We start from the raw sequence: 72,089 nt of genomic DNA on the forward strand, positions 1-72,089 counted from the left end.
CAGATTTTGAATTTGTTTCAAAAGCCATTCGATAGACCTATTGGCTGATGTATATTCCAAGTTTCAGCTCGTTTCAATGTATCGTGAGGTTCACTATGTTTTTTTCTTTCAAAATTTTTGGAGATTAGCAAAACTATACATTTTTGGAATATTCAGAGCATGAGGAAACCAAAAATTAAGGTTCGCATTTGTGTAGACACCTTTGCGAAAATGACACTCAGGACGGTGATGAAGATCTGTAAAAGCATATGCCTGTATGGTATAGACCGAGTAGATCCTGTGTATAGAACTTATAGTTCAATCTGATACTAACAAGGCTGCTTTCCTGCTTTATAAACCCATACCTATAACTTCAAAGGACTTGCAAAATCATGTATTATGTAATGCCGTTATATCACAAATATATAGACAATTGTTTTCAATTCTCTTTGTTTGTTGCTTTTCTATAATCCTGAGCACTATTTTGAGGCCTTTATTGGATTCCTTGACCCAGAAAACATAGGATTAGCATATTTAAATAAGTTTCTAGGTTGACTAGAAGCCGAGATAGCGCAAAATATGTATTTTATGTTGGCCATTTTGAAAATCCAAAATGGCGGCCATGCAGGTGTCTGTGCAAATGCCAACATTAATTTTTGTTTTCCTCATGCTTTGAATATTCCAAACATGTATAGTTTTGCTAATCTACCAAAATTTTGACGAAATTATATTTGTTAACATAGTGAACCTGCCTAGTATCGCCTTTGAGATATGAGCGCCAACACCTTTGGGGCGGGGAAACGGATGGATGGGTGGACAGACACCAACGTGAATTCGACGGTTTTCGTAATAAAACTCAAGAATGAGGAAACGAACGTTGGTGAAATTTGGAACATATTACCTCGATGTGCAAAGCATTTACTTCTGAAACTTGCAGCCGATTTCGTCCAGTTGAAGCCGAGAAACTAGTTTTCAGTCCCCATGTTGAAGCTGCATCTGGGGAAACTGTCCCATTTATAAGGGAGTGGCGCTTTGCGCCTCCCTTGATACAAGTTTTGGGCCTTGCACCAATTGTGCTCAGGAAATATACCAATTGTTAAATGTGCTTTAAAATGCATTAAATGTGCTTTGTGCTTCACAGTATTAGGAAAGGTTTTTCACTTTAAAACTCCCAATTGATTGTGACTACCAAGGAAGTCGCAAAAAAAATTGTGACTTCCCCTCTGCTCCCACATCTTGTTTCCTGTGTGTTGTAACTTGTACCATCCTCCAAACGGTGACGACTCCAACAACAAAGCTATCTCTCACGTGACACGGACCACCTTTAACCACTGATCACAACTCTCTCATCCTCACACGAGGTGATTTCAATTGCCAACATGCCAATTTACTGGGTGCTGGAACCTCTCTCATAAGATGTGGAATTTCAGCAAAGGCCAAAGGACTCTGTGGGACTGAATTAATCTGTAAACTTTCCAACCCGCATTTCTGTCAATGGCAAATCCTTCCTTCTGGATTTGGTTATGACGAACTTTCCCATCAATGTCTCCTGCTCCTCCTCTGCTCCCATTGGTTCATCTGAGCATGTGCTTGTGAAGGTCAACATCTATCTGGCCATTCTCAGAGAACAGTCTCAGTGCCGGCGAGTCTGGAAGTTCACTCAGGCAAATCGACAGTGACTGCAAGCAGCCATTGCACTTCAGGCCTGTTCTCCTATATCTACCGTCCCTGATATTAACTCATCCTGGGAATTCTTACACAGAAACCTGCTCTCCTTTATGCACAGATTCATCCCATCTTGTCTTTAGTTATCATACCCTTCCTCCCAACAATTTACACTGAATCCTGCTGTGAGGCAGTTGCCTTGAACAACATGCTTTCTCTTCCTGGAAGGCAAATCCAACCGAAGGCAACATCAGCTCATCCCACAAAGCCCACACGTGTGTATCCACTCTTGGGAGAGCCAGAAAACGACATCTGTCCAACCTCAAAACTAAACTTACAAACTTGTCTCCCTCCTCTAAAATCTGGTGGTCCCTTGTTAAGTCTCTCTGGTGTATGTTCCCCCTCCAATCCTCTCCTTACCTTAAATACCACCACAGTCAATTCTGCTCGTGAGATGACTGAATTCTTCATTTCTGTGTTTTACTTCCAAAATATTGTATCCTGAACCCTTCACTCTTTGTACTCACCCTACCCAGTTGCATCCAACCGGTCCAGGACTCTGAGACTTTTGCACCTAAAGTTTTTTGCAATTACTGTATGTCAGCATGTTAATTCCAGGTTGGTTTGACAAATAATTGGCCAATAGTGAGACAGCTTTAATTCACCGAGTAATTGCACACCACTACACCTTCACTGTTTTAAAAAATCTACCATGCTCTTGTATTTACAATTTATCTGTAGCCATTGTTGACTTGTGCATGTTTGTGCATGGCAGCATTTTAAAACAATAAATAATCAGACTTTTGACCATTGTGCTTCTTTATTGCTTCATGTTCTTCTGCGGTTTTTCATTTGCCTTGTTCTTTTTCAGAGTCTGTGCTGCAACCTGCCCCAAAGGCCGCAGATAAAAAAGAGGTTTGTCATACACATCTGCACACTGGACTGTTTTAACTTGTAATTAATAGTTACGACAGCTTTGTGTGGCTGCTCTCATTGGCTAAGTCACACATACTTGTTCTTTTTTTCTTTTTCTTTTTTTCTTTTTTTGTATACTGAATCGAGGATCGTAAAAGATCTAACATTTATTTCACAAACAAATCAACCAGACAAACAAAATATATAAAAAGAGGGAGCGGAAGACAAGATGGGGAGAGAAGGGGAAGCACACAAACATAACATTTGAGAGCAGGGAGAAGTGTGGGGGGGAGGAGGCGTGGGAAGGGGAAGGAGGGTGGGAGAAGTATAAAACACAAGGACACCAAGCGCTTCCAGGACAGAAGTTGGTATTTCAAAAAAGTGGATTTGGGGTGAAATTAGCGGGGGTAGAAAAGATCAAGGTTTTGGATGGGGGAAGATAAGAGATGGTGGTGAACAGCTGTTTTAATGACCTGGAGGGTGGAGTGGGATTGAAGAGAGTGAGGGAGTTTGTTCCAGAGGCGGGAGAAAAGAGGAATGAAGGAGTGAAGGTGAGCAGAGAGTTTTGATTTTGGCAGTTTAACCATAAGAGGGTTGCAGGCAGATCTTGTGCGACCTGTAGGAATATTTGCGGGACAGAGCCCAGAGAGAGCTGGGGGGGCAAGGCCAGAGAGGAGTCGGTAGAAGATGGAAAGTCGGTCACCTTGTTCTTCAAAATCCTCGAATCCCCAAGGAGCTATTCAACATGGATATCAATATTTGTCACCTTTTTCTTCAAAATCCTCCAATCTCCAAGGAGCTTATCAACATGGATATCAATATTTGTCACCTTGTTCTTCAAAATCCTCCAATCTACAAGAAGATTTTCAACACGGATATCATTATTTGTCACCTTCTGCTTCAAAATCCTCCAATCTACAAGGAGATTTTCAACACGGATATCATTATTTGTCACCTTCTGCTTCAAAATCCTCCAATCTACAAGGAGATTTTTCAACATGGAGATCATTATTTGTCACCTTCTTCTTCAAAATCCTCCAATCCCCAAAAGTTTTTCAACATGAACATCATTATTTGTCACCTTGTTCTTGAAAATCCTCCAATCACCAGGGAGCTTTTCAACACGGATATCCTTTGCACTTGGAAGGCAATCATCACCATCCTGTGTAAATTTAAATGTACATAAATTTAAACAGGTTTCATGTTTTCGTTTACAAAACTTTCATAATTATTTGTTGTTCCTTCCCTCCATATTTTCTTTCTGCGAAAGCCACAAAATGCATGATTTTGGTTGTTAGAAAAGACATTCCATCAATCGGTAATCATTCATCCAAATATATTAGACAGTGGTGATATCTATCCGTGGTGGATCCAAATAGATCAGACCGTGGTGAATACTCATTGGACGTTTGTTTAAAAAAAAAAATTAATAACTGTTTTGAATGAAATTCATTTTATCCCATTTGAAAACTGACATAATCACTGAGGAAATGTTTACTTTGTAGAAGCAAGACAACAGTGCCAATATCATGAAGTCAGCGGCAATTCACTCACTCGATTCAGAAGAGAGTAACTTCACTGCGGAACATTTTGCTTTGTCTGAAGAGCGAGACGAGCCCTCTACAAAAAAGGGTAAGCAATTCTTCCCATCACTTCACCCTCATTGATTCTCTGAAGCTCTTTTTTTGTCCCCCGTCGCACCGTGGAGCGAAAGGGGGACTATGGTTTTCCCCTCCGTCCGTGTGTCTGTGCGTGCGTGCGTCCGTGCGAACGTGCGTGCGTGTGTCCGTACATGTGTGCGTGCGTAAGCGAAGGACCGAATTCTAATTTGATGTGTGGGTGCAACCCACGTCAAAATCCAAGATGGCCGCCGCCATGTATGTCTGATGCCATGTATGTCTGAACCTTGTGAGCATAATATCTTGAAAAATAAGCGAAGTACCAACTTCTAATCTGGTGTGTGGGTGTATCTGCGCATAAGGAAGAACGCTATTGAAAATTGGGTCGCCACATCAAAATCCAAGATGGCCGCCGCCATGTATGTCTGAACATTGTGAGCAGAATATCTTTAAAACTAAGCGAAGTACTAACTTCTAATCTGGTGTGTGGGTGTATCTAGGCATAAGGAAGAACGCTATTGAAAATTGGGTCGCCAGGTCAAAATCCAAGATGGCCGCCACCATATACATGTCTGAACCTTGTGAGCGAAATATCTTGAAAAATAAACGAACTACTTACTTATAATCTGGTGCTTGGGTGTACCTACGCATGAGGAAGAACGCTATTGAAAATTGGGTCGCCACGTCAAAATCCAAGATGGCCGCCTTGCGTCTTCCACTTTATCAACTCACATCACTTCACCGACGGGGGACCGAGGCGTGACACTTGTTTTTTCTTTTTTCTTTTTGGATACAAGATCGAGGCTCGCGTAAGAGCTAACATTAATCACATTTAAAAAACGGACACACAAATCATAAGATAAAGGGAGCGGGAGACAAGATGGGGAGAGAGAGGTAAGAACACAAGTACAACAGCAGAGAACAGGGACATCGGGGGATCTGTGGGAGATGGGGGGCTTGGAGGGAGGAGGCATGGGAAGGGAGGGTGGGTCCATGAGCCTTGACTTTGTAGACAAAAATAAACGCCGAGTTTTTTGCAATTACGGTATGTCAGCATGTTAATTCCAGGTTGGTTTGACAAATAATTGGCCAATCGTGAGACAGCTTTAATTAACCGAGTAATTGCACACCACTACACCTTCACTGTTTTAAAAAATCTACCATGCTCTTGTATTTGTAATTTATCTGTAGCCATTGCTGACTTGTGCATGTTTGTGCATGGCAGCATTTTAAAACAATAAATAATTATCAGACTTTTGACCATTGTGCTTCTTTATTGCTTCATGTTCTTCTGCGGTTTTTCATTTGCCTTGTTCTTTTTCAGAGTCTGTGCTGCAACCTGCCCCAAAGGCCGCAGATGAAAAAGAGGTTTGTCATACACATCTGCACACTGGACTGTTTTAACTTGTAATTAATAGTTACTACAGCTTTGTGTGGCTGCTCTCATTGGCTAAGCCAAACATACTTGTTCTACCTCACACTTGAGGATATTGTTGATTTTTTCCCCCCACAAGCAACAGGAATGCTGTGCTAGGATGTAGTATGTGGCTGTGTATTTTGCATCATTGGAGTCGAGGCTTTCATATGCCTTCAGGTTAACATTCCCCAGGACATGTACGTAAGCAGTAAAGGGTATCATTGTTCAAATAATGAAGAACTAGTCTTGCTTGCGGAGGCTCGTGTTGGCTCGTGGTGTGTCAGTGAACAGGTAGGAAAATGGATGGTGTCAACATAACGTTGATCGAGGTATCCTAGCCGCCATTGGAAGCAAAGAGAACCTGACATTTTGTATGATAACTCTTCGTCGGAGCAAAAGGACCCAAAAGGGTTGTTGGAAAAATCACATGAGGATTGTATTGCTCCAACGAAGGGTTAATGCCCGAAGCATCAGCTTCTGATTGCTTCCCGTGATGGTGACCATCCCTTTATCAACATTTTGTTGACTCTATCCATCATTCTTCGTCACCTTGTTCTTTCAAATCCTCCATTCCCCGAGGAGCTTTTCAACACGGATATCATTATTTGTCACCGTGTTCTTCACAACCCTCCAATCCCCAAGGAGCTTTTCAACATGGATATCATTATTTGTCCCATTGTTCTTCAAAATCCTCCATTCCCTGAGGAGCTTTTCAACATGGATATCATTATTTGTCACCGTGTTCTTCACAACCCTCCAATCCCCAAGGAGCTTTTCAACATGGATATCATTATTTGTCTCATTGTTCTTCACAACCCTCCAATCCCCAAGGAGCTTTTCAACACGGATATTATTATTTGTCCCATTGTTCTTCACAATCCTCCAATCCCCAAGGAGCTTTTCAACATGGATATCATTATTTGTCACCTTGTTCTTCACAATCCTCCAATCCCCAAGGAGCTTTTCAACATGGATATCATTATTTGTCACCTTGTTCTTCACAATCCTCCAATCCCCAAGGAGCTTTTCAACACGGATATCCTTATTTGTCTCATTGTTCTTCACAATCCTCCAATCCCCAAGGAGCTTTTCAACATGGATATCATTATTTGTCACCGTGTTCTTCACAATTCTCCAATCCCCAAGGAGCTTTTCAACATGGATATCATTATTTGTCACCGTGTTCTTCACAATTCTCCAATCCCCAAGGAGCTTTTCAACATGGATATCATTATTTGTCACCTTGTTCTTCACAATCCTCCAATCCCCAAGGAGCTTTTCAACACGGATATCCTTTGCACTTGGAAGGCAATCATCACCATACTGTGTGAATTTAAATGTACATAAATTTAAACAGGTTTCATGTTTTCGTTTACAAAACTTTCATAATTATTTGTTGTTCCTTCCCTCCATATTTTCTTCCTGCCAAAGCCACAAAATGCATGATTTTGGTTGAAAGAAAAGACATTCCATCAATCGGTAATCATTCATCCAAATATATTAGTGTCGCTCATTTTTTAAAGCAAGAATTGTTTACATTCATCTCGAAAATGTGTTCAGCTGAAGTTGTCTTGATTGTCCGCTCATAAGCATGGCAGCGACATGAAAGCTTTTTTATAATCACAGGTCGCACTGGGAAAATAACCAGCAAGTTCAGTTTTAACAGTTCCTTTGGCTATACCAGCATTTAAATATTCCATGGGCATTTTTGATAATTCGGGGTGATTGTCACCAGCACTTTGGTCGCAATGCCAAAATTTGCCATAACTGGTCCACAGAGTCCAAAGAAAACACCAACATGGCACCGCAAAGATTTTCATTGTCATGTGACAGATCAGATCAGACCGTGGTGAAAACTCATTGGACGTTTGTTAAAAATATAATTAACTGTTTTGAATGAAATTCATTTTATCCCATTTGAAAACTGACATAATCATTGAGGAAATGTTTACTTTGTAGAAGCAAGACAACAGTGCCAATATCATGAAGTCAGCGTCAATTCACTCACTCGATTTTGAAGAGAGTATCTTCACTGCGGAACATTTTGCTTTGTCTGAAGAGCGAGACGAGCCCTCTACAAAAAAGGGTAAGCAATTCTTCCCATCACTTCACCCTCATTCATTCTCTCAAGCTTTTTTTTCTTTTTAACTCAACTGGACTATGTCCAGCTGAGTTTTTGTCCACACACAGTGTCCGTCGTTCGTCGTCCGTCTGTCTGTCTGTCGTCTGTAAACAATTCGACGTCTATGCTCTAAAAGTCACAAATATTGATGAGATTTGATGAAACTTGTTATGCAGCATCTTTAAGACATAAACTAGTTTGGGATTGCATTTGGGCACGCCCAAAAATGGGCGCGGCAGGGCGGCCATATTGAAAAATAAATTTTTGTTAATCTGGTACTTCCTAATGTAGCTAGAAGGCTGAAACTTGGTGTGTAGACAGTATGTAACAAACCTCAACACATATATTACGGGTTTTGACGATGTCCGAAAAATGTCCTCGTCGTAACCTATGACATGACTTGACCCAGTTAAGTTCAGGTTCCCTGGAACCTCTAGTTAATTTTTGTATACAAGATCGAGGCTCATGTAAAAGCTAACAGAAATCACACAAAAAACGGACACACAAAACATAAGATAAAGGGAGCGGGAGACAAGATGGGGGAGAGAGAGAGGGAAGCACACAAGTACAACAGCAAAGAACATACACTGATTTCCTCTCTTCTCCGGATACTCAATTAACAAAACCTGGGATAAAATTCACTTCTGAGTTATATTTACGGGGGTAAATCTCACTTTCTTCCCACAACATTTCTTAGGGTTAGCAGGAATACCTCGTCGATACTCTGACTACCCAGATGCTTACTCAACACGAAATGTTTTATCTTCTATTGGGTCTATAATTTCATTTGCAGCAACAATTATTTTAATATTTATTATCTGAGAGGCTTTCTCTTCAAAACGAGAACCAAACACCTTGAGCTTACCTTTATACAACCCTGAATGAATATACGGAACACCTCCCACTTTCCATACATTTGAAAACCCATCATATCTTAAAATTATTTTAAAAGAAAGGAAGTGAACCTTCATCTGCTGGTTTCAAGCTAACCGCATAACCACTCTGTCACTTTTTTATCATAATAGTTGGACACTGCTAGTTAATACGAATAGTTGAATAGTTTAGTTGGACACTAATAGTTGGACACATGGATACTGCTAGGACTTCCAGAAAAGAAGTTGATATTTCAAAAAAGTGGATCTGGGGTGAATTAACGGCGGTAGAAAAGATCAGTGTTTTGGATGGGGGAAGATAAGAGATGGTGGTGAACAGCTGTTTTAAAGACCTGGAGGGAGGAGTGGGTTGCGGAGGATGCCCAGTCGGTGACTGGCTTTGGAGGCCAGCTTGGAAATGTGGTTTTCCCAGGAAAGATCATGGCAGATAATGAGACCCAAAAGCTTGAGTGACAGAACTTCTTGGAGAGGATTGTTGAGAAGGTAGATGGGAGGGTTGTCCAGTCGGTCTCTTCGGAGAGACATAGAAAATGTTTTTGATCATATTTTTGATTTGAAAAATAATTTTCCCAACACTGCATGGCATGAGTTTCTGTGGTTATTTCACTGTACAAAATTTGTTGTAACAATATTGTCAGGCGAAACCCTCGGTTAATACCGTAGGACCGTGGATGACTGAACGGCTTTACTTGATGCGACGATCAATTACGGATTCGACTATAAAAGCGCGGGCAGAAGAATGAAGAGGAAGAAGCGGCAAGCGCAAACCTGTAGCGATCCGATGGCAGCTCCGATCCTGGAGGAAATGAACTCAAAACGGACACAGGATTTTGGAATGAAAGAAAATAATGCAAGGGTTTATTTGCAATTATTAGTGGGACAGGAAAATAACGCGCCAGTAAATAAATGTCCTAAATCGGGACGTCCCCATACCAGACTTGACAACAGGACAAAGGAGATGAATTAAATCAAAGAATCGTCATGTATTTGTGTGAGATGTGGTGCGTCTTATCTGTCTGTATGGTGTGTCCGTCGTCCAACGCGGCTATGTCCGACTCCGATGCTGGCACGAAGAAGCCTCCGTCCGCCTCGCCCATGCTCTGCTCGGCCCCGAGCCACCCGCTCAGCGGCCTCGTCTGCTCGCCCCTCGTCGGTCGCACACGAGCTCCCGTTCGCTCACAGCACCGAGCCTCTCTCCGAGCACCAGCCTCGCTCCAAGCACCAAAGCACCAAAAGCACCACGAAGAACCAAAAGCACCACAAAGGTTCAGGGAAGACGCCAACGACCAACAGGGAGGAACACAGGGAAGAAGAACCAGTGAAGCCAATCCACCAACGCGTGAAGCACAAGCACAGACCCAGGACGAAGAGCCTCCAACGAAGAACGAAGAGCCTCCCACGAAGAACTCAGAACGAACAGACCAGCACGAACTGACTAAAATGCCCACGAGCGTGACGTTTTGTCAACCCTGGTCTGACGTCAATTCTGGCGCGTTAACAATCCGTTCCTCTCATCTTTGTGATCTTTCCCGCCTTTTCACGTCGCTCGCGCTTGTCCTCCAACTAGCGACCTGTTTCTAAATGGTCATTTGGCGCCTTCTGCTCTGATTGGCCGAATGTTTGTGCCTTCCGCCTCAACCAATCACACGTTCCCTGGGCGTGGCTATAGCCTGCCCTGCCCAATGCTCGTAGCTCGGCCAGCTGGTGGTGTGGCTGGCTGCGGCCACATGCGGCGGTGCCCCGATCTGGCTTCCTGTATGTTTTCTTCCAAAGTCTTTTTTGTAAGGGAGGGGATTTAATTAATGTGTGCACTAAGGGACCTATCTACAGTCACGTGAAAAAGTAAGTACACCCCATGTAAAGTTTTGACTTTTTCAACATATTTCAACATACATCTTTTTGATCTTCATTTCAACAATATTGATAGATAAAGGTGATATAATATAACAAATACCATGAAACATTTACATTTTGTAGTCCATTGTATAATTTCAATAAACATAAATGCAAATGTTGCATGTGGAAAAAGTAAGTACACCCTTGGCTCTAATCGGTGGTATTGCCCCCTTTGGCAGAAACAACCTCAAGTAGGCGTTTCTTATAACTGTCTACCAGTCTCTGACATCGACTGGGAGAAATTTTTGCCCATTCCTCCATGCAGAATTCTTTCAGCTGTGTGATGTTTGAGGGGTTTCGTGCATGCACAGGTCGTTTCAAATCCCCCCACAACATCTCGATGGGATTTAGATCCGGGCTTTGACTTGGCCATTGCAGAACCCTCCATTTCTTTCTTTTCAGCCATTCCTTGGTGGATTTCCTGGTATGTTTAGGGTCGTTTTCATGTTGCAAGGTCCACCTTTGGTTGAGCTTCAACATTCCGACAGATGGCCTCACATTATCCTCAAGCACCCTCTGGTACAATGAAGAATTCATAGTGGATTATATAAGGGTGACCCAAAAAAACCTCCCACATTTCGAAAGGCTGTAGCACTGGCAGTAGTGAGGTGGGAGGGGCGGGGCTAGGGTCTGTTGGTAGCCCAACCCCAACCGTCCTCAGTCGCCAACATGGCGTGGTCGGGAGCACACCGTGCGTTCGCTGTCGAAGCGTTCTTCACAAACAACCGTTCCGTGATCGCCGTGCAGAGGGCCTTTCGAAGACGTTTCAGTATTCCACGGAACCAAAACGTTCCAGATCGGAAAACCATCTTGCAGTGGGTTGGGAATTTCAGGGCAACAGGCTCAGCTTTAAAAAGAAAATCACCTGGTCGACCTAGGAGCGCTCGTACGCCTGAGAATATTGAAGCATTGAGGCGATCTGTTGTGCAGTCTCCGAGACGTTCTGCGTGAAAGCATGCTTTAGCTGTAGGGATATCCCGGGAAACTGCAAGGAGAATCCTACACAAAGACCTCCACTTCCAACCATACAAAATGACGGTTGTGAAAGAACTCAATGCGAGAGACTGGATAAGCCGCAGGGAGTTATGCGAGAACATTCTGCAACGTGTTCCGGAAGATGCTGTTCTCTTGTGCAGTGACGAAGCTCATTTTCATTTGAGTGGCTCTGTAAATAAACAAAATTTTAGCTATTGCTCTGAAGACAAGCCTCGCATGCTACACGAAAGACCGTTGCACTCCAATCGAGTGACTGTGTGGTGCGCTGTTGCCGATGTTGGCATCGTGGGTCCTTATTTCTTTGAAGAGGGTGGTGTAACTGTTACCATAACTTCTGACTGTTACATTGATATGCTCGAAAACTTTCTAAGGCCACAACTCGAACACCTTGACCTTGAAGAACTCGATGTGTGGTTTCAGCAAGATGGAGCTACGGCACACACAGCTCGAATATCATTGCAAGTGCTGAGGGAAATGTTTCCGGATCAGGTGATGTGGGAGGTTTTTTGGGGTCACCCTATATGATGGTGAGCTGCCCAGGCCCTGATGCTGCAAAGCTGCCCCAAACCATAATATTTCCACCACCATGCTTTACAGTTGGTATCAGGTTCTTGTGGTCAAATGCTGTCTTTGGTTTTCACCAAACATGTCTTTTGGTACTGTGGCCAAATAGCTCTACCTTTGACTCATCTGTCCAGCGCACATTGTTCCAGAAGTGCTGGTCTTTGCCTCGGTGTTCATTGGCAAACTTTAGTCTTGCCCTGATGTTCTTTCTGGAAAGGAAAGGTTTCCTCCTGGCACACCTCCCATGTAGATCAAATTTGTGCAGCCTCTTTCTAATGGTAGACTCGTGCACTTTGACATCAACAGTGGCAAGAGCTACCTGTAGGTCCCGTGATGACATTCTGGGGTTCTTAGAGACTTCTTTCAGCATCTTGCGGTCTGCTCTCAGGCTGAACTTGCTGGGGCGGCCTGGCCTGAACAAGTTGGCAGTTGTTTGGAATCTTCTCCACTTGTAGATGATCTTCCCGACAGTCGAATGATTGATTTCAAATTGTTTGGACATCTTTTTAAATCCCTTCCCAGACTCGTAGGCACCTATAACCTTCATTCTGAAGGCCTCAGAGACCTCTTTTGGTCGAGGCATGGTGACGCCGCACACTTCAACAACAAAGAGCAAACCAAACTAAATGTCTGAGGTTTAAATAAGACAGGTTCCTGCAAGATCCTCTCTAACGATGTTCTAATCATTTGCACCTGAGCTGGTGCACCTGATTCTAATTTTAGGTATTTGAAGTAGTGATACATGTGGGGGTGTACTTACTTTTTCCACATGCGAAATTTGCATTTATGTTTATTTAAATTATATAATGGACTACAAAATGTAAATGTTTCATGATATTTGTTATATTATATCACCTTTATCTGTCAATATTGTTGAAATGAAGATCAAATAGCTGTATGTTGAAATATGTTGAAAAAGTCAAAACTTTACACGGGGTGTACTTACTTTTTCACGTGACTGTAAGTGTCTATATGAGTGCTTTGCCATAATGGACACTGGATTGGCGACAGAGGGAATGACAAACAAAGGAATTTTATCCATAATCCCTGCACTACATTGCACGCCCCACCCCCTCGTGAAGGGGACACAGATACGACTTTCACCGACATCCGGGCTGCACATAGAACTTATTTCAGGTAGATTCCCTATCACGACAATTGATCACCGACCTATTCGGACCTACCTGTCCCTAGATATTCCTCTATCCTACCCCCCCCCCCCCCCCCCCGACATAACAATATCATTTACAATTTATTTTGAAGCCTATCATGGTCGTATCGTAATCTTCAAACTGCACCAGAATCGTGGCAATATCAATTTTATAAGATATTTCAGACAAGCCAAATCATTCTCTCACAAATTGTTGACTGCAGGCCGAGGAAGAGTGTTCCATCAGCTGAATTGGGAAAATAAAGCAGTAACTGTCAGCAGAGGAAGACTAAACCACCTTCAGTTCACAGATGGCATTGTTTTAATATCGAAAATCCTTGTGGAAGAGTTAAATTTGGAGAATAGAAATAAAAATGGATACGGTTTTTTTTTACAGTGAAGACAAAAATCATGTTCACCCATTGTTCAAAAAAACAAACAAAAATAATTTAATCCCATCGTGGACTGCTAAGCCAGTCCATTTTCATGGGGGATATTTTCACACAAGCCTTAGTTTGAGTTTCTGGAGACCACTTTGGCCCACAGTACATAAATGGGCTGACCTCTAAGTTCCGAAGTTAAAAAAAATCTCAACTTCAGTTGGCCTTGGCACAGCTAATTGGCAAGCGAGCCAAACTAGTACCTGTTGTTGTGAAAACTTGAGATCTGCCTTCAAGTCATTCCTTTTGCGAATGTTAGAGTGGGATTGAATCGGCAGCCATGTCAACAACAATATAAAACAGAAATCCTCGACACCCCTCAAGTACTTGCTCACTTGCTTTAGATCCCTATCCAAGCCTGACAACATATGGAGTCTCTTGAGGAACTTGCACCGCTTTTGTCTGTCTTGGGCCCACTGACTGATTGCAGTCCAGGTGGTTTCTCGGTCCCTCAGCTCCTTCTCCACTGTATTCGACCAGGTCTGAGTACCGAACATCTGAGTATACCTACTCCCCCAAACCCTTCCTGTTACAATAAACATGGACCCTCGATTCATGATCTTGTCGACATCTCGTGTGCCCAAGTCATTGCACATGACATCATGATTGTTGTCTGCTGCAAGTAATCTCACACTCCATGTTGTTCGTGTTGATTTTCAGTCCGACTTGGAGGTAATACTCCTGGAGCCTATTTACTCTCTCTTGTGAACTTCCCTTGGTGACAGATAGCAAACAGACATCATTTGCAATGCTGAGTTCCTCCAGATGGTCACCCTGAGACCAGTCTGTGCCACATCTGGCATGTTCTGTAGTCCTCATTAATACCCAGTCCATTACAAGTTGAGACAGCATGCATCCCTGTCTGACTCCTGTACATCTTAGCACACTTAACAATTATTAACCCGTCCCCCTCCCCCCACACAGCGGGAGACGAGGTTTGCAATTGTGTGTGTGTGGTGTGTGGTGTGGTGTGTGTGTGGTGTGTGTGGGTTGTGTGGTGTGTGTGGTGTGTGTGTGTCGAGGCCATAACTTTTTTTTTTACCATTTGAGCTTTTGTCATAATTGTTTTTTAAACCTTTATTATGAGAATATGGAGAAAATAATAAAAATGATGAAAAAAATGGGTCAAAATGTGAAAGGGCAAGATGATCGTGACTATAAATAGCCTAATTAGCCCCGCCAGAGTGTGTCAAGTGTGAAACGCCCCATGTTTTTTTTTTCATCGTTTGTGTTTCTTTATTTATTTACCATTGAGCATCAGTGAGACTGTGCAGGCCATAACCTTTTTTTAACCAATTGAGGTTTTGCCATCAAATCTTTAACAAAGCTTTATTATGAGAAGAGGGAGAACACAAATGAATAAAATGTACAAATTTTTTTCACTGTCGTTTTCATCAAGTTTAGTTTAAGTGCAAAGCGGAAACTTTAGGATGGCATTTTGAGATTATTTATAGTTCTGTATTTGCTGCTCCATGCAAATGATGTGATACTGCACCTCATGTTATATTAGTGCCAGACAAGAGTTTGGTTCTGGGTTTGCTGGTTGGTAATTTTGATGAGTTTTACTTAGATGCATATTCATCCGCTTATCTCTTGCCAGTTGCGGGACACCCAGAAATGTTTAGCTTTTTTACAATTTTTTTCACTTTATTCGATGCAAAATCTAGTTTAATGCACACGATATTTCACTCTGCTTATGAGCAAGATCATGTGTCAAATCAATGAGTTTATGGTAAATTTATATTGTCTTCATTCACAGGTGAAAACGATATTCTGATTCATTGTGATGGCATTGATGGGGAAAAGCAGAAACTCCTCTTTGAGGGTATTTTGCATCATCGTGTTGAGTTGTTTACCCTCAAACGGAACACCATGCTACTGACTTGCCAGACTGCTGAAGGTAGGTGCTCCACCACAAATAGGTTTTTGGCAAATGTTTTCAAAAATGTTGTAAATTTTAATTTGTGTGCCCTATAAAATACTGCTCAAAAGAAAGCACCATTTCTTAATGATTTATATCTGAAACATTATTCTTTTTTGTATACTAAGTCGAGGCTCATGTAAGAGCTAACACATAGTAGTACCACCTTCAGAGGCCATTTTTCCCCGCAGAGCAGGGGGTTGGCCTTTTTCAGGCACCATGGTCCGCATTTTGAAGCAATGTTTTACAGCCGGATGCCCTTCCTGCCACCAACCCTGTTAGTCGCCTCTTGCGACACACAGGGAATTACCAGTGAACTGGTACTCAATTTGCCGACATTGGAAGGATGACAGGCTGAGTCAACCCCCGTGGCATTAATTCAGCCGTAGACCGGGATTCGAACCCAGGATCCGAGGATCCCAAGCCAGCACCTTAACTGCTAAGCCAACACCAGCACCCGAACCGCACATAGAACATATAATAAAGAGTGCAGGAGACAAGAGGAGGAGAGAGGGGGTATTTGGTAGTTTTCCTGATTGCACATTATTCACACCAAAGTTGCTCGGTACAGGCACGTCCGTTGTATTTTTCGTGTTAATTTTTTTGAAAATTTAAAATATTTTTTGTATAAGTTTAGCGTTGTACCTCATAAGTATATAATGTGCATAATATCTCCTGATAGCACTTTTGAAAACTTTTGCACATTCATTGTAAATGATAAAACATCAGCGAAACACGTGTGACTAATTTGTTTGTTGCATGCATGTTGAATCGTGAGTCAGTTAGCTACGAGTTTGCGCATATGTGTGCACACCATTCTCTCTTGTCCGCGGTTCTGCCACTGATGCCCTCTGGAGGTTAGTGCAGGAATTCCCATTTTAGCAATAACTCGTTCACAGACATCATGGGATATTTATTGTTCACCAACTGATCAGGTGGAATACCAACGAAGGATAGACAACTCAAAAGTATGTGCGCTACCTCTGCACCTTTTTGTCTTTACCCCCAATATGCAAATAAGACAATTTTAACATGTAATGAAAACTTCAGATGTGATCACTTGCCAAGCAAGCAATTATCGAGCATTATTTTGAAGGAACAGTTGTCCACAATTGGACAGTTATGGATGGATTCAGATGAAACTTGGTGGGTAGGTTGTGTGCGTGACAAGGACCAATTGGTTCCATGTTGGTGAGGATCCGGTTGCGAGATTTATATTTTCACGTGATTCTTCACCATTGATTGGGCCAAAAACGATAATATAGCACAATATTTCAAATGTAGGTCAGTCCCATGGAGTCACGATAGTCCTTTGCTGAAGAGCCATGGCAGGTGAGAGAGGTGCCAACACCAAGCCAAGTGGCATGTTGACAATTGAAATCACCACATAGGAGGAAGAGATAGTTGGGATGAGTGGTTAAAAGTTTGTCCATGTCATTTGAGAGAGAGATAAAGATGGAGTCATCACTGTTGGAAGGACGTTACAACACATAGACAAGCATGATTTGGGAAAAGAGGGGAAGTCGTAGCCAGAGGTACTCCTGGGATTTGGGAGGTGTAATAACAGTGCCCACGAGAGAACACGAGAGAACAAGGGAGAACACGGGACACAAGAGAGAACATGAGAGAACACGAGAGAACAAGAGAGAACAAAAGATAACAAGTGAGAACAAGAGATAACAGATAACACGTGAGAACAAGAGATAACAAGCGAGAACAAGCGAGAACAAGCTAAAACACGTGAGAACACGAGAGAATACATGCAACACCTTTGTTTTTTAATGTAACCTTTATTTGGGATCAAATGTTACAGTGACTTGACGTTTACATCTAACATTGGTGAAGGCATATCTTTCAACGTGTCTGTGTCAAATTCTCTTTTCGAGTTAAAGTCTTTGGTATGACTCGTCCAGGATCGAAATCGAACCACCAACCTCACAGACTGAGTAAACCCTCTAACCACCACCTTTTTGCTGAAGGAAGCATGTGCTACTGCAAAATATCCTGAAGGTTAGGAGTATTCGCCTGGTGTTGGCTGAACAGTTAAGGTGGCTGGCTCAATATCATAAGGTCCTGAGTTCAAAACCACTATTGGAGTTCCTGATGAGTCATTAAACCTTTGATACATAAAAAGCTAGAACACTGTTCAATGTTCAAATCGTGTTGTATATTCTTCTTTTATTTCTCATTTTATTTTGCTTTGTTTCAGAAGTTAATACAATTCTAGCAACTGGCAAGTACAAGATTGATGGAAAGGAGCTTCACATTGAGGCTCGGAATGGGTCCAGCTTTGACATTGATGCTTATCATGTGAAGCTGGAAGGTCTGGATGAAAACACACCATTAAAATTGGTTACATCGTTCATAGAACAGAGCAGTGGACGCAGTCACCTCGACTTTAATGTGGATTATGCGAAAAATGGGAAAGCAGCTATCATTACTTTTCTTCAACCTATTGGTGAGAAATATTGCACAGCACAACGCTTTGTATAAACTTTGCAGCAGACTTGGCATGTGATGTTTGTTTTGAAACGCTTTGCTGTTCTTTTTCCTGATTACTTGAAAATGTTTAAACTTCCACTTCCGGTTCCTCTGGTGAGGTCGTGTTCTCCAAGCTCTCCACGTCATCGAAGTTAAATATTTTCCGTTTGTGTTTTTGCCAAATATCTACTGTTTATTTTTCTGTGTATGTGTCTCCTGTGTGTTTCTAGTTAGATCTCGGTTTGTAAATCGTGCATACCTGTGTGTAATAGTCGTTTCGTTAACGCCGCGTTTGGGGCCTGGTCCCTCGAAGCTTCCCTGTCTCCTCTGTGGTTTTTCTTGTTTATTTACGTTCATTCTTTCACTGTATTTCCTTTTTCTTTTCACCCCATACTTCCCCCCGAACATCTTACCCTTTGTTTAAAGTCTTAATACAAAAAAAAAAAAACTCAAAAAAAAAATCTTAATCATAATTTCCTTCTCTCCTCGTGGCTCCTCTGCCCAGACCGCGACCATTTGTTGTCTCACCTCGCCCGTTTTCTCTCCTTCCTCCATATCTCAATCCTCTCCAGCCGATACCTTTCCAATTCTAGTTTTCACCATACTCCTTCAACCTATCTCATTCTTCCTCAAATCCACTTTCACCTAACCTTCAAAAATATATATACAGTGGTACCTCGGCTTACGAGTTTAATCCGTTCCGTGACGGAGCTCGTAAGCCAAATCGCTCGTAAGTCAAAGCAAATTTTCCCATTCAAATGCATTGAAATGCTATTAATCCGTTCCAGCCTCAAAAAAAAAACACCAATTTTTTTTGTTAGGTGCTTTTAAATAACAAAAATGTACTTTATAAATAACAAATAATGTATAAACAAGCACGACCTCGTATATACTGTACATAATACAAGAGAATGTAAAGAAATAAACTGGACCTCTATCCATGAAGATATGGAGAAGTTGTTGTTTGTGTGGTTGAAGGAGAAGCAGCTCGCAGGAGATACCGTGACCGAGAGCATCATGTGTTTGAAAAGATTGAAACTCGGATATCGAGCACGGACCACGAGGTGTTTTTTCTTTTTTCTTAATCTCGGTTTCAGTGAACTTTTGCTCTGTGCTCACGTGTACTGTACCTGTACCTGTAATGGTACGTCAGAGGATGGCACCTGTTGTCATCATATTAAGTGCAAGATGTTCTGCATCGTAAGTTGGTACACCGTGGTCTTTCGGCGGTGTTTAAGCCGGCCGTCTTGGCTTCTGTCACCATTGGCATTGAGTCTTTCGATGTAGGTAGGTCGTTGTGTGCCGGTGCCTTGGCCGAATTCCTTCATTGCTGCATTGTTAGCTCACCTGGTTTTTTATACCACATCTTTGGTTATCGGACCAGCGAATGACGTCATCTCCAAAGTATGGCTTATTCTCACTTGTCTTGGACGATCTTCTACTTCTAGCCTTCCACCGTGCATTTGGTGTCCACTGTACTTACTGTACAGTGCCTGGTAAAATTGATGTAATGGGTTTTTGACCGTCAACGCCATGAACCGTCATGAACCGTCAACGCCATGAACCGTCATGAACCGTCAACGCCATGAACCGCTAACACTCAAAAGCCCATTTATCGCGCCTTATAAAGCAAAACGCAAACCGAAAGCCATGCCTCTCAAGCGAGGCGTGCTTCCGTGGTCACGTGATCCACAGGTGTAGCTCATTATACCCGCACGCGCGACACGCTTTGGCGGTCACGTGACCAGCCACTCTGGAGGCGGGGATCCCCGCCGATGACGTCACCGGCTGGAGCAAGGAGATTCCTCGCTAATGTATTTCGACGATTGCGTGTTTTATATCCAAGCAGAGATGCTTTCACGGCAAGATAACCACGTGACCGGAACCGGAAGCCACAACCGGAAAATTCAAAAAAATAAATTTTTTGAGCTCGTACATCGGATCTCGGCTCTTATCCCAAAGCAACAAACCGCCCGAGCGACGGCTCGTATCCCGAAAAACTCGTACGTTGGGGCACTCGTAAGCCGAGGTACCACTGTATATATATATGTACAAAGAATTTAAAAAGTTGGCTCCTCCTCCCGTACTAATACAATTGCTTATACACCTCCCTATTCCTTCGTTCTCTGCTCACCTGGCTGTCAATCTTGTATTCTTCTGTTCCTCCTTCTGAACCTGTTCTGGAATCCTTCATCCACCTACGCCCTGACGTCAGGGAATTTTCCCAGATAGTTTTCACGGTTTTGTTTTAAAATGTTTAAACTTTCCCCTGCAGTGTTGCATTCTGTTGCATATTATAACACGCTTTTCTTCTTCCTCTTTAAAAGGCTGTCTTCAATTTGCTCATCAAATCACTCCATTTCAAAAAAAAAAATTCAATCTCTTACAGTTCTTCCTTTCTACATCTTACTATAATTCACCAAATGTCCGTCCGTCTGTCTGTCCGTCCATCTGTCCGTCCGTTCGAAAGTACCGCATAAATGGCTGAACCGATCGCAACAATATTTTGGGTGGGTAATCCTGGGATCTCCAGGAGTAAAATAGGCTATATTGTTTTTCCAATTTCAGTTTTGCCTCCAGCATTTTCAGGTTTAGACTCCCGCATAACGTTATTTTCCCGGGTGCCGCATAAACGGCTGCACCAATCACTGCACAGCTGCACCGATCAGACTCCAACAACCGAATCGAATAGGATCGGATCGAATCGGACAAGGCAACAGATCGCTGTCTCCATCGATCTTGCCAAGGCCGTAACACCTATCGGCTCAAAATCCATTTAACTCTTGACTTGGTAGTTTTTACAATGAAGGATACACGTATCGGGAGTACATACGATATAGCGATTGTGAATGTGACAGCTCTGAGGCATCTTTCGCCTCGCATCGCAGTGACGGTGAGCACCAACATGGCGGCTGTAAGATTAAAATCTGGCTTCAAGCCCCCTCACCACCCAAAGCCTTCAACCAGACATACTAACACGCTCCTCCTCCTTCATTCCCGTTCTTCAAAGCAAAGCGGTAAAAATTGTTGTATCACCATTATATATAACAAGCAACGGTACCCGCCCTAAGGGCAGGGCTTCAATTGGGGGGCGCCATTTATAAAAACATCCGTTAAATATCACACGCAAATCATCAAAATCAAAACAGTATTTTTAGAATTTCAATTTCAAAAAAACCACATTGAAGTGTGGTGCTGCGCACACAACTTGCTTGCCAAAGAGGTAGGCCACAACGCGTTTGATAATCAAAATAGTCTTTATTAAGAAAGCTCAAACTGCAGCACTGGGCGGGCTCGAGCTTGGAGCCCGCATATATGTGCCGAGGCCACGCCTAGTCCCCGGGCGTGGCCGATCGGTCGATAGGCGGGGCATGCCCTCCAGTTCCCCGCCTGGACGTTCGTGCCACCTGCTGGTGCGCTGAATTCGTGTCCCCTTGCTTGTGTCCGCCACACGCGCCCCCCCAGAATTCCCGCGCACCTGAAGGGTGAGTTTGCGGGGAAGCCGGATGACCCGGCCGAAACACCCCCTGGCGATGGGTGCCGGTCTGGGGGGGTGGCGGGGCTGGGGGGTGCCGGGGGTCCGACCGCCGGCCTCGACACGAAGGAAGAGCCGCTGGCGGGGGTGCCGGGGGTCCGACCGCCGGGGGGCGGCCTCAACACGGAGGCAGAGCCGCTGGCGGGGGGTGGTGCGGATCGAGGTGGGCCGGCTTGAGGCGGTCCACGGAAATGCGATCCGGGGCACCGCCGATGTCGACCGTGAAAATTTGTCCCCGGTCTCTAACACGCTGAAGGGCCCGTCGTACGGGGGCCGTAGCGGTGCCCGGTGGGCGTCGTGCCGGATGAACACGTACTTTGCCGTGCGAAGCTCCGGGGCGACGTGGGAAGGCGGGCAACCGTGGTGTGCCGTTGGCACCTGGGCGAACCTCCGGGCGGTCTCCTGAAGGGCGGAGCGCTGTTGTGCCACGACCAAGGAGCCGTGGAGTCGGGGATAAATTCACCCGGTACCCACAGTGGTTGCCCAAAGACCAGCTCCGCCGCAGATGTCGCCGCCAATGGGACGGCCTTTGGCCACCGTGTGGTGCGGTCGACCATGGTGAGGAGGTGGGTGAACCCTCGCGAGGGGGGCAGAGGTCCCACCAAGTCGACGTGCACGTGGTCGAACCGCCGCTCGGGCACCGTGAATGGGGCCAACGGTGCCTGGGTGTGGCGGTGGACCTTTGCGCGCTGGCACGCGAGGCACGTCCTGGCCCAGTCGCGGACGTCCTTCCGGAGGCCATGCCAGACGAACTTTGCCCCAACGAGTTTCTGGGATTCCCTCGCGCCAGGGTGGGACAGGCCGTGGATGGCGTCGAACACCGGGGGCTGCCAGCCAGCGGGCACGATGGGGCGAGGCCGGCCGAGGGAGACGTCGCATAAGAGGGCCGTGCCTTTTGGTGGAGAAAAAAATATAATGATGATGTCATTGGTCACGTGGTTAGGCCGCCATATTTGTTTTAACACAAAAGCCTTAAAAACCACTGAAAACATGTCCTGGCGAGGGTCTGCAATCTCCAATTGCTCTTTCTCGTTTATTGTATGTGTTATGGGTCCGTTCATGTTTTCGTGTGTAATGCGTTAGCTCTTACACGAGCCTTGACTCTGTATACAAAATATATATTTAAAAATTCGAAGATTTTTCAAGTGTATTGGATTTTTTCAAGTATTGTTTGCTTGTTTTTGTCTGTCTGTCAATCTGTCTGCTTGCTTGTTTGTCACTCACCTCCAAGTCACAATTGTAAACCTATAATCATGAATAGCTACTAAGCTGTAGAGGTAGTCACAACTGAGAAGCCTACTGATTTTAGGTCAAAGGTCATCTTGAGATCAAATTTCTAAAATCGTTATTTTTCATCCGATGGACTTCAAAAATTTGAAACAGCATTTGCATATTGATTCACTGAATTAGGAAACCAATTATTTTTGAGGTCAAAAGGTCAAAGGTCAACTTATGGTTGAACTTCTAAAATCATACATTTTTGTCTGAAAAATTGTCAATTTTCATCTATCTATAATTCCAGTAATCTCTGTGTGTGTGTGTGTCTGTGTGTCTGTGTGTTTGTATGTTTGTATGTTTGTTTGTCTGTGACCGCTGTTTCTCGACAACTACCGGTCCGATATACTTGAAACTTGCCAGGTATATTGCTGGGGACCCGAGGATGTGCCTTTTCAAGGTTTCATATTAATCGGACAAGTAGTTACCGAGCTATGGCGATTTAGCCGTTCGCCGTTCGCTTTGGCTTTACGAATGGACCAAACCATTTCATGTAAATAGAGGGGGGGGGGTTCTGTGGTCGTTACTGGCTTTGCGAATGGACCAAACCATTTCATGTAAATAGAGGGGGGGGGGTATAATTTTAGATATATATATAGTACGGGCATGCCCTAGGAAGTACGGGCATGTACGGGCATATATATATAGAAGTACGGGCATATATATATAGTACGGGCATGCCCTAGTCCTTTTAACTTGAAATTAAACAGCAATTGCATAGTGCCTCACTGAATGGGGAAAGTAACTATTTTTGAGGCCAAAATGTCAAAGATCAACTCTCGGTCAAACGTCTAAAATCATCAATTTTCATATGAAAAATTATTAATTTTCATACGGTTAAACTGAGCTTTGATTAAGATTGTCAACTTAAATCTTAATGAAATGGACACTTTGATGTATCCATGGCAACTTTGTTCAATGTGTGAGTATGACAGTTAGTCCTCCTGTCAAGTTTGGTTGAGATTTGATAAGTATCGACCGATTGTATCGCGGTCAAAAATCCTCAGAAAGACAGACTGAAAGACTGACGATTTTGACAATGTCTGACGATTTGGATTATGAAGACACCAAATGATGTATTTTGGTATTATTTACTATGAAGATGATTGGCAAACTGATAAGAATTGGTGTTGTGTTGATCCATGCCTGCACTTGTTTTCTCAGCATGGAAAGGTTTTCAAAAGGCCTGCTCAAGTAGAAAGCTCCATAATCGAGATATATTGGCGACTCCAATGCAAATGACAAAGTGGTTGTTTGTAGAAGGACTTCCAAGCAATATCACCATGGCAGCTCTACATCAATATTTCCAAAGAGAAGCAGAAATCTGTGGTGGAGATATTAACAACATCTTAATGACAAAGGACAATCAAATGGCATATCTGCAATTTGACAGCTCTGAAGGTAAATTTAAATCTCAAAATGTTATTAATATTTTGTTGTGGGATGTTCAAATGTGAATTGAAACCTTCCACGAAACTCAATGAAAGAAACATTTTCCTTCCTCAATGAAGGAAACAAGTGTCGTGCTCTTAATTTTTCGAATCATCTTCTTGGCTTTATTCTTTTTGCTCTCAAGAACTGCAAGTTGCACACAAAAATCTTCCATACGAAACTTTTCCATTTCAGCTTTGTTTGTTTTTTCAGTTTATTACGACACTCATCATGCACTTCGTTTTAATTATTCAAAATCCCTTTCTACATGGAGCTGTAATTTTTATTTTTATGATAATTACCTCCACCACCGAAGGTTTACAGAGGTTATAAAAGGTGGACGAGGTTATATTTACCTTCTTACACAAAAGGTGGACGGAGGTTATGTTGACACCTCTGTCTGTTTGTGTGTCTGTCTGTTTGCCTATGAGCAGGATATCTCAAAAGATTATGGATGGATTCAGACAAACTTTGGTGGACAGCTTGGTTAGCTGTGTGACAAGGACGAATTGGTTTGATGTTGGAGAAGATTCGGATCTGGATACGAGATCTGGATTCGGATCGGGAAGTGATTCTTCGCCATTGAAAGACACAAAAATGATATAATACTGTATAACACGATAGCTCAAGACATTATGGACAGATTCAGACGAAAATTGGTGGACACGTTGGGTGTCTGCCAATGACGAATTGATTCGATTTTGTTGAAGATCCGAATGCTATAATTTTTTAAGTGATTCTCGCCATTGAGAGCGAGGTCTAAAAACGATATAGAGCATGATATTTCAAAAGGTTATGGACGGATTCGGACAAAATGGACGAGTTGGTTAGGTGACAAGAACAAGTCGATAAGATTTTGGTTAAGGTCCGGATGCAGATCTCGCCGATTAGTGGGATACAAAACATCAACTGTTCAGCCCGTTGGGCAATACCTCTAGAACAGTGTTTGTCTGTCCGTATGTCCACACAAGCGTACACCAATCAGAGCTGAGGATCTGGTCACATGATGGGGAAGCATTTTGTAACCATTACAGTTGCATATTTTACTAAAAGGAAATATAATAACCTTCTGTGGAACGTTTTGGGTTCCCAGCTGGTGTTGTAAAGTTGGTAGGAGGTTTCAGAAATTCCTCAATACAATTATGATTTTGAAATGCAATCGACACAGATCTTGCTCCAAAATCCGGAAGTGAACAGATTATGAAGGTTCGCTGGGTTTATAATATCTCAATGCAATCATGATTTAACATTGTATTTTGATATATTAATACTATAGTGCTAATTTGTGATTGGAATGATGAATGATGCTGTTTGGAATGAAAATATAGAGAACGTGCTGTCAATGCCTGACGTTCAACTGAAGGTGGCACAGGAACGTGGATTTTATCGGTTCATCGTTGGCCATTCACCCTTTTTTAACCAAGTCATTCACGAACCGGTTGTTGATGTCTGAAGTCAAAAAAACTTCAGACAAAACTCCCCATACTGCTAACTATTGTATCCCCATACTGCTAACTGGTATACCCACCCAGGTCATCCTATCCTCTTGAACGAAAGTATGAAACAGACTCTGCTATGGACGGCATTGTTAGACTATCCATCCTGTTTTTAATGGATAACATTTAGAATCTATAATAAATAACATTTTAAAGCCATTTAGAATCTTAAGCTTTCACGGTTGCCGAAGACGATAAGAAGAGGCCATCACGTCGGGGTCACCAGTTTAGCGGTTGCCGAAGACGATAAGAAGAGGCCATTTCGTTGGGTACAAAAGGTTGTTTATTGTACAGAAATCTCCAGCAACTGCTAGCGAACGGAAGTCGTAACGGCTTATATAAAACCAAGAACCCTCTTCGGAGGACGTGGCTCCAACAGCCGCGCGTGCGTCACGACGACACAACCAAACGCCCGTATGCGTGGGTTAGACCAAACCCATCGTAATGGTAACCGTCACATGCGGATAAGTTAACCGCGACAAGTGAATAAGGTAACCACTACATGCGCCCCCCCCCCCCCCCAGAAGGCACGCCACGGGCGTGTACGTAGTTCGCGGGTGGAACAGAGCTGGGCCGCGGGTGCTGAGCAGCGGTAGCCGTTGTAGTTGCAGCAGTAGGAATTGCGGGAGTGGCGAGCAGCAGTGCGCGCGAAGGTAACGAAGCAGCCGTGCGTGCTCAAGAGATGAGCAGCGGTAGCAGTTGTAGTTGCAGCAGTAGGAATTGCGGGAGTGGCGAGCAGCAGTACGCGCGAAGGTAACGAAGCAGCCGTGCGTGCGCAAGAGATGAGCAGCGGTAGTAGCTGTAGTTGCAGGAGCATCAGCCTCGGGATCCGCCATAGGAGCAGTAGTAGGAGTGGCGAGCTGCAGTACTCGGCCTGTGTGCGCGGAGGCGACGAAGTAGCAGTACTCGGCCTGTGTGCGTGAAGGCGACGAGCAGCAGTACTCGGCCTGTGTGCGCGGAGGCGACGAGCAGCGGTGCTCGACCTGTGTGCGCAAAGGCGACGAAGTAGCCGTGCCCGGCCTGTGTGCGCGAAGGTGACGAAGTAGCCGTGCCGCCAACGCCCCGTAACGGCGTTCCTTCGGAGGGTCCCGGAGCTGGTTCGCCCCTCTAGTCGTAGAGGAGGAACCGAGCGTGATGCGCGAACCACATGGCCGCTCGTCATTGCTAAAACTCTGGCAGTTCGAGTTTAGGTGTTGTGGAAGAAATTGCGTTGCAATCCTGCCGTGTTCATTTGGCCCCCGAATACGTTCGGGGGCAACGGGGTCACCAGTTTAGCGGTTGCCGAAGACGATAAGAAGAGGCCATCACGTCGGGGTCACCAGTTTAGCGGTTGCCGAAGACTATAAGAAGAGGCCATTTCGTTGGGTACAAAAGGTTGTTTATTGTACAGAAATCTCCAGCAACTGCGAGCGAACGGAAGTCGTAACGGCTTATATAAAACCAAGAACCCTCTTCGGAGGGCGTGGCTCCAACAGCCGCGCATGCGTCACGACGACACAACCAAACGCCTGTGTGCGTGGGTTAGACCAAACCCATCGCAATGGTAACCATCACATGCGGATAAGTTAACCGTGACAGGTGAATAAGGTAACCACTACAAATCCATCATTGTTTCCTCATTTGAGTCTCATCCTTCCTATTTCATCGTCAGTCATCTGCAGTGATTATGCACTATAAAAGATCCAAATCATCCTGACAGCAAATTTGAAATTGACCAAGGGTTACATAATTAAGGTTGTAGCGCATTCATCAGCCACCCTCCCCAAGGGGGTTTTCTTCCCCGAGCAGGTTTTCCCCGCCATTGCCGTCAATGGGTTGCGTGTTGAGGTGTATAGCCATGTTAAGTTAGCTTTATCGTGACGTTTTTCCAAAGACGCTTTTAATAACAAAATTAATGATAATCGCATATTGTTAATGTTATTGCAAAACAATATGAATACTACTAATGTCCCACTTCCCTCAAGGCGTTTTCTGGTGAGTCAACGTATATAAATAGCTTATTACGGCGTTTTCATGGGAGCAATGGCCTCTACCAGAAGTAATGAACATTATTGAACAGTCATGAATATTATGAACCACAAACACGTATGATTAGCTTTTTAAACAGTCGCTAATGCTCATTATAGCACTAAATAAAGAAATTTGGAGGAATCCCGACATGTGTGAGATCGTTCACTGAGTGAAGATCTCATGTACTCTGGGTACGCCATAAGTGTTGGGTTAATAACATGACCGTTCCTGGCGCTAAAGGGGCGTTTTTCGTAGTGAACTTTTGAAACTTGCTCCTTCTGTTCAACACGGAACTGAAAGGGAGAAAGCTCGGGTTGTGCTCATTTACCAAGCAGCTAGCTTGTGCTTACCAAGCCAGCCGTTCCTTAACGGTTTTGAATGGAGTGCTTGCTCGAATGCTTAAACCACCTGGCGATCTCTCCACAAGGAACTTGGTAAATGGACACACACCCAAAGTTATTGAGACCCGACCATAGATCGTCTGTGAGCTAGTTACCCCAAAGAGGAATGACCATTCCTGCCACTTCCATAGTGAGTGGGTGTGCGAGTGGTGTAAATGACAAAATTCATTTTAAAAGGCATTATAGCAAGTTCAATTTTTCTTCACAGTGTATGGAAATATGTCTATGGTGGTTTGACCTTGCAGTCTTTTACATGTTTGCATTAGTTATATCCCCCACCTGTGTGTATTGCAATATTTATCACTAACCCTGATTTGTATTTACCTTGCAGGTGCAAAGCAAGTTTTGGCGAAGAAACATTGCCTTGAGCAGACATCTCTACAGATGTATCGATACAACATAGAAGAAAATATTGTAGTTCGTGGATGTAGAACTGTAGATGTGGAGTTTCCAAAGAAAGTGACATGCCATATCGACCACAACATCTTGAAGTTGATGTTGAAGAACTCCGTCTTCACAGAATACATTGAAAGAAAATTTGGGAGCATTTCTGCACAATTGCTATTTTACCCGCCCACGTCAATTGATGTTATCCCAACATTTAATATTGGAACAATACCCTCTTTAAACCTTTCCCAGCACTGGAGGAGTGCTGTCCATAAAATACTTGAAGAAACTATGAGCAGATTTGGTGAAAAAACATTTGCTGTCAGTCATCCCGAGGTTTGGAGCAGAGCAAGGGAAGAAATTGCACCATTAATGGATAATTCAAGAATCATCAGTTTCGATTTATCTTCACTGAATATACATTTGCATGGTGAAGTGAAGGATTTAAGGATTACTGGTGAGAAATTACAAAAGGCAGTTGAAAAAGCTCATCAAGATATTCAGCTTCATCCCAATTACATCGAAAGAATCCCACATCTGGAATTTTCAACACCAAATTTCAACACCAAAAAGAAAATCTCACGAAGTCGTAAAACAAAAGGTTTCATTTAAAAGTCTGAAATACAGCAAGCTACCAATGAGAGGTTCGAAGAGAATTCCATCACTGCATTCATCACTTGTTCAGATGAAGTTTTACTGCATTCAACATCAGATTGTTTGAAGATTGCAGAGACTTTCTTGGGAAAATTGCGATCTGTAAAGAATGTTAGAAAGTGCCTCATTCCAAATACGGAGAGAATATGCACATAGGAGCACACCTGGAGCAATATTCTCAAACTAGTGGGGTCACCCCACACACATATATATACCGACACATACATGCATTCACACACATATACACACACACACACACACACACACACACACACGTACAACCACACACATATATACACACACACACGTACAACCACACACATATATATACACACGCACACACAACCACACACATATACATACACACACACACACAACCACACACATATACACACACACACACACACACACACACAACCACACACATATACACACACACACACAACCACACACATATACACACACACACACATACACACACACAACCACACACATATACATCCACACACACACACGTACACCCACACACATATAGACACACACACGTACACACATATATACACACATATACACACACACACACATACACACACACAACCACACACATATACATCCACACACACACACGTACACCCACACACATATAGACACACACACGTACACACATACATACACACACACACACACACACCCACACACATATATACACACTCACACATATATACACACGCACACATATATACACACGCACACATATACATACACACACACACACACACACACACACCCACACACATATATACACACGCACACACATATATACACACGCACACATATACACACACACACACCCACACCCACACACATATATACACACGCACACACATATATACACACGCACACATATACACACACACACACCCACACCCACACACATATATACACACGCACACATATACACACACACACACACACACCCACACACATATATACACACGCACACACATATATACACATAGGGCCGTCTTAAGAGCATTGTGGGCCCTGGGCGAAGCAATCCACTGGGGCCCCTTCCCACCCACCCACGGGAATAAAAATGTAAACGGTCAATAAAATGAAACCTATAGATTTATTGGTAGTTTCAACAAAATCAATGTTTAAACATTAAAAAAACATGCAGTAAAGCGAGGATTAATCAACACAAACTTTTGAACAATATAACATAAGCCTTGAAAAAAAAACATTTCAACATAAAAATGATAATAATTGGTGCACCGTACAGACGGAGATGGTACAGTACGAATTATTTATTATTATGCAAACGTTTACGAAATTTCTTTGCAGAGAATTGATTTATAATTGGCTTGGAGTCAATGGTCTTCAGGACGTCATTTTCCACGCACATGAGTGAAAGCCAGTTCAAACCGGCTGCCGCGTTGCGCTGCGAAGCTGATTCTTTGTAAGCTTCAATCTTGAAAATGAACGTTCCCCTGTACAGTTGGTCACCATCATGCACATGAACACTCTGAGTGCAATTTCAACATTGGGAAACACAGATTTCAAGTTGTCCGAAATTATTTTTCTGCACAACGCAGGGAGAGTCTCACAATTTTCATCAAGAACCATATAGTGCTTGAGTTGCTGGCATTCATTGAGAAGGTCACCATAATCAAGGTCTTTGTGATACACATTAGCCAAGTGTTCACACTTTTTGTTTAACTCATCAGAACCAATCGTTTTCAATTGACTGAAGAAGGAAAACAAGATTTCCAATCCATGTATAAGCATCTGCACCTTTTGTCAGGTCAGAGTTCAGAGAGTCCAGAACAGGAGGGAATGTTTCCACCATGAACTTTTCACTTTTGTTTAGAAGTATCTCTTCTTCTGATCCGTCATACGTAGTAAGACATACACTTCGCTTTCACACCCGTTTCTTCACATCGCTGTAATCCGAATCTGCACACCTACTCCTGGCCTTCAGTTCATATTCACTAAATTTGTCTCTAATTTCCTGAAGATACGTTTTCAGAGACTCAAGAAGATTCATGGCAACAAGTAAGTCCACATCTTTTGACTGCAGGACCTTACTTGTTTTGCTCACTCTTTCGAGATGTCGTTCCAAAGAATTGTCAGAAAAATCGTTTCCAGGTTCTCCATTTTCTCGCTCAATCTTTCTGCCTCTCACCTTGTGTCCACTTCCTGGTCAGTGTCAGCTGATACCGAATCCAGTGCATGTTTAGTTCTCTCAAAACCTCTATGCAGAGCATGGACAGCATCAAAATGTGACGACCATCTCGTGTCAGACAGATGCTTGACCCCAATATGATATTTTCCGAAAGATGATGCCAAAACATTCCATCGATGTGTAGAAGCCGAGAAAAAGGAATACAGACGCTGAACAAAGTCAAAGAATTTTACAATCTGTAGACAACACTCTGCCGCTTTTCCTCCCACTAAGTAGAGGCTGTGTCCAGCACAGGGGACATAGATGGCGAACTCATTCAGTTGATGGATCCGTGCCTGCAATCCAGTATAGCGTCCAGACATATTTGAGGTATTGTCATACGACTGACCACGGCAGTTTGATAGCGGAATTTTGTTCCCATTCAGGAAATCCACAACAGTGTCTGCGAGATTCTTTGCTCCATGAGAAAAGATGGGGATGAACTTGATGAAACGCTCCACAGGCTCACATCCTCGAATGTACCGGACGGTAAATGTCAGTTGATCAATGTGTGAGATGTCTGGAGTGGAATCCACACTTATTGAATAATACTTTGACTCTTTTATTTCTTCCAGAATAGCACAAAGAACATGTTGACCCATTAATTCAATAAATTCCTCACAAATGTTTGCCGATAGATACGATGGGTTTCCCTTTCCAGCATTTCCATGCAGTTGGAGATGCTCTTCCAAAAAAGGGTCAAAATCACTCAACAGCTCTAGAATACCTAAAAAGTTTCCATTTTTGCTGACCCAATAGTTTGATTCTCTTCACGAAATGCCAAACCTCTGTAGGCAAGAAAGCGAATGACAGAAACCACACGTGTCAACACTTTATGCCAGTATTCCTGCTCTGAGCGCTGATGTTTGATTAATAAAGAATCTACACATCCAGTTTCTTTATGCCGAATCAAATATGCCATCATGCACTTGCGATGTTCTTTTCCATTTTCATGTTCTACAATAAGATTACTGTGTTTCCAGTCATTTACACGTTTAAAACATGGGAATTCTTCCAGATTATTTGCGATAATTAGACTCTTAAACTCAACTTCAACAAGAAGTGCGTGACGTCATTCAACAAATGGCAATCGGGATGCACAGTGAAACTTGTTTCATATTTTACGCAGTGCATAAATGAGTGGAAATCTTAATGAAATAAGGTTAATGCATATTATACCATTTGCATATAAAATGAAATGTAATCTGCTACAGTCTTATTTCGTAACTTAATCCCAGGCCTTTCCAGCGAGAGGTCGAGTAATTATCCACTCTGCCAAGAGATCTCTCATGAACAATATGGTAGCATGGTGCCCCTAGAATCGTGGGGCCCCTGGGCAACTTGGGGCCCCTGGGCAACTGCCCTGTGTGCCCATGCCTTAAGACGGCCCTCTATACACACACATATATGAGAGCTAATGATGATGAAGAATTCTCAAAATGGTCACTGTCGGTTGGAAACGTGACTGCGGAAACAATTCCTGAATCAGATTTAATTCGACTGCCTGATCCGATCTGTGTGGAAGACAACATTTCTTCAGCAGAGGCTGTTTTCGGTAATTTTAACGAAATCCATTCAAACTATGATGCGCTGGCACAACGAGCCATGTTATGTCCAAATAATGAATCCACATTTGTGATCAACGATGAGATACTGGATGCATTTCCTGGGGAAGAAAAGACGAACTTCAGCGCTGATTCCATTGTCTGTGATGACCCTGAAGAGGCACTAAATTCTCCCATGGAATTCCTAAATCAATTGACTCCTTCTGGAATGCCATTGCACAAACTTCATCTCAAAGAAGGTGCTGTCATCATGTTAGTCCGTAACTTTGATCCGAAACAGGGACTGTGCAATGGTGCAAGATTGGTTGTTAAAAGATTTGTTGTCAAACATAATAGACGGAGAAATAATTGCTGGCAGTCACAAAGGAACACGCACATTTATACCCAGGATTAGTATTGCACCTTCCGATACAACACCACCATTCGTACTCAAACGCCGTCAATTTCCAGTTCGTGTGGCATTCTCTTTCTCAATAAACAAGAGTCAAGGTCAAACATTACACAAAGTTGGGATTTACTAACCAGAGCCCGTCTTCAGCCAAGGCCAATTGTGCGTTGCATTGTCGCGAACTAAACGATTTGAGGATGTCAAGGTAAAGGTAGTCAGGAATGGCCAACATAACAGGGAAAAATTGATGATGGCCACAGTGGAATCTTCACCCGTAATGTTGTTCACCCGGAGGTCCTGCAGTGACACCATTCAGGCAACCAAAGGAGGGCACGAAGGAGAACAGTTAATTACTCCGACACATTTAGCTGCGGTGATTGAACAGACCATTGCTGCTGTTTTGATGGTTTCCACTGCTCTTTTGATGCTTTCCACTGCTGTTTTGATGGTGTTTTGATGCTTTTTACTGCTGTTTTGCCGTTTTATTTATATAAAATTCTCATTTCCCAAAATTGTTGTTGTTGTTGTTGTTGTTGTTGCATGCAGGACCGAGGCTCGTGAAAGAGCTATCATTTATCACACAAAAAATCAAACAGACACACAAAACATATAATAAGGGTGGCGGGAGACAAGATGGGGAGCGAAGGGGAAGTACAAACACAACATTTGAGAGCAGGTACATCGGGAGATCTGTGGGAAGGAGATGGCTTGGGGGGAGGAGGCGTGGGAAGGGGGGGGGGTGGGGGTGGGAGAAGTATAAAACACAAGGACACTGCAAGGACTTCCAGGAAAGAAGAACTTAACATCCCTCTCCTCCAAATATGCCAGTAAATGGGACAGCTGGCTTAACATACCTCCACTCCCAATATTCGAGTAAATGGGACAGCTGGCTTAACATCCCTCAACTCAAAATATGCGAGTAAATGGGACAGCTGGCTTAACATCCCTCAACTCAAAATATGCTAGTAAATGGGACAGCTGGCTTAACATCCCTCGCCTCCAAATATGCGAGTAAATGGGACAGCTGGCTTAACATCCCTCTCCTCCAAATATGCGAGTAAATGGGACAGCTGGCTTAACATCCCTCTCCTCCAAATATGCGAGTAAATCGGACAGCTGGCTTAACATCCCTCAACTCCAAATATGCCAGTAAATGGGACAGCTGGCTTAACATCCCTCAACTCAAAATATGCGAGTAAATGGGACAGCTAGCTTAACATCCCTCTCCTCCAAATATGCGAGTAAATGGGACGGCTGGCTTAACATCCCTCTCCTCCAAATATGCGAGTAAATGGGACAGCTGGCTTAACATCCCTCTCCTCCAAATATGCCAGTAAATGGGACAGCTGGCTTAACATCCCTCTCCTCCAAATATGCCAGTAAATGGGACAGCTGGCTTAACATCCCTCTCCTCCAAATATGCCATTAAATGGGACAGCTGGCTTAACATCCCTCTCCTCCAAATATGCGAGTAAATGGGACAGCTGGCTTAACATCCCTCTCCTCCAAATATGCCAGTAAATGGTGCAGCTGGCTCAACATCCCTCTCCTCCAAATATGCGAGTAAATGGGGCAGCTGGCTTAACATCCCCCTCCTCCAAATATGCCAGTAAATGGGACAGCTGGCTTAACATACCTCCACTCCCAATATTCGAGTAAATGGGACAGCTGGCTTAACATCCCTCTCCTCCAAATATGCGAGTAAATGGGGTAGCTGGCTCAACATCCCTCTCCTCCAAATATGCGAGTAAATGGGGTAGCTGGCTCAACATCCCTCTCCTCCAAATATGCGAGTAAATGGGGTAGCTGGCTCAACATCCCTCTCCTCCAAATATGCTTGTAAATGGGACAGCTGGCTTAACATCCCTCTCCTCCAAATATGCGAGTAAATGGGACAGCTGGCTTAACATCCCTCTCCTCCAAATATGCGAGTAAATGGGACAGCTGGCTTAACATACCTCTACTCCAAATATGCGAGTAAATGGGACAGCTGGATTAACATCCCTCTCCTCCAAATATGCGAGTGAATGGGACAGCTGGCTTAACATCCCTCTCCTCCAAATATGCTAGGAAATGGGACAGCTGGCTTGACATCCCTCTCCTCCAATTATGCTTGGAAATGGGACAGCTGGCTTAACATCCCTCTACTCCAAATATGCGAGTAAATGGGATAGCTGGCTTAACATCCCTCTCCTCCAAATATGCTTGTGAATGGGATAGCTGGCTTAACATCCCTCTCCTCCGAAAGGACGGTGTACACGGTGCAACGCCCCACATGCCAGCACAAATTTGGAAATTGGTTTTGCAACACGAGCTCGAATGCAAATTGTGGTTTTCAACCCTAGCACAAGTGCGAAATGTGGTTTTGCAACACTAACACAAGTGCGAAGTGGTTTTCACCACTAACACAATTGCAGAAAGTTGTTTACAACAGTAACCAGAGTGCGGAAAGTGGTTTGCAACACGAACACAAGTGTGGAAAGTGGTTTTCAACATGAGCACAAGTGCGATAAGTGGTTTTGCAACACTAGCTCAAGTGCGAAAAGTGGTTTTCAACACCAGCAGAAGTGCAAAAAGGTGTTTTCAATGCCAGCACACGTGTGGAAATTGGCTTTGCAAAACTAACACAAATGCGAGTTGTGGTTTTCAACACTAGCGCAAGTGCAAAAAGTGGTTTTGCTACACTAACACAAGTGCGAAAGTGGTTCTGCAACACTAGCTCAAGTGTGGAAAGTGGTATTCAAAGCCAGCACAAGTGTGGAAAGTGGTTTTGCACACTAACAGGAGCGCGAAAAGTGGTTTTGCAACACTAACACAAGTGCAAAAAGTGGTTTTCAATGCCAGCACAAGTGCGAAAAGTGGTTCTGCAACACCAGCTCAAGTGCAGAAAGTGGTTTTCAATGCCAGCACAAGTGCAGAAAGTAGTTCTGCAACACTAGCTCAAGTGTGGAAAATGGTTTTGCAACAATAACACAAGTGGGAAAAGTGGTTTTCAATGCCAGTACGAGTGTGGAAAGTGGTTTTTGCAAAAATAACAAGTGCGAGAAGTCGTTTTCAACACGAGCACAAGTGCGGTAAGTGGTTTCGCAACACAGGCACAAGTGTAGAACCTGGTTTTCAACATCATCGCAAGTGTGGAAAGTGGTTTTGCAACTCTAGCTCAAGTGCGGGGAGTGGTTTTGCAACACTAACACAAGTAAGACAAATGGTTTTGCAACACTAACACAAGTGTGATAAGAGGTTTTCAACCCCAGCATAAGTGCGATAAGTTGTTTTCAACACGAGAACGAGCGCGGAATGTGGTTTTTGCAACACTAACCCAATTTCGAAAAGTTGGTTTTCAACATTAGCATGTTTGCGGAAAAGTGGTTTTCAACATTAGCACGTGTGCGGAAAGTGGTTTTTAATGCCAGCACAAGTGTGGAAATTGGTTTTGCAACACTAAGACAAATGCGAATGGTGGTTTTCAACACAAGCGCAAGTGCGAAAAGTGGTTTTGCAAAACCAACACAAGTGTGAAAAGTGGTTTTCAACACAAATACAATTGCAAAAAGTGGTTTTCGACACTAACCAAAGAGCGAAAAGTTGTTTTCAACGCCAGCACAAGTGCGATAAGTGGGTTTTCAACGCCAACCCATTTGCGAAAAGTCGTTTTCAACACAAGCACGAGTGCGGAAAGTGGTTTGCAACAATAACACAAGTGTGGAAAGTGGTTTTCAACACAAGCTCAAGTGCGATAAGTGGTTTTGCAACACCAACCCAATTGCGAAAAGTCGTTTTTAACACGAGCACGAGTGTGGAAAGTGTTTTTTGCAACAATAACACGAGTGCGAAAAGTGGTTTTGCAACAATAGCACAAGTGCGATAAGTGGTATTCAACACGAGCACGAGCACGGAATGTGGTTTTTGCAACACTAACCCAATTGCGAAAAGTGGTTTTCAACATTAGCATGTGTGCGTAAAGTGGTTTTCAATGCCATCACAACTGTGCAAATTGGTGTTGCAACACTAAGACAAGTGTGAAAAGTGGTTTTCAACACGAAAACAATTGCAAAAAGTGGTTTTCAACACGAACCAAAGTGCGAAAAATTGCTTTCAACACTAGCACAAGTGTGGAAAGTGGTTTTGCAACACAGGCACAAGTGCGGAGAGTGGTTTTCAACACCAGCACAAGTGCGGAAAGTGGTTTGCAACACTAACACAAGGGTGGAAAGTGGTTGTCAACATGAGCACAAGTGCGATAAGTGGTTTTGCAACACTAACCCAATTGCGAAAAGTGGTTTTCAACACCAGCGCAAGTGCGGAAAGTGGTTTTCAACACTAGCGCATGTGCAAAAAGTGGTATTCAATACCAGCACAAGTGCGGAAAGTTGTTCTGCCTCACGAGCTCAAGTGCGGAAAGTGCTTTTCAACACAAGCACAAGTGCGAAAAGTGGTTTGGCAACACCAATACAAGTGCGATAAGTGGTTTTCAATGCCAGTACGAGTGCGGAAAGTGTTTTTTGCAGCAATAACACAAGTGCAAAAAGTGGTTTTGCAACACTAACACAAGTGTGGAAAGTCGTTTTCAACATGAACACAAGTGAAACAAATGGTTTTGCAACACTAACACAAGTGCAAAAAGTGGTTTTGAACACTAACAGGAGCGTGAAAAGTGGTTTTCAACACAAGCAGAAGTGCAAAAAGTTGTTTTCAACGCCAGCACAAGTGTCGGAAAGTGTTTTTTGCAATACTAGCACATGTGTGAAAAGTGGTTTTAAATGCCAGCACAAGTGTGGAAACTGGTTCTGCAACACTAGCTCAAGTGTGGAAAGTGGTTTTCAACACCAGCACAAGTGCGGAAAATGGTTTTGCAACACTAACACAAGTGCGAAAAGTGGTTCTGCAACACTAGCTCAAGTGCGGAAAGTGGTATTCAACGCCAGCACACATGTGGAAATTGGCTTTGCAAAACTAAGACAAATGCGAGTTGTGGTTTTCAACACTAGCGCAAGTGCAAAAAGTGGTTTTGCTACACTAACACAAGTGCGAAAGTGGTTCTGCAACACTACCTCAAGTGCAGAAAGTAGTACTCAACGCCAGCACAAGTGTGGAAAGTGGTTTTGCAACACTAACACAATTGCAAAAAGTGGTATTCAATACCAGCACAAGTGCGAAAGTGGTTCTGCAACACTAGCTCAAGTGCGCAAAGTGGTATTCAACGCCAGCACGAGTGCGGAACGTGGTTTTGCAACACTAATACAAGTGTGTAAAGTGGTTTTGCAACACTAACCCAATTGCTAAAAGTGGTTTTCAACACCAGCACAAGTGCGGAAAGTGGTTTTCAATGCCAGCACACATGTGGAAATTGGCTTTGCAAAACTAAGACAAATGCGAGTTGTGGTTTTCAACACTAGCGCAAGTGCAAAAAGTGGTTTTCCTACACTAACACAAGTGCGAAAGTGGTTCTGCAACACTAGCTCAAGTGCAGAAAGTGGTATTCAACGCCAGCAAAAGTGTGGAAAGTGGTTTTGCAACACTAACACGAGTGCAGGGAGTGGTTTTGCAACACTAACACAAGTAAGACAAATGGTTTTGCAACACTAATACAAGTGTGATAAGTGGTTTTCAACGCCAGCATAAGTGTGGAAAGTGGTTTTGCAACACTAACACGAGTGCAGGGAGTGGTTTTGCAACACTAACACAAGTAAGACAAATGGTTTTGCAACACCTACACAAGTTTGAAAAGTGGTTTTCAACACGAACCAAAGTGCAAAAAGTTGTTTTCAACACGAGCACAAGTGCGGTAAGTGGTTTCGTAACACAGGCACAAGTGTAGAACCTGGTTTTCAACATCATCGCAAGTGTGGAAAGTGGTTTTGCAACTCTAGCTCAAGTGCAGGGAGTGGTTTTGCAACACTAACACAAGTAAGACAAATGGTTTTGCAACACTAATACAAGTGTGATAAGTGGTTTTCAACGCCAGCATAAGTGCGATAAGTGGTTTTCAACACGAGAACGAGCGCGGAATGTGGTTTTTGCAACACTAACCCAATTTCGAAAAGTGATTTTCAACATTAGCACGTGTGCGGAAAGTGGTTTTCAACATTAGCATGTGTGCGGAAAGTGGTTTTTAATGCCAGCACAAGTGTGGAAATTAGTTTTGCAACACTAAGACAAATGCGAATGGTGGTTTTCAACACAAGCGCAAGTGCGAAAAGTGGTTTTGCAAAACCAGCACAAGTGTGAAAAGTGGTTTTCAACATAAATACAATTGCAAAAAGTGGTTTTCAACACTAACCAAAGAGCGAAAAGTTGTTTTCAACGCCAGCACAAGTGCGAAAAAGTGGGTTTTCAACGCCAACCCAATAGCAAAAAGTCGTCTTCAACACAAGCACGAGTGCGGAAAGTGGTTTGCAACAAAAACACAAGTGTGGAAAGTGGTTTTCAACACAAGCTCAAGTGCGATAAGTGGTTTTGCAACACCAACCCAATTGCGAAAAGTCGTTTTTAACACGAGCACGAGTGTGGAAAGTGTTTTTTGCAACAATAACACGAGTGCGAAAAGTGGTTTTGCAACACCAACCCAATTGCGAAAAGTCGTTTTTAACATGAGCACGAGTGTGGAAAGTGTTTTTTGCAACAATAACACGAGTGCGAAAAGTGGTTTTGCAACACTACCACAAGTGCGATAAGTGGTATTCAACACGAGCACGAGCGCGGAGTTTGTTCCAGAGGTGGGAGAAAAGAGGCATGAAAGAGTGAAGGTGAGCAGAGAGCCGAGATTTCGGCAGTTTAACCATCAGAGGGTGGCTGGCAGATCTTGTGCGACCTGTAGGAATATTTGGGGGACAGAGCACAGAGAGAGCTGGGGGAGCAAGGCCAGAGAGGAGTCGGTAGAAGACAGAAAGACCACCTACCTGCCTGCGGTGAGTGAGTGAAAGGCCCTCAGAGATAGCTTCATCGCGGGAGATTCCAATGATTCTGAAAGCTTTGGATTCAACAGCGTGAAGCCGAGCCAGGTGTGAGGCAGGAGCACCAGCCCATAGGGGAGAACAGTATTCCATTGAGCTGCGGATGAAAGCCTTGTATATGGTGAGGAGCTCAGGTGTGCCTAGGAAGGACTTCGCACGACGGAGGATGCCCAGTCGGCGACTGGCTTTGGAGGCCAGCTTGGAAATGTGGTTTTCCCAAGAAAGATCATGGCAGATAGTTGTAAAGTATCTCGACAAACTGCGATCAATTGTCGTATGCGTTTATTCACTCTGCCGATCAAGGCCCGATTCACAGCAGCACCATCCGAGGTCTGGCGTAGGGATACAACCCGGTCCCGGTGTAGGGATACAACGGTGAATATTTGCACTGCATACATGACATCCTCCCCTTTAAGTCCAAAATTACCACGAGCAATACGTGCTAGATTTCCAGAATTGACATTTCAAAAGCAACATTTCTAAAACATGTGAAAATATGTATGCAAACGGTTATGAGAATAATGAAAATACGTGAAAATAGAACATGTGTCAACGTGAAAAAAAAACATCTTCAAAGATTCAACAAGTCGGGTGCTTTTCTCTCACGCATTGAGCGTCGCGGTGTACCAGTGGATACAGAGTCCGAGGTGATTCCTTTGGGTCGCGGTGTACCAGTGGATACAGAGTCCGAGGTGATTCCTTTGGTCTCCACGAAGGGTGTAGCGTTTGCAGAGGTTTTCGGGGCATCCGAGCCGGCTGGAGCGGCCACGACGATCTCCGGCAGTGGCGGGTCGAACTGTTGTCCTGACTGTGACGATGCTACAGGCTCCATCGACTCACAGTGACGGTAGGTTTTGTGGTCCTGATGTCGACGAATTTCGCGGCCGTCCTGCAGGCGAATCACACAGGACAGTGGACCTGGCTTCTCAATGATGTCCCCCGGTAGCCACGTCGCACCTGCACCAAAGTTTCGGGCAAACACTGGATCTCCAATGTTGATACATCGACTGTTGGACGTCTTATCGTGCACCAACTTTTGATTAAGCTGGCTCTGATAAACATTTGATGATATGTCTGGTTTGAGATTGTCAAGTGTCGATCTCAAGTGTCGTTTCATCAATAACTCAGACGGAGCTGCACCGGTTGTTGATTGTGGCGTGATGCGGTATTTGAACAGGAGACGAGACAGCTTTGTTTCCAGGGTTCCCTCTTGAAGTTTCTGCAATCCGGATTTGATGATTCCCACGGATCGTTCGGCCAAGCCATTTGAAGCCTGATGATGTGGACTGACAAACTTATGTTTGATGCCGTTCCGACGTGTGAACTTGGCAAACTCGGTACTGGAAAAACACGAACCGTTATCACTCACGATCATCCTGGGCAGACCATGAGTGGCGAAACAGCGTCTGAGTCTTTCGATGACAATGGCTGACGTAGTACCACGCGTCACATAGGCATCAATCCATTTTGTGTGCGCGTCCGTAATTATTAGAATCATGCTGCCGTTAATAGGCCCGGCATAATCGAGATGTAGGCGATGCCACGGTTCGCTGGGCCATTCCCAGGGATTCAGTGGCACTTTCGCAGGTGTATTCCAGGTGCTCTGGCAGGGGTAACAATGTCGAACATGATGTTCGATATCAGCATCAAGATTCGGCCACCACACATAGTTTCTGGCGAGTGACTTCATCTTTACAATCCCGGGGTGACAGTCATGGATTTCATCCATGACCCTGGAACGCAGATTTTTCGGGATCACGACACGACATCCCCAGAGTAGGCAACCATTTTCCACGCTGAGTTCGTTTTTACGTGATTTAAAAGCCGCAAAATCTGGGTCACCCTCAGGTAGCAAATGCCATCCAAGCTGTACAGCCTGGACAGTTCTGGACAGAACGGGGTCTCGTCGAGTATGAGTGCGGATCTGGCCGGAATCGACAGCACAATCTTCCAGATGATCCATCAGTGCGATAATGGATCCTGGTGTAGGCGAATCATCAACGGATTCTGGAAGGGGTAACCGACTCATGGCATCTGCATTTGTGATAGACGAACCGGGCTTATAACATATGGTGTAGTCATAAGCAGCGAGAAACAGGGACCAGCGGATGATCCTGGGCAGTAGTGTGTCAGATGTCGCCTTAGTTGGACCAAACAGACTGATCAGCGGCTTGTGATCAGTGCGAATCGTGAAATGATGTCCAAGAAGGTACTGGCGAAATTTGCCGACGCCGAAAGCGATTCCCAATCCTTCCTTGTCAAGTTGGGAATAGTTTTTCTCTGCCGGGGACAACGTTCTGGATGCAAATGCAACCGGTCTTTCCGTACCGTCAGGCATCACGTGTGATAATACACTCCCCACTCCATACCGACAGGCATCGCATGTCAGCACAAGATCCTTCTCTGGATCAAAATGAACGAGAACATTGGACGATTTGAGCAGATCCTTAGAGGTCTGGAATGCTGATTGTTCAGTAAACCCCCAGCTCCAGGAGACTCCTTTCCTCAAAAGCCGATAAAGGGGGCCCAAAACGTCGGTCACATTCGGGATGTAACGAACATAGAACTGAAGCAAACCGAGGTATGACTTCAATTCGGTCACATCTCGTGGAGCAGGAGCATCCTTGATAGCTCGGACTTTCTCATCTGTCGGGTGTAGACCCTCGGCATCAATCGTATGACCCAGGTACGTGACTGATGGCACCATAAACTTGCACTTGTCTCGACGCAAACGTAGGCCGGAGTCCGAAATCTTCTTCAGAACTCTCTCCAGGTTCTGTAGATGTTCCGCGTCCGTACGACCAGTAACCAGAATATCATCCTGGTAACAAACGACGTTGCGTTCGGCGGCAAACAAACTGTCCATGACACGCTGATAAATTCCAGGTGCAGATTTCACTCCAAAACTAAGTCGGTGGTACCTGTACAACCCACGATGCGTGTTGATGGTAAGATACTGTTTCGAATTCTCGTCCAAGCAGAGCTGTAGATAGGCGGATTTGAGATCGAGTTTCGTAAAAGTCTTGCCTCCCGTGAGACGAGCATAGAGGTCTTCGATCCTCAGGATTGGATATTTATCCAATGAAGAACACCTGTTCACGGTCATTTAATAATCTCCACATATGCGGATGGACTGGTCCGATTTTATGACCAGAACGATGGGCGCCGCCCATTCGGCATATTGGATTTGCTCGATGATCCCCAGATTTTCAAGATGATCCAGTTCCTTGTCAATCCGCTCACGCAGGGCGAAAGGGACTGGGCGAGCCCTGCAAAATATAGGATTGGCATCCCGGTCAACCCTGAGTTTAGCCGTATGTCCTTTCAAGGTTCCAAGCTCATCCTTGAAGACATCCGGGTACGTATCCAGCACATTTTTGAGTGTGTATGCTGCGGTAGGAGAAACGTTGGCTGCCCGGAGTTGATGAATGCTTTCCCACTTCAGTCGAATTATGCTCAACCAGTTCCTGCCGAGTAAGGAAGGGCCCTTTCCAGGAATGACGATCAGGGGTAGGTGAAACTCACGGTTATCATAGCCCACCGTGACGTCACATGTACCGCAGGGAACAATCTTCTCACCTGTATAGGTGGAGAGTCCATAGGTAGTAGGTTTCAGATGGGGTCGGTCAGCATCACTCCACAGGTTTGTGAAAACAGCATGGCTGATGAGCGAGACGGCCGCACCAGTGTCGACCTCCATTTGCAATGGTCGATTGTTGACGACAACATTGGCAAGAAGAGGGTCCCGCCTATGGTGAGAATCAATATGAAGCAGGTCATACGATTCTGAGTTGTCGGAAACAGAGCTCACCTGGTCAAGCTCGGGTTCCTCCGAACCGATAAACTGATGAATCTTGTCAGCAGCTTTTCCTTTTCCCGATTTGCGAGTGATGCAAGCTGGAGCAATATGGCCAGTTTTCGAACAGAAATGGCAGGTGGCATCTTTGAACCGACACGTCTCCGGTGAATATTTGCACTGCATACCTCCGGTGAATATCTCCGGTGAATAGGGATACAACGGTGAATATTTGCACTGCATACATGACAATAGTGAGACCCAAAAGCTTGAGCGACAGAACTTCTTGGAGAGGATTGTTGAGAAAGTAGATGGGAGGGTTGTCCAGTCGATCTTTTCGGAGAGACATAGTAAGAGTGTGAGATTTGTCAGGATTGAAAGACATGTTCCACTTGTTTGACCAGTCTGTGATTTTGTCCAGGTATGCAGAGAGTGAGGAGGCTGCAGACTGCCGATCTGAGGGAAGAGGAATGGAGCGGCAGAGAGTGGAGTCATCAGCAAAGAGATAGAGAGGATTTTCCAGAGAGTCGGAGAGATCATTGATAAAGACCAGAAAAAGCACAGGGCCCAGCACACTGCCTTTGGGAACTCCAGCCTGAACAGGAAGGGGAGATGAGAGAAATCCATTCAGGGCCACACGTTGACTACGACCAGAGAGGAAGTCCGCAAGCCATGCATGGAGATTTCCATGGATACCATAGGAGGAGAGTATGGTGAGCAGAGCTGGGTGCCAGACCGTATCGAAGGCACGTGATATGTCAAGGGAGACAGCTCTGATTTCCTGTTTGGCATTGAGGACCTCCATCCATTGTTGAGACAGCAGAAGCAGCATGTCCAGAGTAGAGTGACCTGGTCTGAAACCAAATTGATGATCAGAGATCAAGCCATTGGAGAAGAGGAAAGATTTCATATCCGAAGCAATGATGGATTCCATGACTTTGCTGATAATTGGGAGCAGGCTGATTGGTCTGTCGTTGCAAGGATCTGTTTTTGCACCTTTTTTGTGCAAAGCGGTAATGTTTGCTGATTTCCAGGATGCTGGCAGATGACCTTGAGCAAAAGATATGGTGAAAAGAACAGAGAGAGGGTGAGATAGAGCGGCAGAGCAGGATTTTAGGACCCGTGGGCTGATGCCGTCTGGTCCAGTTGCAGAATCAGAGTCGAGGTTTGACAAAAACTCCTCCACCTTGTCAGGAGAGAAGGACACAGAGTCCAGGAGCAGTTGGGTTCGACTGGGAAGGGTGGGAACAGAGAGAGATGGGTTTGGGACTAAGGATTTTGAGGCAAACACAGAGTTGAGGCATTCGGCTTTGTCACGTGCGATGTCAACTGTGTGGCCATTTGAGGTAAGGGAGGGGATGGAGGGGGAACAAACACCAGAAACGGATTTGACCAGACGCCACCAGGATTTGGAGGAAGGAGACAGGTTTGAGAGTTCAGTCTTCAGAATGGAGAGATATTGTTTCCTGGCTCTCCTGAGGGTGAACACACACTTGTTTCGGGCTTTGTGAAAGGAAATGAGATTTCCTTCCGTTGGATTTGCTTTCCAGGAGACGAAAGCAAGTTGTTTCAGGGCAACAGCCTCACCACAAGATTCCGTGTACCATGGACGGGAGGAAGGGTATGACAACTGAGAGCAATTTACTTTGGAAGAATTCCCAGGATGAGTTGATGTCAGAGGCGGTAGAGATGGGAGACCAGTCCAGATGATTGATGGCTGCTTGAAGACCGTGCCAGTTGGCCTGAGTGAAATGCCAGACTCGTCGACGCTGAGGTGGCTCTCTGAGAATGTTCAGAGAGATGTCCACTTTAACAAGCACATGCTCAGATGAGCCGATTGGAGCAGAAGAAGAGCAGCAGACATTTTCAGGGAAGTTAGTCAGAACCAAGTCCAGAAGAGAAGATGCTCCGTTGACTGAGATCCGGGTCGGGAAATTGACAGATTGTGTCAGTCCCAGTGAGTCGTAGAAGTCCTTTGCTGAAGAGCCATGGCTGGTGAGAGCGGTACACACACCCAGCCAACTGGCATGGTGACAACTGAAATCACCACATATGAGGAAGAGAGAGTTGGGATAGGTAGATAGAAGTTGGTCCATATTATCAGACAGCGAGATGTAGATGGAGTCATCACTGTTTGGTGGACGGTACAACACACATATGAACAAAAGGTGGGAGCGAAGGGGAAGCCGTAGCCAAAGGTATTCCTGGGGGTGAGGTGGAGAGAGGGCAGTGGAGGGCGAGTGAGGAAGAGAGTTTTTTCATAAAGATAGCAACCCCACCTCTGGGACGAGGCTCAGGTCTATCATACCGGAGGAGGGAGTAACCTGGGAGAGATACCAAGGAATCAGAGACATCATGAAGGAGGAAAGTTTCTGTTAAACATCTGGTTTGTCAGAAGCAACCTGTATGGAGAGATCAGTCAAGTTTGAGCGAAGGCCTCGGATGTTTGAGGTCCATACCGTTAATAAAGAGGAAGGGGGAGCATAGGATACAGAACAGGGGGGGGAGGGGTAGGGTAAGATGTGGAAGAGGAGGAAGAGGTAGGGAGAGCTGTTGAAGGCGTGTCAGAGATTTCAGAGATTTCAGAGATTTCAGAATAGCTTGGAGAAAGGGAAGAATGGGGCGGACAAAAGGTTTGATGGAGATTGGGTGAGGCACAGTGAGGTGTTATTTGAGAAGGGGGAAGAGCGAGGCAGAAGGTTGGGGGAGATGAAGGTGAACTTTGGAAGGGGGAAGAAGCAGGGAGGACGCTTTGAGGAGCAGGGGTGAGAGGGGAGTCCAGGAGGGGAGGAGCGAGGGAGAGTCTCGGAGGGGAGGGGTTTGGGGGGAGTTTAGGAGGGAGGGGAGGGAAGGGGCAAGGGGGGAGATTTGAAAGGGATGGGTGATGGGGAAGATTTGGAGGGGAGGGGCAAGGGGGAAGATTTGAAAGAGATGGGTGATGGCGAAGATTTGGAGGGGAGGGGCAAGGGGGTAGATTTGGAGGGGAGGGGTGATGGGGAAGTTTTGGAGGGGAGGGGTGATGGGGAAGTTTTGGAGGGAAGGGGTGATGGGAAAGATTTGGAGGGGAGGGGCAAGGGGGAATATTTGAAAGAGATGGGTGATGGGGAAGATTTGGAGGGGAGGGGTAAGGGGGTAGATTTGGAGGGGAGGGGTGATAGGGAAGTTTTGGAGGGGATGGGTAATTGGGAAGTTTTGGAGGGAAGGGGGGATGGGGAAGATTTGGAGGGGAGGGGTGAGATTGGATTTTGAAAAGTGTACGATTCATGGGAAACGAACATTTTTTGCAAAATGAGTTTGAGACCTTCGAGTCAAAAATACGTTTGAGGACGCTGAAGGAGGGATGGAGTGCTGGAGAGTTTCGGGAATGTAGAAAAGAGGAACTGTAAGAGATGGTATTTTTTTTGGAATGAATAGATTTGTTGAGCAAGACCAAAGCATCCTTTTACAGGAGAAGAAGAAAAAGGTGTTATAATATTTGACAGAATACAGTTCTTCAGGGGAAAGATTAAACCTTTCTAACCACATGATCGCGTGATCATGAACAACGTGAACGAAGAACGAATGAACAAATAAGAACAACAAATAAACGAATAAGAACTAAGAAGGAAATATTTTTTGGGGTTTTTTTTTTGAGTTGAGATATTAAACAAGGAAGTATGGGGTGAACGACTGGGACGAAACAGAGAACGAAAGTAATTGCAGCGCATTCGACGAACCGCTGAGAGAAAACAAAACCACAAGGCCGGAGACGGTAGCCTAAGCCTACTAGTACTCGTACTAGGCCTCAGAATATGCGACACGAATCAACCGACAATTGTGGATACATGTATGAAAAATTAACACCGAAAATCTTCCTAAAGACACGCTATGGGTACACACACCGAAAGATAGATACAGTCTCGACAAAAACACAATTGTGAAAAAATTACTTAGCTTCGAAAGCGTGAGCGCATGGAACAGCTTCGAAAAACGTGACCTCCAATCTTGCGCATGCGCAAAATCAATCTTGCCAAGGCCGTAACAGCTATCGGCTCAAAATCCTTTTAACTGTTGATTTGGTACAGTTACACGTATCGGGAATTTGGGACACGTATCGGGAGTACATACGACATCGCGATTGTGAACACGATTATCGATCACGATTCTCGATCACTATCATCACGATCATAGTGTATCGATCACGATTTGAAACACGATGGAATAAAATTTACCGATATGAACAGTGATGCAGCTTTTATTGAAATTCTCAAGATACTGTTTAGATTTTGATGATTTGCGTGTGATATGATTCAACGGATGTTTATATGAATCGTTTAAAATAAGAAAAACCTTCAATTTATGATATTTTGCCATCGCCATATGCAGATTCGCCATGGTCGCACGAACGATGTTTCGATACGTGAACGTACCCGTTTGCTTGCGAACGGGTACGTTTTTCATGGAAGTCTTTCACGAACTTGCTGTCCTTGTCTGACGTGCGACTGAAGGTGCTACAGGAATGTGGAATTTATTGGTTTCATGCTTCAGCATTTGCCGTATCTGCCTTGTCTGTTTGCTTCTGGCCTCCCACCCGTGCATAGCACGGGTATCTCTCTTGTATAATCTAACACCACTGTTGCATATAGTTTGAAAATTATGTCGTAGGTCACGTGGTTTGGCAGCCATCTTGGATAGAAACATGAAGCAATTATCCGATCAACCCAAAACTTCACAAACATGATCCCTTACTCATGCATATGCAGAGTGTACATTTTTAAGGTCATATGTCATGTGGTGTGGCAGCCATATTAGCTTGAAAGGCGATATTTAAAAAATAAGTCCCTTATCTGAAACTGCTTCACCGATCGATGTGAAACCTGTCCTGGCTGGTGAAAATGTGATACTTGAAAACAGCTGAAGGGATTTAAATCAAACTTGTTTATTTTTAGGACAGTGAACGCGGGCATCTACCTGTTGTGGGACTATATGGAGGCATATTGGAGACACAATTGCATTGTTCTAGTTGTTCCAACTAAGTCGATTATTAGCTTTGCAACCCATTAAATCGATGATTGGCTTTCGCATGGTAACATTCTTGTTATACTACGACAGTAGGAACAAGATATTCGGCAAATACTCTTTAATTAGGTAATGGAGCATGTGAGTAGCTGGGTAGTGAGGATGCCACATGCAAGGGTGTCATCTCAGCTGCTAAAGCCAACAATCAGGACACAGCCCTGGGCTCCAGTCGATTGCGGCATTTCACTTAGTCAGTGGCTCCGGTCCATATCACATGCTTAGTTGCAGCACCAAGAGGGTCCTCCTGGTGGCCACGCCCCAGGGGTAGCATGTCACATCCACAGACCCGCACTGACGTCAGAGGGAGGGGAGAGAAGTAGGTAATAATACGAGAAGTAGAAGAAGAAGAAGTAGAGAAGAAGAAGAGAAGAGAACATTTCAATAGTACGTCACACGTAATTAATGAATAGACGTACGTAATTAATAAACACAAAAAGTAAGCCTCACACGCACGAACACACAACTCATCCATTTTATCGTCGAAGATGTCGATTTAAAAAGCACGTCTCTCCAGCTTTGAAGAAGAAGAAGCAGGAATGTTAGCATCATACAGCGTCACGTTCCCAGAAGGTAGGGGTATCAGGTATGTACCGGTAAACATAAATATGAGTTCCCTTATGTTGTGCAACAAGTGCCAGTGGCAAGTTCGTTGAATGTTCCCTGAACCTGTCGACTGTTCTAACCTTGGCCGAGTCAAACTACCACGGACAAACAATTGAACCATAGGTTGGGAATAACAGCGCAGGTTTTGATGGGCGTAATGTTTGTGACGTCACAATGTCGTTCTATTCATTTTGACGTCATTGGAAAGGGATTTGCTCAGGCTGTGTCCCGTTTTTGTGGCGTGGAAGGTTATTTTCGTGCTGCTGTGTACATTCCCACGTGCTGTTTGAACGAAAGAGTACGAAGAGTACGAGCTACGAGGACCGTCGAGGAATCAAGAAACAAGATATTAACACGAGGTGAGGCCGAGAAGTAGCAGAGATGTGCACAAAGTGTTAAACCACAAGGTGTTATCGGGGGTTAGTGATCGAGCAATGGTCACACAGATTTCTCAACACCATGAACTTCTAGGAAGTTGGAGTGAATTCATACTCGAGTTTCTCAAAGCAAAACAGAGTGTTTAGGCCAAGTAAAAAAAAAAAATGTTTCTCGTCCCCGCCCGCTTCCGTTTTAGTCGCCGCCTACTTTTATTTACTATTTAATACTTTTTTTTTTAATATATACTTGTTTAAAAAAAAATCGTTTTGCGAAGAAAGTCGGTGTAAAACTCGCCGTTTCTGGGCGTTTGCTGATCGTATCTTGTGCATTGATGACAGGGAGACAGCTCTGATTTCCTGTTTGGCATTGAGGACCTCCATCCATTGTTGAGACAGCAGAAGCAACATGTCCAGAGTAGAATGACCTGGTCTGAATCCAAATTGATGATCGGAGATCAAGCCATTGGAGAAGAGGAAGGATTTGATATCCGAAGCAATGATGGATTCCATGACTTTGCTGATAATTGGGAGCAGGCTGATTGGTCTGTAGTTGCAAGGATCTGTTTTTGCACCTTTTTGTGTAAAGCGGTAATGTATGCTGATTTCCAAGATGCTGGCAGATGACCTTGAGCAAAAGAGAGGGCGAAAAGAACAGAGAGAGGGTGAGAATAAGCAGCAGAGCAGGATTATAGGACCCGTGGGCTGATGCTGTATGGTCCAGTTGCAGAATCAGAGTCGATGTTTGACAAAAACTTCTCCACCTTGTCAGGAGAGAAGGACACAGAGTCCACGAGCAGTTGGGTTCGACTGGGTAAGGTGGGAACGGAGAGAGATGGGTTTCGGACACAAGATTTTGAGGCAAACACAGAGTTGAGGCATTCGGCTTTGTCACGTGCGGTGTCAACTGTGTGGCCATTTGAGGTAAGGGAGGGGATGGAGGGGGAACAAACACCAGAAACGGATTTGACCAGATGCCACCCGGATTTGGAGGAAGGAGACAGGTTTGAGAGTTCATTCTTGAGTGTGCAGAGATCGTGCTTCCTGGCACTCCTAACGGGAGACACACACTTGTTCCGAACTTGGTGGAAGGAACTGAGATTGCCTTCAGTTGGACTTGCCTTCCACGAGGCAAAGGCAAGTTGTTTCAGGGCAACTGCCTCACCACAAGATTCAGTGTACCATGGATGGGAGGAAGGGTAAGACAACTGAAGACGAGATGGGATAAATCTGTGCATGAGAGAGAGAGAGCAGTTTGCTTTGGAAGAATTCCCAGGAAGAATTGATGTCAGAGGCAGTAGAGATGGGAGACCAGTCCAGATTTTTGATGGCTGCTTGCAGACCGTGCCAGTCAGCCTGAGTGAAATGCCAGACTTTTCGGCGCTGAGGAGGCTGTCTGAGAATGGCCAGAAAGATACCCACTTTAACAAGCACATGATCAGAAGAACCGATTGGAGCAGAAGAAGAGCAGCAGACATTTGCAGGGAAGTTTGTCATAACCAAGTCTAGAAGGGAAGATACTCCATTGACTGAGATCCCGGTCGGGAAATTGACAGATTGTGTCAGTCCCAATGAGTCGCAGAAGTCCTTTGCTGAGGTGCCATGGCTGGTGATATAGGAACCCACACCCAGCCAGTTGGCATGATGATAGTTTGAAAAATTATTTCTCGGAAACCGCTCAATGGAAAAATTTAAAACTTGGCACATTGTCACACGGGCTTTTGGTTGTGTCGTCGTGACGCTGTTACTGTTGGAGCCACGCCCTCCAAAGAGGGTTCTTGGTTTTATATAAGCCGTTACGACTTCCGTTCGCTAGCAGTTGCTGGAGATTACTGTACAATAAACAACCTTTTGTACCCAACGAAATGGCCTCTTCTTATCGTCTTCGGCAACCGCTAAAGTATCCTCATGACCCAGCTACTCACATGCTCCGTTAAAGTGTTTGCCGAATATCTTGTTCCGACTGTCGTGGTATAACAAGAATGGTACCATGCGAAAGCCAATCATCGATTTACTGGGTTGCAAAGCTAATAATCGACTTAGTTGGAACAACTAGAACAATGCGATTTTGTCTCCAATAGGCCTCCATATCGTCCCACAACAAGTAGATGCCCTCGTTCACTGAACTAAAAATAAAAAAGTTTGATTTAAATCCCTTCAGCTGTTTTGAAGTATCACATTTTCACCAGCCAGGACAGGTTTCACATCGATCGATGAAGCAGTTTCAGAGAACGGATTTTTTAAAATATCGGTTTTCAAGCTAATATGGCTGCCATACCACATGCCATATGACCTCAAAAATGTGCACTCTGCATATGTATGAGTAAGGGAACATGTTTGTGAAGTGTTGTGTTGATCAGGTAGGGTTCATTTTTCTATCCAAGATGGCTGCCAAACCACGTGACCTACGACAACATTTACAAACTATATGCAACAGTGGTGTTAGATTATATTTGTAAAATTTCGCATCAATTGGGTGAGCACTTTCAGAGATATAATTATTTAATATTTTCCTTCAATCCAATATGGCTGCCACACCATGTGACCAAGGATGTTTTGTGATCATATTTTAACGCCATGCCTCGTCAATGCAATGTAAGATTTTTAGGATGAGGAATTCGATTAAAACATTTTTGGCTGATGTACCACTTCACCTATGATGTCATCATTACCATGCTTTTATTCCCCATTGGGTGTACTTGACAATGTGCCAAGTTTAAACATTTTCCATTCAGTGGTTTCTGAGAAATAATTTTTTAATTATTTGCGTTTATTCCAAGATGACTGCCATATCACGTGACCTATGACGTCATAATTCTAAAAACATTGTGCATGGGTGTGACTCCTACCCTGAAAGTTTAGTCTCAATCGGACATGTGGTTGCTGAGAAAAACGAGGATGAGCCCATCCGGACGGACGGACGGACAGACGGACAACCCGAACATATAATGCCCGAAAACAGACGGACAACCCGAAAACATAATGCCTCCGGCCACCTTCGGGGAGTGGAGGCATAAAAATTCGTGTCCGTTTCATCATAACTAATGGGGGGGGGGGGGGGGTGCCCATTGGTCTATTGGACCAAATTTCAGAGGTCTCCACGACCTTGTAGCATACCTGCCTGCCGGATTTGGGGGTCTTTTGCATCCTTGAAGTCTTTTGGGTCTTCTGAGTCTTTTGGGTCCTCAGGGACTTTTGGGTCATCTGGGTCTTTTGTGTCATTTGGGTCTTTTGTGTCATTTGGGTCTTTTGGGGTTTTTGGGGTATTGAGGATCTTAGGGATCTCAGAGACTTCAATGGTGGAAAGAGTCTCAGCAGTCTGAAGAGTTAAAAGGTAAACATTTCAATAGTATGTCACACGTAATTAATGAATAGACGTACGTAATTAACAGACACAAAAAGTATGCCTCACAGTCACACGCACGAACACACAACTCATCCATTTTATCGTAGAAGATGTCGATTTAAAAAGCACGTCTCCAGTTTTGAAGAAGAAGAAGCAGGAATGTTAGCATCATTCAGCGTCACGTTCCCAGAAGGTCGGGGTATCAGGTATGCACCGGTAAACATAAATACGAGTTCCCTTATGTTGTGCAACAGCCAACGTAAGTAATTGATTACGTGAACGTAATTGATTGATTACTTGCCAGTGGCAAGTTCGTTGAATGGTCCCTGAACCTGTCGGTTGTTATAACCTTGGCCGAGTCAAACGACCACGGACAAACCGTAGGTTGGTTGTAACAATGTAACAAACGAACCATAGGTTGGGAATAACAGCGTAGGCTTTGATGGGCGTAATGTTTGTGACGTGACAATGTCGATAGTGACGACGTCACAATGTGACGTCACTCAGGCTGTGTCCCATTTTTGTGGCGTTGAAGGTTATTTTCGTGCTGCTGTGTACATTCCCCCGTGCTGTTTGAACGAAAGAGTACGAGGACCGTCGAGGAATCAAGAAACAAGATATTAACACGAGGTGAGGCCGAGAAGTAGCAGAGATGTGCACAAAGTGTTAAACCACAAGGTGATGTCGGGGGTCACTGATGTCTTTACGAACTGGATTGGGGGTCATGCAACAGGAAACGAAATCAATGAGCCGACATCTTGGGACCATCAACAAAACATCACTTTGTCGTGTGCGCTGTGTTATAATCAGAGTATTGATTGTTTTTGTGAAGTTAAATCTTCAGTTTTTAGATTAGTTTTTAGATTTAGTGTAATTTGCTTAATTTTATTTATACTAGGGCATGCCCGTACTATATATATGCCCGTACTATATATCTATCTAAAATTATATCCCCCCCCTCTATTTACATGAAATGGTTTGGTTCATTCGCAACGCCAAAGCGAACGGCGAACGGCTTGCGAGTACAGTGACAATCCCCCCCCTCTATTTACATGAATGGTTTGGTCCATTCGCAACGACCACAGAACCCCCCCCTCTATTTACATGCAATGGTTTGGTCCAAAGCGAACGGCTTCCGGAGTTTGGTAAAGCAATCGCCATCGCGTGCACAAACGCGCAGGAAAGCGAATGAATCGCAAATTCGTTTTTATTAGTTTTAAAACTTTATTAAAACATAGTTTAACGCCAACATAGTTTGCAAACGTGAAATAAATGAATACGCTCTCAAATGTGCCATCCGAGGCAGAGTGTGTCCGCCACGTTCGGCACACGTGATAGCTCGCTGCTCTCTGATTGGTTGAAGCGTTTTTTGGACATAGCTCGGTAGGTACTTGTCCGATTAATTACAAACCTTGAAAAGGCACATCCTCGGGTCCCCAGCAATATACCTGGCAAGTTTCAAGTATATCGGACCCGTGGTTGTCGAGAAACAGCGGTCACAGACACACAGACAGACACACAGAGATTGCTGGAATTATAGATAGACTAGGGCATGCCCGTACTATATCTATATCTAAAATTATATCCCCCCCCTCTATTTACATGAAATGGTTTGGTCCAAAGCGAACGGCTTGCGAGTGGTGACAATCCCCCCCCTCTATTTACATGCAATGGTTTGGTCCAAAGCGAACGGCTTCCGGAGTTTGGTAAAGAAATCGCCATCGCGTGCACAAACGCGCAGGAAAGCGAATGAATCGCAAATTCGTTTTTATTAGTTGTAAAACATAGTTTAACGCCAACATAGTTTGCAAACGTGAAATAAATGAATACGCTCTCAAATGTGCCATCCGAGGCAGAGTGTGTCCTCCACGTTCGGCACACGCGATCGTTCGCTGCTCTCTGATTGGTTGAATCGTTTTTTGGACATAGCTCGGTAAGTAATTGTCCGATTAATATGAAACCTTGAAAAGGCACATCCTCGGGTCCCCAGCAATATACCTGGCAAGTTAAAAGTATATCGGACCCGTGGTTGTCGAGAAACAGCGGTCACAGACACACAGACAGACACACAGAGATTACTGGCATTATAGATAGATGAATGATGAAGTACAATTGAATCTATGATTTATTTGGGGTCGGCCCACAACAAGGTTATCCTTTTTTGGCTGCCTCCCTCCCGTGCATGCATATTGCACTTCAAATTTGTTAATTCAGCTGAACCCCAACATCGTCTCGGTGAGAGGTGGTCCTTGAGACTTGAGCATTCACCCATCTTTCACAACTAATATTACCACGATGGCTGAGTGAACTGTCAGTGAATGCACAGGGTGATGTCTGGCAATCGAGGGGGTCAGCGCATATTGGGCGAACCTTGACCCATCCACCAGTCATGAAAAGTCTTGTTGAGCCATTTGTGGACCTGGAGACTCCCAGTGAGCAGGTGCGATTTCTTCTTGTGGGGCTTTCGTAAAGGCAAGGTTTACGCAACTCAACCAGTGAATATTCAAGATCTGCAAGAGTGGATTAAAGCAGCTTTTGGAGAAATTATTTGTCAGAATGCGACAGAAAATGGTCTTGGAGTATTGCAAAAGGATACACCCACTGCTTGAAAAATATGGAAATAACGTCGAAATTCATCACTAATTTTGTACACTTCTGAATTCAATAAAACAATATTTACCACAAAAACTTGAAATATGTACATATATCCTGTAAATATTTTGTTTGATTTTGTTTCTTAGCAACATATTTACAGGGGTTCAAAATTGGGAATAGATAAATGGCCCATCCTGTACACATGAGAGGGTGTGGCATGTGAGAGGGTATCAAATATAGCCTCCAAACTCCAAAAGTGCAACCTGACGTCGTCTTATTACAGTGTATAAGGGGATGTATAAAACTAAACTCCCGTCATTTTTTGACTATCTTTAAAATCATTATTTTATTAAAATTGAAATGCAGTCGGACCCCAACATCCGCGTTTCAAACATGCGTGGGACCCCGTGTATTCACAGTTGATAAAATAAGACATGCTTCTTCATACGCAGCCCTGTTCCCCACGTATTCGCGGTTTTTCATGGGCGCAAAAAAACCCATCTCCCACCAGCTGCGCATATGACACTTCTAAAAGCATCTTCTGTGCCTCACGCATAAAACAACTTCCAGCTATACATAAACCATTTCCCACCAGCTGTACACGTCACAGTTCTAAAAGCATCTTCCATGCGTCACGTATAAAGCCACTGTACATGCGTAACCACACGGTTTGACATTCTTTTCGTGGGTGTTTTGCGGGTTTTTTGCGAGTGTATTCACGATTTTTCTGATCTGCTCTGACATTCACAGCCCTGTGCTTCGTGTATTCTTGTTTTTTTTGCGGGCATATTCACGGTTTTTCTGACATGCTCTGACATCCACAGCCCTGTGCCTCACGTATTCTTGTTTTTTGTGGGTGGGTGTATTCTCGGTTTTTCACGGGATTTTTGATTTTCCCTTATTCGTCACGAACTGCCAAGAACCTATTTATCCCCCATTTTCCCATTGAAACAGTGTCTCCACATTCACGGATTTGATATTTGCGGTATTTTCCAGGAACATATCCTCCACAAATGTCGGGATCAAACTGTATCGACCTGAACACTGCATGGGGTATCGTGTTCTATGAACTCTCTAGTTAATGCATGGAATGGTTTCACTAGAAAGGTAGTGTCAGCAGAAAGAGTAGATAAGTTAAATTTTGAGTAGATAGGTATCTGTATGCATTGGGGTACATGGATATTTGCAGGTTGTATGTGGATGGGTGTTGGCATCTGATGTTGGTGTAGCCCAGGAATGTTGGCCAAATGACCTCCTGTGCCAAAGTTCCTTGTCTATCCTTGTATATTCCTCTATATACCATCAGCACTGCACCATTTGGCATATTATTATCCCAGTATAACATAAAAGATCCAATCCAAAGCACATGACCTTGTTGCGTTTGTGCCTCACCACATTGGTGTGGAAAGTAGAATTGTTATGTTGTTTGAGTTGGTGTTTTCATTTGCCATGCACATTGGCAGGGTCTGTTAGAAGTTCCAGGGACGATGTCTTCTCCTGAACACGAGCTTCAACTCCAGTGGCCGAAAAATATCGGATATGCAGCTGGACTTGGTCAGGCGATGAAGGAGGCAAACAACAGCTACATCAGCGCTGTTCTTCAGTGTTTATTCCACACTCCATCTCTTGCAGTTTACTTCTTATCTCGTGAACATTCCAAAAACTGTGAGTGCCATCACTATTTCCAGACTTGTTTTGATTGTTTTAAACTGTCTGCAGCAGTAATTTAAAGTTTTGATATCATCACAAGATTTCCACAGTCCATCCTTGATCCAAAATCACATGCATGACTTCAGAGATGGCCAAACAGCCAACTGAGGATAACATGGCAATGAGAAATAACTTTTTTCACTTCCTGCTTCATTGTGCATCTTTTTCATACATATATGCAAAGTGAAAGGTTTGACGATAAGACGGAATCATTCTTGGTTTTTGAAATATGCGCTTTCTCCTTTAAATGAGATTTAAGCAAATTAATGATGAAATCAATCAAGTCGTTTTCTTTCAAAGCACTTTTCATCTATCATATAAAACACAATGTCAGTTTGTGTTTGTACATATGTCCGTCCCCTTTCATAAGGATAGGTTTTAAAGACCAATCTTTTAACATGAATGTGTGCTCACTACGGTCTATTTTTTGAGGATAAAAAAACTCGAAAAACAATTTCCATGAAAGAGCAATTATGTCTCTTCTATTGGAAATGTAGACGGTGGCTTGCAAACCGAGCATCAAGGGCGGTGTACAGAAGCGTTTTTTAAATAACAATAAATACAAGGCGCAGGGAGGTGAAATTCGCTGCATGTGATGTGCAACATGCGCAGAGTAAAACAAGTGTTCATTTAAAGCTGTAGAAAGTCGAATAAAGAAAAAAGATAAAATGAACAGATGTTTGGAACTACAGAACTTTAAAATGCAATAAAACAAGCACGACATAATAAGAATATCCAAAGCTTTTGGTGCTGTATTCTTCAAGGTAAATCACAATAAGTTAAAGAAGGAAGTGAAAGAGTGTCCATATATGAACATGTCTATGTGAGATCGACACTGATTGGTTGTCCAGTCATGACTTAATTATTATCCGTACACCCATTGGTTGACTCAGGCACCACTATCTCTGGCTCGGATTGGCTGGAGCAGAGTTGAGAGTGGATGACTCACCATTTGTCATTGCTCATCTGGTGTGTTGAAGAATCATTGTATTGTATTAGGGCAAAAAACGATATATAGCACGACATCTCAAAAGGTTTTGGACGGATTCGGACAAAACTTGGAGGGCAGGTTGGGCGTGTGACATAGTCAGGGCCCTTAGGGATATTTTGGTTCAAATTCTTCCAAAAGCATCAAATTTGGCGCAGATGTTGCCCATGCCATACTCTTTCGATTTTTGACGGGCGCCAAGGGCGGTATGATCCAGGGACCATACCGGTCCATCCCACCATGTCACCTGACCTATGACGTCATAATTAGGATATGCATCCAATCACATGGCGTACTATAAGTGGTCAAAGTTCAAAATGAATCGATCGAAAAATGAAGGCAGGGATCCATTTTTAAGGTTTTCATAAAATCCAATATGGCCGCCAGGTCACATGACCTATGACGTTATATTTATGACATGTATACAATCATGTATACATGAACCCGGATCATGATCGCACAAAAATTAAACACAAGGATATGGCATACAGTTCAAAACATCAAAATCCGTACCTTTGTAATTAGACTGATGAACTGCATATGCCTGAAAATTAGGAAACAGACATGTAAATATTTCCTCTAATTGTCAAAAATAAGGTCAGAGTTCGATTACCCAACTCAGAAACATAAAATGGTGAACCTCATGTAAATCTTGACAAAAAACGCAAAAACCGACATGTTTGACTCAAAAATGACCTTTAAGATGACCTTGAGGGTTGACCTTGACCTCGTATCATCAAAATAACATCATAATTGGATTCCTCGACCTCGAAAACCCCTGAAAAGTGGTATCATACATGATTCCAACCCTTTTGGTTATTTAACTGATTTTCCTCTAATCCGGGTGGCGGCCATTTAGTATTTCGCCAATATGGGGCCCCCGGAGGGGGGGGGGGCGCCCGTCTTGGCGCCCGTCAAAAATCGAAAGAGTATGGCATGGGCAATATCTGGGCCAAATTTGGTGCTTTTGGAAGAATTTGAACCAAACGGCCCCAAAATATCCCTAAGGGCCCTGACTAACAAGGATGAATTGATTCGATTTGGGTGAAGATTCGAATCCGGATCCAGACACGAGAATTCTTTTATTTTCTACGCGATTCTTCACCATTGGGGTGGGGGGCCGAAAACGATATAAAGCATGATATTTCAAAGGGTTCTGGATGCATTATGACTAAACTTGGTGGATGAGTTGGTTAGACGACAAAAACAAGCCGATTAGATTTTGGTTCAGGTCCGAATCCAGATCTGGCATATCAGTGGTATACAAAACCTAAACTGGTCAGCCTGGCGGAGGTGTGCTCTTTACCGAGTGCGTCATAGTTTTCTTATGTTGTGCACTTATCAATATTCGGAATTGTGTTACTTTAAGAGCCTTCAACATCCACAAGGAAATGCTAGCATATGGGAAAGCCATGTTTACCTTCATCCCAAGCACAGTGCACTGTTTGAGCCAACAGCCTGTCCGTAAATCACCAGGTTGCCAGTTTAGAGTCAAGGCAGGAAATAAGCCAACACTAAGTTAAGGTGATTTTGCTTCCTCTGAGCTTTCCTGTCACTTCTCCAAATGGCACCTGTTGGAACATCTCTCTTGAAAGATGGCACTCCGTCATGCAAGGAAAACGTTTGGGTGATCCCACACTTGCCAGCCTGACAATTACTTTTGTGTTACTTGCATTTTCCTGATGGAACAAGGCCATCACAAACTTGATTATCCACATATAAATTGTCATACAGTGACGTGGTGGAGAGGAAATAAGGGAGACATTCACGGTGTTTGGCAGGAAGTTAGAGGAGGCTTTCTGAGAGTTGTGAAATTTGAGTGAAAAGCTCAGAATAAACGTCATGTTCAAATGATCCATTTTGTATAACATCTTCTTTTGTCCTTTTTCAGGTGAACACGGTGATTTGTGCACGATGAATTGCATGGAGGAGCTTGTTTGCAACATGTATAAAATCGGTTGCCGGGTCGTCTGTCCTTCATGGTTGATCAGAAAAATGTTCCGTAAGTTCAACTTTTTATCGTTGGCAATGGGCACCCTGCATATATAGGTTAAAACACATCAGTACGTAAAGTGTTCTGGGTACCTTGAAAACGAAAACGCATAAGATAATAATGTGCATGTGTGTGAATAATTTGTTTAAAAAAATTAATAAAGTTTCTACTATGTATCAACCAACTGCACACATGCTGGGTGTGATGTATTCTTCAGGACAAGCATTGGACAAGCACGATGTGTGTACACATTATAGGCAACAAATGATATTATTAATTATATTATTATTATTAATTGTTATAAATTCTTATAATCAATTATATTATCTATTAATTATTATAGGCATTGTAGGCACTTTCTGCAACTGGATTGCAAATTTTTTCATGCAGCTGGATGAATCAAGTGGTCCCTTTGAAACCAAGAGATGTTAACTGCATTGAAAATACATTACTTCTTCATGCAGCTGCAGGAATCAAATTGCCCCCCCTTTATATGAACTTTTCTAGAGCATTACTTGGTTCCTCCTAAGAACACAAGGGTAGTCCAGCATGCACACGAGATTTTTTGAATGTCCCTTATTTTCTATCGTTTGGTATTTTCCACAAGCCATGGAATGTCCCTTCTTTTCTGTAGTTTGGTATTTTCCACAAGCCATGGAATGTCCCTTCTTTTCTATCGTTTGGTATTTTCCACAAGCCATGGAATGTCCCTTCTTTTCTATAGTTTGGTATTTTCCACAAGCTATGGAATGTCCTTTCTTTTCTATCATTTGGTATTTTCCACAAGCTATGGAATGTCCCTTCTTTTCTGTAGTTTGGTATTTTCCACAAGCTATGGAATGTCCCTTCTTTTCTATACTTTGGTATTTTCCACAAGCTATGGAATGTCCCTTCTTTTCTATACTTTGGTATTTTCCACAAGCTATGGAATGTCCCTTCTTTTCTATAGTTTGGTATTTTCCACAAGCTATGGAATGTCCCTTCTTTTCTGTAGTTTGGTATTTTCCACAAGCCATGGAATGTCCTTTCTTTTCTATACTTTGGTATTTTCCACAAGCTATGGAATGTCCCTTCTTTTCTATACTTTGGTATTTTCCACAAGCTATGGAATGTCCCTTCTTTTCTATACTTTGGTATTTTCCACAAGCTATGGAATGTCCCTTCTTTTCTGTAGTTTGGTATTTTCCACAAGCCATGGAATGTCCCTTCTTTTCTATAGTTTGGTATTTTCCACAAGCCATGGAATGTCCTTTCTTTTCTATACTTTGGTATTTTCCACAAGCTATGGAATGTCCCTTCTTTTCTATACTTTGGTATTTTCCACAAGCTATGGAATGTCCCTTCTTTTCTATACTTTGGTATTTTCCACAAGCTATGGAATGTCCCTTCTTTTCTGTAGTTTGGTATTTTCCACAAGCCATGGAATGTCCCTTCTTTTCTATAGTTTGGTATTTTCCACAAGCCATGGAATGTCCTTTCTTTTCTATACTTTGGTATTTTCCACAAGCCATGGAATGTCCTTTCTTTTCTATACTTTGGTATTTTCCACAAGCTATGGAATGTCCCTTCTTTTCTATAGTTTGGTATTTTCCACAAGCTATGGAATGTCCTTTCTTTTCTGTAGTTTGGTATTTTCCACAAGCTATGGAATGTCCCTTCTTTTCTATAGTTTGGTATTTTCCACAAGCCATGGAATGTCCCTTCTTTTCTGTAGTTTGGTATTTTCCACAAGCTATGGAATGTCCTTTCTTTTCTGTAGTTTGGTATTTTCCACAAGCTATGGAATGTCCTTTCTTTTCTGTAGTTTGGTATTTTCCACAAGCCATGGAATGTCCCTTCTTTTCTATACTTTGGTATTTTCCACAAGCTATGGAATGTTCCTTCTTTTCTATGGTTTGGTATTTTCCACAAGCTATGGAATGTTCCTTCTTTTCTATGGTTTGGTATTTTCCACAAGCTATGGAATGTTCCTTCTTTTCTATGGTTTGGTATTTTCCACAAGCCATGGAATGTCCCTTCTTTTCTATAGTTTGGTATTTTCCACAAGCCATGGAATGTCCCTTCTTTTCTATACTTTGGTATTTTCCACAAGCTATGGAATGTTCCTTCTTTTCTATGGTTTGGTATTTTCCACAAGCCATGGAATGTCCCTTCTTTTCTATACTTTGGTATTTTCCACAAGCTATGGAATGTTCCTTCTTTTCTATGGTTTGGTATTTTCCACAAGCTATGGAATGTTCCTTCTTTTCTATGGTTTGGTATTTTCCACAAGCTATGGAATGTTCCTTCTTTTCTATGGTTTGGTATTTTCCACAAGCCATGGAATGTCCCTTCTTTTCTATAGTTTGGTATTTTCCACAAGCCATGGAATGTCCCTTCTTTTCTATACTTTGGTATTTTCCACAAGCCATGGAATGTCCCTTCTTTTCTATAGTTTGGTATTTTCCACAAGCCATGGAATGTCCCTTCTTTTCTATACTTTGGTATTTTCCACAAGCCATGGAATGTCCCTTCTTTTCTATAGTTTGGTATTTTCCACAAGCTATGGAATGTTCCTTCTTTTCTATGGTTTGGTATTTTCCACAAGCTATGGAATGTTCCTTCTTTTCTATGGTTTGGTATTTTCCACAAGCTATGGAATGTCCCTTCTTTTCTATAGTTTGGTATTTTCCACAAGCTATGGAATGTTCCTTCTTTTCTATGGTTTGGTATTTTCCACAAGCTATGGAATGTCCCTTCTTTTCTATAGTTTGGTATTTTCCACAAGCTATGGAATGTTCCTTCTTTTCTATGGTTTGGTATTTTCCACAAGCTATGGAATGTTCCTTCTTTTCTATAGTTTGGTATTTTCCACAAGCTATGGAATGTTCCTTCTTTTCTATGGTTTGGTATTTTCCACAAGCTATGGAATGTCCCTTCTTTTCTGTAGTTTGGTATTTTCCACAAGCTATGGAATGTCCCTTCTTTTCTATGGTTTGGTATTTTCCACAAGCTATGGAATGTCCTTTCTTTTCTATCATTTGGTATTTTCCACAACCTATGGAATGTCCCTTCTTTTCTGTAGTTTGGTATTTTCCACAAGCTATGGAATGTTCCTTCTTTTCTATGGTTTGGTATTTTCCACAACCTATGGAATGTCCCTTCTTTTCTGTAGTTTGGTATTTTCCACAAGCTATGGAATGTCCCTTCTTTTCTATGGTTTGGTATTTTCCACAAGCTATGGAATGTCCTTTCTTTTCTATCATTTGGTATTTTCCACAACCTATGGAATGTCCCTTCTTTTCTGTAGTTTGGTATTTTCCACAAGCTATGGAATGTCCCTTCTTTTCTATACTTTGGTATTTTCCACAAGCTATGGAATGTCCCTTCTTTTCTATACTTTGGTATTTTCCACAAGCTATGGAATGTCCCTTCTTTTCTATACTTTGGTATTTTCCACAACCTATGGAATGTCCCTTCTTTTCTGTAGTTTGGTATTTTCCACAAGCTATGGAATGTCCCTTCTTTTCTATACTTTGGTATTTTCCACAAGCTATGGAATGTCCCTTCTTTTCTATAGTTTGGTATTTTCCACAAGCTATGGAATGTCCCTTCTTTTCTGTAGTTTGGTATTTTCCACAAGCTATGGAATGTCCCTTCTTTTCTGTAGTTTGGTATTTTCCACAAGCCATGGAATGTCCTTTCTTTTCTATAGTTTGGTATTTTCCACAAGCCATGGAATGTCCCTTCTTTTCTATAGTTTGGTATTTTCCACAAGCCATGGAATGTCCTTTCTTTTCTATACTTTGGTATTTTCCACAAGCCATGGAATGTCCTTTCTTTTCTATACTTTGGTATTTTCCACAAGCTATGGAATGTCCCTTCTTTTCTATAGTTTGGTATTTTCCACAAGCTATGGAATGTCCCTTCTTTTCTGTAGTTTGGTATTTTCCACAAGCTATGGAATGTCCCTTCTTTTCTATAGTTTGGTATTTTCCACAAGCCATGGAATGTCCTTTCTTTTCTATACTTTGGTATTTTCCACAAGCTATGGAATGTCCCTTCTTTTCTATACTTTGGTATTTTCCACAAGCTATGGAATGTTCCTTCTTTTCTATGGTTTGGTATTTTCCACAAGCTATGGAATGTTCCTTCTTTTCTATGGTTTGGTATTTTCCACAAGCTATGGAATGTCCCTTCTTTTCTATACTTTGGTATTTTCCACAAGCTATGGAATGTCCCTTCTTTTCTATAGTTTGGTATTTTCCACAAGCTATGGAATGTCCCTTCTTTTCTATAGTTTGCCACATGGCACATACCATATAACGGGGCCTTTTCTATGCCCCAGGCATTTTTCTCAAGAATGAGTACTGGTTTACTGGTAACAGGGGCAATGCATCAGTGGCACAGCTGCGCTTCCAAAAATAATGCAACCAGCAGCCACATGCTGCACACCAAACAAGTTTATTAACCATCTAGGACCAAGCAATACTTTTACCATGAATTGAATGGAATTCAACATCCACATCCCTTTTTATAGGAATTAACATCTGATCCGATGTGCCATACACTGTTACAGAGTATTGGTTCTGCCGAAGCAGTTTCTTGATCTGGGGTCAAGCTGGGTGGTTTGCCAACCCTCTACCAGCAGTAGTTAGGGTAATAATTTGGAATCTTTATATTTCTCAATACAAATTCAGGTGGGACTGCTGGCTTTACACAACCTCTCCCCCCCAACCATTCCCCCCCCCCCCCCATCGTTTACATTCCCCAAGGGCAGTCTGATATGAGCTGCAGAGCCCACCTGCTGGCACAACATCAGAATGGCAATTTTAGTTGGATTAATCTCCACAGAGAGCATACATTCATGACCAGACATTTCGGAGGTGAACATAACTCCAACTAAGCAAAATAATCTTGTCCCTCGGTCTATATACCTGGTTTTCCAAAGAGCTTTCACGTTCAAGTACAAATTTCGCTCGACTCAGTTTATCTTCTTGAGATCTGACAGCAAATTGGAAACATTCAACCCAACATAATAGGCCAATTCTATTTTGATTCTATAAAAATCTTGCCACATTTCTGTCCTTTTTTTTTGTATACAAGACCGAGGCTCGTGTAAGAGCTAACATTAATCACATAAAAACAAACTGACACATAAAACATATGATAAAGTGAGCGGGAGACAAGATGGGGGGAGAGAGGGAAGCACACAAGTACAACATTTGAGAGCAGGGACATCGAGAGATCTGTGGGAGGGAGAGAGCTTGGGGGAGTAGGCATGTGAAAGGGGGGCAGAGGTGGGAGAGGTATAAAACACATGGACACATGCAGGCAGATGTCTGTCTTCCTCTCTAGACTTTCAACATCTTTTTTCACTTTCAACAACAAAAACTTTTTTGACCTCCAACATTCTCACCTCCTCACATAAAACCCACTTTTGTCACAAGCCGACACTTGACAGACTATATTATGATTGCTGGCTGCTAAATCTTTATTTTCTTTCACTTTCGGTCTGTGTTTGTTTTTATGCAGAAGTCCAAAGGAATTTCACCTTATTTCAGGAACGAGATCCCTTCAATTTACTGCAATGCGTTTTGAAGGAACTTCATCAAGATTGCTTTCATGGAGACAAGTAAGGCCTTTGGGTGTGTGGGGGGAGGTGTGATGTAGTTGGTGTTTCAAAAAGGTTTGATTGCCTGTTTGGTCGGATTGAAGGGAGGGAGGAAATTTGACTTATGATGATGTTGGCTGCTTTACATGTTGGAGTGATCTTTTTTTTCTCTCTCTACAAGAGAGAGGCTCATTGAGGGAGCTAGGTTAAATTGACAGTGGGGTAGTGGGGAAGTGGGGCAACAATTGGCCACTACGGACAAATAAATAGCAAACAGGAAAGGAAGAGAGGGAGAAGGGATGAGGGTGAACCTTGATCCTTTCTACCCCCTCGAATTTCACCCCAAATCCACTTTTTGAGGTGCCGACTTCTTTCCTGGAAGTCCTTGGTGTCCTTGCGTTTTAGACCTATCCTGCCCCCCCCCTCCCCAGGCCCTCTCCCTCCCACACATCTCCCGATGTCCCTGCTCTCAAATATTGTGTTTGTGTGCTTCCTCCCCTTCCCTCCCCATCTTGTCGACCACTCCCCTTTTTATATACTTTGTTTGCTTGTTTGTTTGATTTGTTTGTTTGATAAATGTTAGCTCTTTCACGAGCCTCGACTCTATACAAAAAAAAACAACTGAAATCAGCAAATAAGAGGGTCAATGGGGCTAGGAAGGGTTAAAGGGAGTAATAAAGATCATGGAGCAGGATGGGGAATGGCATGAGGTGGTGTTGCAGTGCCTCCTTGAACCCTTTTTACTGCAGGCTATGCAGTCACATGAAAAAGTAAGTACACCCCCATGCAAAGTTTTGACTTTTTCAACATATTTCAACATACAGCTATTTGATCTTCATTTCAACAATATTGATAGATAAAGGTGATATAATATAACAAATATCATTGAACATTTCCATTTTGTAGTCCATTGTATAATTTAAATAAACATAAATGCAAATTTCGCATGTGGAAAAACTAAGTACACCCTTGGCTCCAATAGGTGGTATTGCCCCCTTTGGCAGAAACAACCTCAAGTAGGTGTTTCTTACCAGTCTCTGACATTGACTGGGAGATATTTTTGCCCACTCCTCCGTGCAGAATTCTTTCAGCTGTGCGATAGTTGAGGGGTTTCTTGCATGCACAGCTCATTTCAAATCCCCCTACAACATATTGATGGGGTTTAGTTCCGGGCTTTGCCTTGGCCATTCCAGAACCCTCCATTTCTTTCTTTTCAGCCATTCCTTGGTGGTTTACTGGTATGTTTAGGGTCATTGTCATGTTGCAAGGTCTACCTTCGGTTGAGCTTCAACTTTCCGACAGATAGCCTCACATTATCCTCAAGCACCCTCTGGTCAATGAAGAATTCATAGTGGATTCTATAATGGTCAACTGCCCAGGCTCTGACGCAGCAAAGCTGCCCCAAACCATAATATTTCCACCACCATGCTTTACAGTTGGTATCAGGTTCTTGTGGTCAAATGCTGCCTTTGGTTTTCGCCAAACATGTCTTCTGGTACTGTGGCCAAATAGCTCTACCTTTGATCATCTGTCCAGAGCACATTGTTCCAGAAGTGCTGGTCTTTGCCAAGGTGTTCATTGGCAAACTTTAGTCTTGCCTTGATGTTCTTTCTGGAGAGCAAAGGTTTCCTTCTGGCACACCTCCCATGTAGATCTAATTTGTGCAGCCTCTTTCTAATGGTAGACTCATGCACTTTGACATCAACAGTGGCAAGAGCTACCTGTAGGTCCTGTGATGACATTCTGGGGGTCTTCGAGACTTCTTTCAGCATCTTGCGGTCTGCTCTCGGGTTGAAACTTGCTGAAGTGGCCTGGCCTGAACAAGTTGGCAGTTGTTTGGAATCTTCTCCACTTATAGATGATCTTCCGGACAGTCGAGTGATTGATTTCAAATTGTTTGGAGATCTTTTTAAATCCCTTCCCAGACTCGAAGGCATCTATAACCTTCTTTCTGAAGGCCTCAGAGAGCTCTTTTGATCTCGGCATGGTGACACTGCACACTTCAACAACAAAGAGCAAACCAAACTAAATGTCTGAGGTTTAAATAAGACAGGTTCCTCCAAGATCCTCTCCAACGATGTTCTCATCATTTGCACCTGAGCTGGTGCACCTGATTCTAATTTTAGGTATTTGAAGTAGTGATACATGTGGGGGTGTACTTACTTTTTCCACATGCGAAATTTGCATTTATGTTTATTTAAATTATACAATGGACTACAAAATGGAAATGTTCAATGATATTTGTTATATTATATCACGTTTATCTATCAATATTGTTGAAATGAAGATCAAATAGCTGTATGTTGAAATATGTTGAAAAAGTCAAAACTTTACATGGGGTGTACTCACTTTTTCACATGACTGAATATATATGTATATATATATATATATATATATATATATATATATATATATATATATATATATATATATATATATATATATATATATACAGACTTGGCATTTAATATGGAATATTTTTTTGTGGGGGTGAACTTACTTTTCAAGATGTCTTAGAACCAAAAGTTCATTGGAATTATGTTGAAATTATTCTAGATTTTGTTAATGTGACCTTTAAAAGAAACAAAAACCACATTTGACATTTTGAAACAAATAAATTGATCCTTGAAAGTGATGCAAATTGATATCGAACTCAATTCATGGACAGTACTGTGTTAAACTTCTGTACGTTTTCCAGAAGTATCTCTTTATTTTGCACATTAGCCAAATTTTTTTAATAACAAAAACCAAAGTTAAATTACGACTGGGATTACGGACAGTAAAATTACAGTTCAGTACTTCGTGTAACCCCCACGAGCATTCAGTAGAGCACGTACACGTTGAGGCATGCTGTTCACGAGATTTGCCAAGGTTTGGACAGGAATCGCTTGCCATGCAGTGACAATAGCCTGCTGCAATTCACGCACAGAGGTCGGCTGCTGGTCCAAGTGGTCGATTTGACGCGTTAATTCTGCCCACAATTTCTCTATCGGATTCATATCCGGGGACATTGGAGGCCACTCCATATGCTCTACACCACGGTCAGAAAGAAAGTGTTGGATCATGCGAGCACGATGAGGCCGTGCATTGTCATCTTGGAAGACAAAGTTTCCTCGAAAGGCTGCACAAACAAATGGAAGCAATGTTTCTCCCAGAATGGCCCTGTGCTTGAACTGGTTCAGGTTTCCATTCAGAACAACCAGGTCAGTTTTGCCCCCTGCATGAAAAGCAGCCCAAACGGTCACCCCACCACCTCCAGCTTGGAGTCTTGGCACTATACAATCTTTGTTGTAGGCTTCATGCAGTTGCCTGCACACTCGGACGTGACCATCTTGACGATAGACCAGAAATCTAGACTCGTCACTGAAGATCACGTGATTCCAGTGTCCTGGCTGCCATTGACGGTGCTCTCTGGCCCAATGCAATCGGCACTGGCGGTGTTGTCTGGTCAGGCGTGGCTTTCTCAGGGGACGCCTGGCACGATAGCCTGCTTGAACCAGTCATTGGTTGACTAGCCTTCTGGATACAGGCACATTTGTCAGTTGCTGCCACTCAGCCCTAAGCCGATTAGCTGACTTGGTACGGCCATTGCGGACCAACCGGTGCAGCTGGCGATCATCCCTCCTTGTGGTTCTGCGGGGATGTCCTGGCCTCGGTATTGGAGTAGGGACACCCATCTGAGCATTTCGTTTCAGGATCTTTGACACCTGACCTTGAGTGATGCCATACTGCCGAGCAATAGCACGCTGTTTCATGCCGTAATTTCGTAAAGCCACCACTCCATGACAAACAGCATTGGCGAGTTGACGGACCATCTCCAGAGGAAGCGGCAATAACTTTTGGAGACGTGCAGCAGTTGTTTTCCACGAATACAGAACGCAACAACCCTTGTATACCCGACTGTGAAGCCAATCGTCAAATGCACCTGTCCGTACATTTTGCCACGCCACCTGTGATATAATCCTGTTGTTGACTTCTTGCTGCGACAGACAATCAGTGACATGGTTCTTTCAACAAATAAATCACCAAAGTGTAAAAGAAACTCACTAGATTGATATACTGAGTTAAGAAAGTAAACCCGTTAAGAAAAAAAAAAATTCCATATTAAATGCCATGTACGTATGTATGTGTATATATATATATATATATATATCTATATATATATATATATATATATATATATATATATATATATATATATATATATATATATATATATATATATATATATATATATATATATATATACATACATACATACAAATATATATATAATATATATATATAATATACATATATATATATATATATATATATATATATATATATATATATATATATTTATAATATTGCAAGTTGGTGGGTCAGGTTCTACACGTGCCATGAGCAATGTCAAAATACTGTGGGGAAACACCGAGGCTGTGGCTATCTTAGGTGCAGAAGGGGAGTGAGATCTGAGGGTCCGAGCTTCATTCGGGATGTGGGAGCCAGAGTCAACAAGTAAAAGATGTGCATGGGGTCCGTCCATTACCCCATCTATTTATTTGTTTATCACCTCATCTTCGTCGCCGATCATTCATCCCATCATTCTTTGCCAATCATCAATCTGTCCATTCCAGATTGGATGCATGATGCTGGAATATGGATTGTAGTATGTTAAGTCATTGTAGATAAGGATACGAGGGCGGGATTGCGGGAATGTTTGCGTCGGGGATAAGGGGAATTTATGAATGCTGTAATTATTGTACATACAGTATGTGCCATTTCATTGTCCCATCTGCCTGTAAATACCTGCTTGGCCTGCTGTTGTAAATACTTCCCTTTTTTGTTATGGGCAATAAATGCCATTTCTTTAAGAAACCCTGTCTTGACTTATTCTGTCCATTTTGTTGGAAACATAAGACTGCTGAGGTGTTTAGCCAGCTTTTATTTGTTATCTAAGTTTGATCTCAGGTGCAGTGTTGGTTTTGCACGACTGACTGACTAGGTACTGTCAGTAACTGCTATGTCAGTCCCTATTTGCCTCACTTAACTCACCAGCACGGCAAACCGATGTTGGGGGGGAGGATCCGGTCAGAGTGGATCGTGGCATGCGGTGTCCGGGACCTCATAGACACGCCGTCTGGGGGTAACCTGATGTAGGTTACAGAATTTATGCTGCAGTTTGATTTCATGAAACATATTTGCTGAAAAAAAGACAAATTTAATAGAAATTAATGCCAGACAGAAAATGTTCCCAATTTTGATAATCTGCTGTACCACATCTATAATTTTGAATATTTGGTCTAATGCCAGTAAGTACTAAATGCAGTAAACATGGTAAGCTGCCTTTTGCTTCTACTTCCATGCTGCATGAGCTTATTTTAGATAAAAAAGTTTGTGTATAAACATCTATTTTCCTTGATAGCTAATGTCTTGGTGCAGTTATCTCTTCACAACTATTCAATGCTTCATACTGATTTGATGTTATTTTGTCACATATCCTTCAGGAATCATGAACACAGTGTGAAATCAACGCTGATAAGCCAGACATTTGGTGGAAACCTGAACTCACAATGTAAGTTTATTGGGGATTTCCATCGTTTGTGTTTTTCTTTTCCATTAATGGTCTCACTGCCAATGAGGTTAAGTGATCCCCACACAGTCTTATTGTCAT

The 72,089-nt window shown here is 43.3% G+C and overlaps 2 protein-coding genes across 2 annotated transcripts in view; both read left to right on the forward strand.

Moving 5' to 3' along the window:
* The first annotated feature begins 2,249 nt into the window (after positions 1-2,249).
* On the forward strand, positions 2,250-29,481 carry LOC144893096 (protein mono-ADP-ribosyltransferase PARP14-like). The gene is made up of 10 exons (XM_078782753.1): positions 2,250-2,262; positions 2,516-2,559; positions 4,065-4,191; positions 5,503-5,546; positions 5,773-5,886; positions 7,555-7,681; positions 15,416-15,556; positions 17,787-18,035; positions 24,033-24,269; positions 28,538-29,481. Exons 1-10 carry the CDS (start codon positions 2,250-2,252, stop codon positions 29,203-29,205), a joined length of 1,764 nt encoding a protein of 587 aa, XP_078638879.1. The 3' UTR covers positions 29,206-29,481.
* A 31,274-nt stretch (positions 29,482-60,755) lies between these two features.
* LOC137430790 (ubiquitin carboxyl-terminal hydrolase 42-like) overlaps positions 60,756-72,089 on the forward strand; it is a 22,594-nt gene continuing 11,260 nt past the window's right edge. Inside the window, exons 1-3 of the mRNA XM_078782754.1 lie at positions 60,756-60,849; positions 66,355-66,454; positions 71,923-71,990. Coding sequence (XP_078638880.1) covers positions 60,762-60,849; positions 66,355-66,454; positions 71,923-71,990 — 256 coding nt within the window. The 5' untranslated portion in view covers positions 60,756-60,761. The remainder of the gene's footprint in view (positions 60,850-66,354; positions 66,455-71,922; positions 71,991-72,089) is intronic.

This window comes from Myxine glutinosa, chromosome 7, assembly GCF_964187855.1.
Source record: "Myxine glutinosa chromosome 7, kmMyxGlut1.1, whole genome shotgun sequence".
NCBI classification, from domain to species: domain Eukaryota; kingdom Metazoa; phylum Chordata; class Myxini; order Myxiniformes; family Myxinidae; genus Myxine; species Myxine glutinosa.

Excerpts from the sequence above, each read along its gene's own strand:
- LOC144893096 (XM_078782753.1), top strand. Across the intron at positions 5,547-5,772 it reads AGGCCGCAGATGAAAAAGAG|GTTAACATTCCCCAGGACAT; the intron begins GTTTGTCATACA and ends ATATGCCTTCAG. Across the intron at positions 18,036-24,032 it reads TACTTTTCTTCAACCTATTG|CATGGAAAGGTTTTCAAAAG; the intron begins GTGAGAAATATT and ends TTGTTTTCTCAG.